General features: G+C 40.0%; 2 protein-coding genes across 5 annotated transcripts; both read right to left on the reverse strand.

The window, feature by feature from the left end:
* Nucleotides 1-21,150: 21,150 nt before the first annotated feature.
* On the reverse strand, nt 21,151-29,706 carry cbln4 (cerebellin 4 precursor). The gene is made up of 3 exons (XM_027008309.3): nt 28,913-29,706; nt 24,910-25,026; nt 21,151-24,657 (listed from the first exon to the last, which is right to left on the reverse strand). The coding sequence occupies exons 1-3, from the start codon at nt 29,195-29,197 to the stop codon at nt 24,460-24,462; spliced, it is 600 nt and encodes a 199-aa protein (XP_026864110.1). The 5' UTR covers nt 29,198-29,706; the 3' UTR covers nt 21,151-24,459.
* A 4,995-nt stretch (nt 29,707-34,701) lies between these two features.
* On the reverse strand, nt 34,702-60,455 carry LOC113576296 (uncharacterized). Of its 4 annotated transcripts, none has more exons than XM_027008285.3 (20): nt 60,329-60,455; nt 59,786-60,006; nt 59,624-59,668; nt 57,650-57,775; nt 57,083-57,157; nt 56,474-56,647; nt 55,904-56,055; nt 55,508-55,699; nt 54,721-55,297; nt 54,228-54,390; nt 49,029-49,140; nt 46,664-46,754; nt 45,789-45,875; nt 42,049-42,201; nt 40,202-40,331; nt 40,066-40,098; nt 39,466-39,563; nt 38,917-39,000; nt 37,217-37,267; nt 34,702-35,416 (listed from the first exon to the last, which is right to left on the reverse strand). In XM_027008285.3, exons 3-20 carry the CDS (start codon nt 59,654-59,656, stop codon nt 35,396-35,398), a joined length of 2,352 nt encoding a protein of 783 aa, XP_026864086.1. In that variant the 5' UTR covers nt 59,657-59,668; nt 59,786-60,006; nt 60,329-60,455; the 3' UTR covers nt 34,702-35,395. The 4 variants fall into 4 exon arrangements, with proteins under 4 accessions (XP_026864086.1, XP_035377074.1, XP_081560607.1 ...); XM_035521181.2 differs by having other exon boundaries at nt 37,146-37,267; XM_081704481.1 differs by lacking the exon at nt 37,217-37,267.
* Between the last annotated feature and the right edge of the window lie 3,722 nt (nt 60,456-64,177).

Raw genomic sequence — 64,177 nt, forward strand, 5'->3', positions numbered from 1 at the left:
AGAACCCTGCATTCACCTCCCCTGAGATAACAGACAGAGAGGACTTCGCTGGAATGGGAAAACATGTTTATGTGTGGTGAGCAAGAGAGTGGATATGGGCAACTGTGGCACCACCTAGTTTAGAATGCAATGCAGTCACTAGAGGTAGTTGGGTAGCATGACAAGCGATTTCTGAATGGGAAACGAAACACTCATTTGCCTGTGCTGGACAAGGTGTCTAGCATGACTTGGGTAAGTGAACTGGGCCTCTCACAGTCTCTCCTTCCTTCTTCCCTCAGCCCTGTTTCTCTCTCTCTCCCTCATTCTTTCTCACTTTTTTGTTGTTGTTGTTGTTTTCTCCTTCTCACTTCTGTCTCTCTCCAGCAGACCCTCTGCAGCTGTGTGAGACTCCACAGAGACTCAGTGCTAGAGCTGGAGGGCAGGATTATTAACATCACCTGGCGTCTTCAGGTGGAAATGAAACACTAGCATTTAGCCTGTAGATCATCGAGGTGTGTATTCTTTCTGTTTTTCCACCATTTCGTTTTTTTAATCACTGCATTCTCCTCTTATAAGGCTGCTGAGCGAGGCTTTTTAAATAGTTAAATAGTTTAACTAATTAGTGTTAGAACACACAATACATTATTGCAAAAGAATTATGAACAATACTCTGAAAAATGTCCTATACATAGTCATTCATTTACATTAGTCCCCAGCAGAAAAACTGCACAGACTGTGCTTTTCTATTGATATTGACTAAAAAAAGCATCTTCAGGTCTGTTAACACCTGTTCCAAATAACAGATGCACGACTCCATGCCAAGCAGTAATTTGTCTCAGTTTGGCCCAAAAAGCACAAAAACACACAGCAGTCTCTGACATCTGCTAACCAAAGCTGAAATCTCAAACAATGTGCAACGCCAACACAACCCCAGCCCTCTTGTGCAGTGCCTGATGAAATAAAAATGTTTAAAGATTCTTGGAGGAAATTAAATTGACCAAATGTTGAAGAGGCTACACATCATTTTCAAAAATGGTGTTTGTAAAAGGTTTACATATTTATAGGAATTAGGATTATTTCATGAAACTTTAGTTTGTTAATGAGATCTTCTAACTGTTCCTGGCAATAAAAAACAATAGGCTTAAATTAATATTGAGCTGTTCAAGCTACAATGTATCTGGAAAATAGGCACTGAAATGTATTAATATGTAATATAGGTTTTTAATTAGACATACCAAAGTTTCTTAAGTGATAGTGCTGATATATAGCATTTATTAATTCCTTTCACATTGATCTAATATTTGTGTTGACTGTCATTCAAAGTAGAATGGATAACAAGCACAACCTAGTCAATCCCTGACAATGCATACTAACCGAGTGCTAGGCTAACCCCTTAGGACCAATTATGTATGGTGGAGTGTATCAAAATAACAACAGTTCCAGATGGACATACAGTTTTTGCTAATTGACCATAGTGACTCCAAATAACAGATTACAAAACATAGCAGTCAAGGGGATCTTTCTAAGATCTGAAATTGATCCTGGCAAAGTGAATTCTTAATAATTAGCTGAAGGAATGATCTCATAGCCAAATGAACAAAAAGACATATATATTAATTCACACCATTATCCCGACTGTCTTTACCATTCTAGAGAGTCAAAATGCTGTGAATAACCTTGATGGTGATGCTTATGTTCATTGAAAATATTTCAAATAGCCTTTAATTACAAACGACTCCCCACCCCGCCAAAAGGATTCCCAACAGGAACAAAGAGTGACATTTTAATGTCACTTACATTAAAATGAGTGACTCACACAAAAGTCATTCAATTCTATAAATGCCACTTGGGCCTTTTAGGAGATGTAGCATTTCTAAGATGCACTTTTCATCAGACCACCTCGTATTATTTGTAGAAAGTGGGCAATTTCTTACTGGTAATATGACTTGTGCTGATAGGTGAAAAAAAAATCACCTCTTTTCCTGGTTTAATTAAAATAGTATGTACCATTGAAAAGGTTCAAAGGCAACTCAACTCAAAGTTCACCTTAATTTGATCAATACAATCTATGTTTCTAGTTTATGGAGTAAAATGTGGTCAAATCTATGAGGTTAGTTTTATCTTGCTTGATCAAATGGGGTACTTTACCTTACAAGATTTCAAACAATATCTATCTCTACCCATGCACAATCAACCTTAATAATAATCACAATACATTTTCATGCTCTTTTCAAGAAACTCAAAGACCCTTGACACAAATCACCTGTAGTTACTATTTATCCTTCAGCTCAACATATCTACTTTATGCCATCACAAGTCTTTTTGAGCATCTGCCCTAGTAAAGGTTTGGTTGTTAATGCATTTTCCTGATTCTCCTCTATTTGCCTTTAAGCAATTTTGAACAATTTAAGTAACTTTTCCATAATTCATAGCCTGCAGGTTTCTGCTCAGAACACATTTTAAACAGAAGCTAGCAACTGCTTTTAAGTGAAATAATACTCTGTGCTAATTATTATTAGAGCCTGAATCACATGGTTCCTTACACCAGCAGTGATACAGAGTGGTACAGTCTCTGAAAGTGTAAGTACATGAGGGCATTGGCATGATTAGCTGATTGTATGTGAAGTACCATAACAGAACACTTAGAAGCATCTACCTGCTTGAGCAACTTCAGCTGATTGCAGTAATCACATAAAATCAGAAATAAGGAACCACTCCAAGCACTGATTTGCAGGAAATGACTGTGCTTTGTGCAATTAGGAAAGTAATAATTAACAATTTTCCTTTCTGTTTTCTGAATTTGTTTGTCAGAAATGTATGTGTACTGTAAATAGTAATGTAAACTATTAGGCATGACATAAAATAGTTCCTGTAGTGTCAGACGGTTGCTTATTTTTAAGACGTGGGTCTGTGGGCGGTCAATATTTAGCAAAATGTCTGTGAAAGTATGTAAGGAATGATAAGGTGTTATGTAATAATACATTATACATGTATATTTATTTTTATTATGATATGTGGATATATGTGCATGCTTTGCTAAGTAACAATCTTCTGTTCCCAATCTATAATAATTATGTATTCCAAAGTGATATTAATTAAAGCACTTGATGAAGCAATTCAACCACAAAATGATATAGAAAAGTAAAGGAGACTTACCTTGGAGGTCTGATTGGGAGTCATAGCACAGCCACAGCAAAATGCCTCACCATGAGAAACAGAAAAGATAAAAGCAAGGGGAGAGACGACATTTCAGTGTTGACGCTCAAACACACATGCTGATTAGAAGCTAAAGGGGCATAAGCTAGAGGAGCCTAGCATCCCTCTAGGATCACTGAGTTACTGATATGACGTTGAGGCCTTTTTGTTTCAGCGGTACCAAAGGGTAGACAAAATATGGTGAAAACCAGCTCTTAGTGTACAGACAACACACTCTAGTTTCAGCTGTAGAGATGTAAAAAAAAATAAATAAATAAATAAAAGCTTTCTGGTTAGTTTTAATGTGTCTATATTTAAAATCCCTGCCCATATTAAGTTTCTTCTACCACCCCGTTAAAGGATGACCTTAGAAATGGTTTGCTGTGAAGGACCCAAGAGACAACCTGGTATTTTATTTATTTATTTATTTATTTGCTGGCATAGCCAGTATCCCATTGGCATTAAACACAGTAATCGTAGCGAGAGAGGTTCAGCTTCAGAGGAGATGGGGAGCTTTAACTACTTTTAATGGCTGCCCCTTTATCACAAGAGGTTGCTCCTCCATTGTCTCCATTAATTATGTCTAGGTTTTTTTAATGCCCCACAAGGTACCAAAATGCAGTGGTGAATAGTGGAAATTCAAGAAACGGAAGTGGTGAAGGCAGAGCCCCACACAAAACCTCTTAGCATGGAACAGCAGTTGTCACTTCATTTTCAGCAGCTTAGAAAGAGAAGCCTGAGTAGAAATGTTGCCATGCACATTTTGAGTTTGTGAGCCTCCAGCTCTTTGGAGTTTCCAAATATATGTTTTTTTTTAGCTCCTTTTTAAATTATAAAAGATGGATATCAATAAAGTGTGCCAGTGAGGTGTAAAGCTGTTGTTTTAATAAAGTGCTCGGTGAGAGTCTGTGTGCACATTCTTTACTTAGATAACATTCCTGGAAAGACAGTGAGAGAAGAATGTGAAATGTTCTCTCCTATGATAGTGCAGGTCCTCTCTATGTGGGTATGTTCTGTCAAGTTGTGATATATGGGTGGGTTCTGTGAATATAGATTATAGTCACTGAAGATGATTATATAGCCTGATTATATAGCCATTGAAGATGATTTTTTCTACAAGTGTGGAAGCTCATATACTGAGGGTTCTTTAATTCCTGCAGAATTAAAAACCTTTATTCTAGTCAAGCAGCCAACTAGACAGTGAACATTTTTTGTGTCACTATATTTTTATAATGATCTATCTGTGAGTGTTCAGTGCATTCACACTGTGCAATAAAAGACCTCTCACACCATTTTCTGTCGGTGCTGACAGTGGTGTGATAAACCTTTATCAAGATCTTCCTCTCTCTATCTAAAAGTACATATGGTCTGCTTATAGTTACTCTCTACTGCCGAAAAACATCAAAGACGACTGCAGGAGTTTTAGAATCCCAAACCATGCGAGGGCAAGTAGCAGAGGTAGCAGTACCAATGGATCCATCACCCAAACCTCCAACAGTAGGTGAGTGTACTGGAATGGAAGTACATTTGTGTCAAATGCCTTTGAACTGTTTGCAGTTGCCCCTGTTTCACTATAGTCCTGCCCCAGCCAAAAAGAACTGCCCTGCTTTTCCACTGGGGTGATGAAGCTCTCCATACAGATCAAAATAGTTATGTCCTTTCCTTCTGAAAATGGTGTTCTTGGGATAAATTACTTCATAATTTCATAGAAATAAATGTCATATGCTCATTAAGCCCCTCCCTTCCTGATTGTATGGTTTGCAGGACCATTACCGATATTGCCAATAGAAAGATACTGATGCAATCCTGTAACCCTAAACACAAGTTCCTTGAGTACTTCCCAGGATTTAGAAGTCTAATCAATCATAAAAACTCTCAGAGGTACTACACAGTAGGTATGGCCAATGGTAACAGGCAGAGACTGCAAAAAGACAGCTTTTACTACACCTATGGGACTTTTTGAATTCATTAATGCTTTTTGGGATTTGCGTTTCTCCTGCTTAGTTTTTGCTGTACTACAACACGTTCAATGGGAAATAGAGTCGTTTCTCCTCTACATGGATGTCATCATTGTATATTCTCCACACACTGTGATTTGGAAAATCTCTCCAGGATTCTCTTAGAAACTACTATTGGTTGTTTTTGTCCCATGTGACAATATAGTTACCAAATTTGCATAATAAAATCACACAAATAACCTAACATAAATAACACTTGTAAATGGCTAAGTATGTTAACAATCAAGTCTGAGAGTGGGTGTGTTAAAAGAGAGGCACAACATTAAACTAGGTGTACAAAGTTAAGTTTTCTAAACAATCTATAAATAAGGCTGTTACTATACTTAATATATGTACAAACATTTCATTCTATTTGGTCTCAGGAATATTCAGGGTCCAGCTGTAACATGGAACGATCATGAGGTGGACATATATGCTGAGAAGAGCAAGATTTATTAAGGACAAATCCATAAGCAGAGTCGTTAGTACGGTCCAGGGTCATTGAGCCAATAGGAAGCAAAGGAGAATGCATAGCTAGGAATAACACACGGAGGCTAGGAATCACAAAGAGCGGCTAATATTTAACACATGGACACTAGAACATGCAAATGCTAGAACTAACAGTGACCAGCATCATAGAAGGGTTCCACTGGCACTACTTTTTCCATACTTTATGTAATGATATACTGGAAAAAAAAAAGAAAGAAATAGATATTTTTGCACAGAGCAAAATGTTTATTAACCAGTGTAGTCAAAATAGATTTAGGCTGCACACAGAAACACCAAATCAATCATTTTAATTAATTCCAATAAAACTTGCTGTTGTACTTCAAATGATGTACTATGTCCTCATATGCTAATAAGGTTTAATTTAATTAGTTTAACAGCATAATGTTTGAAGTTTGAATGATTTGCTCATTGTTCAACATTTCTGCTGAAGTCAAAGTGGCAAGGTGAAGTAAGGTCCTAATTTTTCTGAAGTGGATGAAATCCGAAAGCAGCTCTGGTGGGGAGCAGTTTTCCAACAATGGCAAATTGTGGGACCTCTAATTTACTATGCTATGTATCACTTAACTACATGACTTTTTGGTATCAGATACATATTGTGCATAAGTGTAACAAGCATCACAGTGGAGTTGGAAAAATGCAAAGAAAGTAGATGATTGTACATTTTTGACCTCACAAATGTACTCGATTTTAAAAATTTCTAAAAGTACAGTTAATTCAAAAAGTTATTTAATGAAGTAAATGAAGTAATGAAGTAAATGCAGCGCATTTACAAATGCAGCGCACTTACAAACACACACAAAAATCAAGTCATCAATTAGTCATCTGGTTAATTAATCTGTATTAAATTTCAAAATCATGGCATATGGAGAAAAAAAAAATAAACCTCTCATGCAGATTCACTCAGCAGGGTTCATTTCAGTAAAGTATTCATAATCTGTGAGAGCAAAATCCATAAAATCAGGATTTAATTGCTTAAGAGCTCTACATCAAATTTCACTTGACAGAGTCATCATAGTGGGTAAAAATGTATGCTTAAATTAAGATTATATATTTATTTATGGCATTAGACAAGAAGGCTTGACTTTCCACCACAGATTCTCGCAGAATTGTTGGAACTGGTCAGCTCTTCACTGTGTGCTGCATGGGAAAAGTACCGAGCTTGCGTAATTATATGCACACCAACATATGGAGTGTTTCTCAGTGGTACAGAGAATATGGCCAATTGTCATCTCTTTAGGGAAAAACAACCACTTCTGACACACATTGAATTCCACCTCCACTCTTTTTTCTTGTGTCAGCTTTTATTAGAGAGAGGAAGGTCTTGTTAAAGGTCTCTCACAGCACTGTCAACACCCACAAAAAATGGTGTGAGAGGCCTTTTTATCCCGTAGTGAGAATGTACTGAACCCTCCACAGACACATAAGTATAAATATACAGTGACGCACAAATATGCTCACTGGCTAGTTGACTATGTGACTGGAATAAATGTCTTTCATGGTGCTGACATCTTTGGGAAAATAGAACTGTGTACATTAGATACCCTTGAACATTTCATTTCTGCCTATGCCACTTTACAACTAAAACACTTTAGACTTCAGGGGCTGGTTTTACAGATACAGGTAATATGTAGTAAAAATCATATTCAGTGGCTTGTCAGTATAGTCTGATCAAAGTGTAAGCTTAATCTATATTCACAGAATCCACCCACATACTACACCATGACAGAACATGCCAACATTGAGAGAAACGACTATTTTAGTAGATCGCATTTTACTTTTTCTCTAAGCTTTGTGGATCTTTCTATCAACGATATCTAAGTAAAGAGTGTACTTATAGACTCTCATCAACCACTTTGTTACAAAGGCCTACCTTGAACTTTACTGGCCAGTTTTGCTACACCCTTTTTATATTTATAATATTACAGAGCTTTACTGTAGTATCTGTTTCCATACACAACAGCTTCCTTTACTCACTGATCAGTTTCTGACCACATGATGATTATTGACTAGATATTATTTCAGTCATGACCCATTCTCAATACAGCAGTGACTGGAAAATGATAGTGGGTGTTGTGCTGGCGTGAGTGCTTCAGGCATGGCTGTGTTGTAGGAAACTGTCTGTTGATGAAGAGTTTGAGGAACACAACTTGTGCATGGCAACAGATAGTCTATTACTAGTATATCACTGTCTGTCACCACAGTCTATTGCTGTACACCTACAAGATGTTTCTAACAGGTAAATGTTTAAGGTGGACTGGAAAGAAATAGCAATGAACTAACACTGAATCCTTAAAAGATGCAGCATGAAGTGCTGGAAACTTATTGGATTTGTTCATGTTTTTATAATAATAATTTTTTTTTTTTTTTCTCTGCTTATACAGCTTTGGCAAAATTTATAGTGATTTGCACTCAAGAAGTAAAAGTGTCCTCATCAGTCTAATGAGCAGATGTTGCATGTTTTGTCCACAACAGTTAAGATGTAAAAATCATAGCATTAAAATCTGGCTTAATATGAATTCCTTGCATAAACACGCATAAATGTTCCATTTGGACAATTAAGCTCCACTCACGTAGAATTTAAGATGATCAGCATTTTTCCAAAAAGCTTCATATTTAATACAAAATTTAAAATTGGGTGAATAGACAACCTGCACAAATATGGGCTGTAACAGGTCAAAAGAGTGTACATTTTTGAGAATTGTCAAATGGATCATTATGTTTCATTCCACTGGGTCGACACCTCAAAAACCTTTAGTGTATGTGGTTCATCACAAAATAAGATCTAAATCTCCAACTTTACATTGCCAGTTTGATGTATGCAGTAGGGGGTGAATAACTATTTCAAAGCTGAACAGTGTTGTGACGTTCCTCAGACAAAATTAGCACCATTTCACTGCGTGTTGTACTGTGTATGACTATGTATGTGACAAATAAACCAAACTTGAAACTTGAAACATTAATTTGATGGCAGCATAATATAATGGAGCTGACTTTTCCAAAACAATGAACACTCATGAACTCCTTGGCTGGTCTTCACAGTCATCTCTCTTATTTAGCTTAAAGCAGATTTACACATTCGCACATAAATAATTTGGGTCCTTGTCATGGCAAACCTGTGCAGACATAGAACTGTAAGACTCACCAATGTTAGTGTGTCTAATGCAGCAAAAACTCATTCCGCCCTAGTCCAATCCTAGGCAAACTGTGGAAAACAGTGGTCTGTGTTGCATAAATTTGTTAAAGCTCCCTCTCAGTTCACCTTGCTTTGAATTCTTACATAGCCTCATACATATTTAATGTAATTGTTGTTCTTCTGAATTGTAGTTAATTATCTTGTTCACTAAATGTGATGTAAAGTCAACATGCCAGTAATATGCATGTGCCACTGTGGTTTACACTGTGGTGAAATACTGTTATGTATGTGTATGTATGCAGTTGACTACTGCACCTGCAGTTGGTAGCTATCGATTGGCATTACACATCTGTTCAGTTTTTCCAGATAAATGTGATGAATCATACCTTATGTGCCTTTTTAAAATGCTACCACCATGTCATTTTGTCTCAATTTCTGATTATAATAATTTTTTACAAAGCCAATGGAAATGCATAATAACTAAAAATTCCAGTCCATCTTAGGAGCAAGATCTAAACCTACCTGTTACAGCCTACCTTCTACCTGTCATTACAACACTGGGTTTAGTGCTGTGGACAAAAGATTACTCCATTACTTCATTTTTTCTATACTTTAAAATCAGCATTGTTCTCAAATTAAATCCTGCAGCAATAAATGGACATCTGCTGTTAGAGGAAAGTTATTTCACAGCATCAAAGTCGGATACACTAATGTGATTTTGCTGAGGGAGAGAGCCATTTGCTGAAATAATAAAGAAATACCTGTTTCTTTGCAGTCTTATTGTAAGAAGCTCCCAAACTTGGCTCACTGGCTAGTTTCCATGGTATTTGCAGAACTGTTCAGCCTTGCATTAAAGGACATACTTAACCAAAAATCAACAATCCACCAGCACTAACAACTTGATCACTCATCTAAATCTTTATTAATTTGTTATGTTGTTTACAGGACAAATTTCTCTATCAGCTTCAGAAAGAACCTTAAGACTTTTAAGATATGACCCAGAGCTGTTTCCATCACAGCAAGTCTGCTCTTTCTGAACTGATCATACAACACAATTTTCCAATGACAGTGGAAAATAGAATAGAGTTATTCTATGATTTTATCTTCACCACACTGTGGCCAAGTACTTTATGGGTCAATCTTACCTGTCTCTGTTTTGCTCCGATAAGAAGGTCTATTATTAATTGGACAGCAGTTTTTACAAATCCCATGGATTTTCTGAAAATTTCTATTAATTGTGATAGATTTATATATATATATATATATATATATATATATATATATATATATATATATATATATATATATATATATATAGAGAGAGAGAGAGAGAGAGAGAGAAACAGAATGTTTCAGACAGAGGTCTTCATCAGCTACACCATGTGCTATACTGCTATTTCTATATATTTATAGAGCTGTCATCCTGGTTCTCTGGATACTGTGTACTTCACTGCAGTTTTGATTAACAGGAGACACATGATGAGGAGCAGACACAAGAGCTGGGATTGGGCAAGGAACAGAGACAGCATGCACAACCGACCAAGGAGGAGAACAGGGGGACAAGATAGGATGTTGGACCTGGAGAACAGATTGGATTGGGGACTGAACAGAAGACATGTGGACAGGAGCAAAGATGGACAGGCACAGAGACAGACACACTTAGGAACACAGCTACAGAAGCAGGCAGACACAGGCATGGAAACAGGTACAAGAAGGGAAAGGACTGGAATAACAACAGAAACAAGCACAGTGCCAGGAATAGGAGACAGAAAAGGCCTGAGTGACCCCATGCGTGTCGGAGTTTGGAAGCTGGCCGGCACGTTCCAAGCCAGGTTCTGGAGGCTAGCCAGCGGTTGGGGGCCCCTCAGGCCCACAGTCCTTTCCACATGAGGTATGGGAAAGACCTAGTGGGCCGTGAAAGAGCCAAACCCAGGGGCACACAGCCTCCGCAAAAAAAAAAAAAATCCACCCCCTGGGGGGGCCTGGACAGCAGAGATCAAAGCAGGGGAGGATGGACCTGCCTGAGGACCGTGCTCCGATATCCGTTTCCTTCGACGTTGGCAGTGCCCTTGGGGGAGCAGGGCAGGGAGGCTTTCAAGGGTGGTTTTGCTCACAAACCGCTCTACCTGGTGAACGGGCCACAGTAGCCTGATAATTCTGCCCCCTACACAACTCTATAAGGGCAGCCACGTCAGCCTGCACACATGCTATGCGGCTGTCTCCCAACCAATAGGTGTCCTTTCCCCAAGAACCGGTCCACCTTGTCGATAAATGTATGGGCCACCAGGGTCTTGTTGATATGTTGATACATACTTACGGGTAGGCATAGTTATACATGCAGAGGCTTCTTCAATAAGCTTGATGAGGTCCTCCTGCTGCATCCTTGGGGGGTCGGTTATTATGTAACGTGCAGGCTGGAGCTAGTCGAAAAAAGGAGACGGATGCAAATGCAGAAGGACGTTAATAAAATTAAAACCGTGTACAAACAAGATCAAAGAATATAAATCAAATGTGAGGCAACACGGAACACTGGGGAGGTAAACTAGAAAACAAACACAAGCACAAACAAGAGCAGAAAGAAAAATAACCACAAGAACCATAATAAATATGAAATATACAAAACAACCAACAACATGGGAAGCAAAAGACAGAGCTTATATACGTTAACTATCCGGGAATAACAGGCGAATCCAATAAGGGGCAGAAAACTAAACAAGGAGGCAGAGAAAACTGAAACCAAATCATTGAAGCTCATGTAACAAAGACCTGGAAGAAAACACAACAGAAGGCATCACCGTGGGAACGCCAGGGAGGGAGTGATCTCGATAACTGCACAGACTGTCAGAAACATCAATGATATAGTAGTAGTGAAGCATCTGGATACATTCAGTATGATTATAATGAAACTGTTAATAAACTGTTTAAATAAAATTTGTTAATAATCTGATGAATTCAGTTGTTTTTCACCTTCTTTGGTATGTCCATGTTGTGTCCAATTCCATATCTGTAGATGTTAACCTGAAAAGTCACTGAACATTTAACAGGTATAATACCTACCATCTTAGCATATTCAACATGCTGTTGTAGACATGCTGTTGACAACATTCTGTAACTGGAGTTTATCTGGATTTGGTTTAGAATTAGGATCAGAATTCGGGCCAGGTTGAAGGTTAAGATTAGATTTTCAGTTAAGGTTAAGGTTGGGGTTAGGATTAGGTTTTGGTTGAGGTTAAGATTATTTGGGTTGGTTTGAGGTCTGATCGTTGGTGTGTGACCCTCACACTGTGCCACTTGTGAGTAAACTTGACTAGGATTGTATCTAAACTCTTCTCTGGTTTCTCATCAGCTAATATTGTTCATAACATTATGCTATTCATAACATCATAACAACATTATAAGTATTAGGTATTGACTAGACTGTACGGATTTAATCCTCTGCGGATGAAAGATAGTAATGCATCCTGCATCAAGCCATGTGAAGCATATGACTCTGAGGATAGTGATAAGTGTTTAGTATGGTCCTTCCTCTCAGCAGCTGTACTTGTGTATTAGACTGAAGCTGCCTGTAGCCTGGGCATAACTTTGGACAACCAGTTGTCATTCTCAACTCATGTTTCTAATCTAACCCGGTCTTGCAGATTCCTCCTTTGTAACATAAGAAGAATTCAACTCTTTCTCTCGCAGGAAGCTACCCAGGTGCTTGTGCAGTGTCTTATGATCTCAAAGATAGACTACTGCAACTCGCTACTTGCTTGTCTTCCTCTAAGAGCCATCAAACGTCTAGAACTTGTCCAGAATGCAGCAGCATGACTGGTCTTCAATATTCCGAAGTTCACACCTTACTCCACTGCTGCGATCCCTTCTTTGGCTCCCTGTAGCTGCACAGATCAGATTTAAAACCTTGATGCTTGTCTACCAAGCCAAAAATGGACCAGCACCTTCATACATGAAGTCAATGGTCAAAGCCCAATCTGTACCTCCAGTACTTCAATCTTCAAGTACAGCTCGGCTTGAAATACCTTGCTTCAGGTCTCATGGACAACAAGCATGGAGACTATTTTCTGTCCTGGCTCCAAGATAGTGAAATGAACTCCCACTTTCTGTCCGGACAGCAGAGTCCCTTGCAGTCTTCAAACGCAGATTGAAGACCCATCTATTTGCAGAATATTTAAAGGACAACTGACACTGCTCCCATATTGACTGACTAAATTAGTACTTATTGTTTATGTTGTTTAACAAACTCTAGAACTTATTGTTTATAGCACTTATTATTGTTTAAGATAGACCTTATGTATTTTGTACTTCTAGGTATCAGCATTCATCCCTGTATTCTACAGTATTCTAGTTCATTGGTATGTTTGATTCTAACCTACTGTACTGTACTAGGATATATTCTTTGAGTAAATGACAAAGCACTTTTGTAAGTCACTCTGGATAAGAGCGTCTGCTAAATGCCGTAAATGTAAATGTAAATGTAAATGTAAACAATGGCAATAGCCAAAAGATGACATCGTCCAATGGGCAGTTGTTTAAGTCTATTTCAAAAATAGTCATGGATATGATAGTATAATGTATTTTTAATAAGTCATGGATATATTTTATGTTTGTCCAAAATATATGTTCCTCATAATGATAATCACATTTAGTATTATTTAATGCATTGGGCACAGTTGTTTCCAAAAAAAAAAAAAAAAGATTTGTAAAAATGCAAAATTGCCTACAAACGCTCATAGAAAACTGATTTTTCAGTGGAATATCTACCTATGTTGTGGGTGTGCTATGCTGTTTGTCTGTTTTAAAAAAGGAGGTTTATTGGGATTTTAGCATAGCTATGAATGAAGGGAAACAGCTTTTAATAAGGCCTGAGTTGAACACTATTAAACTATTATTTATTCATTATCCTTTAAACCTAATTTGTAAACATAATGTACCTAGGACAGGGCACTCCAGAACCATGGACAGCAGCTAAAATTATAATGCAGTGACTGTAGAGAAGACTTGGGGGGGGGGGGTGATCTTACACTGAACTGTACTATAGCAGATTCTATTCTTACAGGTGATGGGATTTCCTTACATAGTGAAGATTCAGCTACAGGTCACTTGACATACTAAAAAACAAATGGTATTAGGGTGGAGATTTACTGGAGCTTTATCTTTGTCAAGAGTAATAACCTTTCAGGGTCTTGGTGCATTTGCGTCTCTCCAAAGACAAAAGGTGGAAATAAAAAATAGTAACAAATAGAGGATTTGTTTTTGGTTTCTTCGTTGTTTTCTCCCTCTCTTTCTCATTTTCTCTGTCCCAAATGCTCAAGATCAGAATTTAACCTCCTACACCCTTTTGAATCTGGGTGTCTGTTTTCTCCACAATAAAGCACTTGGAATTCCCTTTTATTGACTCCTGTCTTCTGTAGCTCCTGTCGTCTAATGGCTTATGATTAAAAAAAAAATGCCATATAAATTCTTAGAAAGAAAAAAGAGTTTATAACTGTTGCTGGCCAACCATTTTTATTCCATATGACTGCTATACAGCATACATATTTTAATATATAAACTGAACATTCTGAGTCAAATTAAAAAAAATGTCTAGTGAGTTCTCAATCCTGCATACCCTGATCTGCTGTGCCTTAAAGCATTCAGATCAGACATTAATTCACAGAGTCCTTCACTCTGTACATGAACTACCTAAGTGTGTACCTGTTAGCTATTGAACTGTATAAAATATTCTTTCTATAATGATGACACCCTCTACATAAATTTGGATAATTTGTGCATGTTGCAGTGTCAAACAACATCTTTCTTTGCTGTCATTTATAACTTCTGAATATGAACGTCTGAATATGATATGTTTAGTAATAACAGGTTTAAGATTCAACTACATGCCCCATGTATTAGGGGTGGTATTGCTGTTCCTGTAGCCCCTTATCTGATCTAAATATGGGGGGTGGGGGTGGTGAGAAGTCACAAGTGCACACACACACACACACACACACACACACACACACACACACACACACACACACACAAACAAAAACACACACAATCACACACACACACACACACACACACACACACACACACACACACACACACACTAGTTGCACCCTGCTGAGTGCAGCACCACTCCCTGATATAAAGATTGTGGCAGACACAGATGAGGTACCTTCTGGCCAGCATTTTTTTGTGTTGGTGTGGGTGTGGGTGTGGGTGAGGAGAGGCCATATGATGGATGGCCCTGCACGCACACAAAGACCACGCTTCCTCATTCTCAGCAGCCTTTTACGTAGTCACGGAGGTGCTGAGAGAGAGAGAGAGAGAGAGAGAGAGAGAGAGAGACAGACTGGGAAATTTTGCAGACCTGGAGGAGAGACAGAGGGAGGAGGGGATGTAGTAGACCATTCCAGCAGCGTTGGCAGAGTGAACACATGCCAGGCGTGGCATGCATCTAGCTAGAGCAGCCTGTTTTGCCTCTGAGCAGTCTGCACCAACGTGAATTCCAACTTTTGTTTCTCTCTATACCAAAAAAAAAGTCAAGACATACTTTGCTATCCAATTGGATAACACTTTCTCTACAGGTCACCAAAGAACACTCTTTTCTAATGTCCCCAGACTGTTAGCTAAATCTGTCCTACTCTTGTAGCCGGTTTCCTCAGGTGGCTGGTTAAAGAGATAGAGGTGAAAGCTGTGGCTGGGACAGACTGACAAACATAAGCTTGAGGAGGGACAGTTCTTCCCTGGAAGGCATGTGATACTACTGCACTTAATGATGCTTGCCAGGCTGCAGTCGTGACCAAGAAGCCAAAGAACTCTGAATGTGAATCTGCTGAGTGTGTGTACCACTGATAGGCAAGTTCTCCACCCCAGTATCATGTCTGTATTCAGGTTTATACTATTAGCAGATATGTTTTATGTATCGGTGTCAGTGCTGTTGGGGACCCTATAGCACCGTTATGCTTAGCATTCTCAGCTTGTACAAATCATCTTCTCACTTGTGCCTCATTTAAACTTTAGCAGAGTCTGGTTGGCCAACATTCTTGCAAGAAAATCTTCATAATTTAACTGAAATTTTCCAAAAACCCGAGGTTGTGCTCTTTAACTTACAAGTGTGTTTATTTTCTTAGTACTGTAGGGTGGAAGTCTCTGATGAAGGGAATATAAAACAAACTTCTCCAACAGTGTCTACTATTATTAGTTTTGTAGGGGAAAAAACTAATTTGCAAATAAGAGAGAGATCACGGTTCCCTGAACATTAGTCAACATGCTGCATACTTATAAGACAGTGGTGCTGGTGAAGAAACATTCAGATGTTTTGCCTGAATACAACAGCCATTCACTTAACGCTGCTTGAGGAAACAGCTTCTTTGCCTCAAGAGAAAAAACAGACAAAGAAGAGATAAACAATGAACACACTATCCTTTGCAAACCTATAAATGTGTTTAATGACATACAGACATGACTTTCTTAATGACAAAATGTTGTGGTTTTGATAAGACTTACAGTTTCTGAAAGTAATGCTGTTTTTTGTTTTTACTTTTGTTTTGTTATTATTAACACAGTAATCCCACTCGCCATGAAATATATCTTGCTTTATGTATTTGTGCCATTCAGCAATATTAGTGATTGTTGGTGAACATCATATTGCTTTGTCAACTGGTCAAGGAAGTCATAGCTTTGTCTGCTGTATATCTCTCACCGTAAGGACATATCAAGTTCTTCATCCTGCTTCACAAAGCCAGTCACCAGGCTGTACCCATTTCCATTACAATCAGTTTAAACATCCCTTCTCACCTTGACAATTTAAAGCTACAAGTCATTGTCTAAGCATCGTGTAATTCGCAACGACCCCATTACAGAAAAATGCAGGAGTGTCAGCAATCTCTGCCTGCCTTTATATGAAAGACCGCCACCAATATTCATGAACGCTCATCTGGGCGGATGGGCTGTAATATGCTGCATTGAGAGCTCTGCACTTCATATGTTTACTGGATTGGTGGTTTGATGAGAAATGCTAAATTATTAGATGTCAATTCATTCTCCCCGGTAGGGCCTTTTTGAGACAATAGCTTAGTGAATAAGACTATTAAGGGAGCCTGATAGCCTACCACAATGGTAGACTTTAGTTGAAAGCATTTTATTTTGTTTCATTTAATTTGGTTCATATTGTGTAGACTCCTGAATATTCATGAGAATATACGCAATGACGTCATAAAACCTTAATACATAACAAAGGGTCAGCAATACATTAATTATATTAATCTAGATAATGGAACTTGAACTTCCACCTGTTCTCTAACTGCGTGGTGTTTGACAGTGCAGCAGGACTGAAAAATGTCCTGAATGACATGTCCTGTCAGAGCTGTGGTCTTGCTGTATGAAGGCAGATGTACACATAGTAGGAGCAGGAGCAGTGGGCTTCAGGTGGGAGAACTATAACAGTGGTGAGAAACCTTTAATACTGTGATGTGAAGTACTGCACAATTTATCAGCCATATTGAAGCTTCCATTCACACATGCATTTGCACAAGTCATGAGCCAAGAGCTTAAAAATGGTATTTTCCCTACTATACACCTAAGCGTTTTTACATTTCTTATTCTATAAATACATTCTTTTTAGGAAGAAGTTCAGCATTGATTTTAACATGCTATGGACAAAGATATCAGCTGGGGACATGCAGATGGTGATGAAATTTATGAAAGCAATTCATTTTGTATCCATTTAATTTGTGTACTGGGGACTCTGCACTTTTAATGCAATGTATGAGTTTTTGATGTTTAGAATTGAAAACGCGATTTGGTGGTGACATTAACAGCAGAGACTAGGGAATGACAAAAGTGTTAGGAAGAGGAAGGTTTTCAATGCAGCAGAGCACGCTAACATTGAATGACCATCACCACCCCTTTGAAGAGGTTTTTAATCAAGCCACGTGAAATGTAATACTCACCATTAAGTCACTGAAGAAAACAAAAGGGTGTGAATGACAAGATGAATCTCCATGGTCAGAACAAATATTTTTAATAACAGAAAAGAAACTATTTTGACATTAGATTTTTGCTGCTGTTGTTGTTGTTGAAATTTTCATTAAAATGCTGTAGTTGTACCTGACAAATGCAGTCTAGGCGGTCTCTAGGCAACTTGATCAAAGTGACTAACGCGTCTATTAGTAGTAGTATAGCCATATCTCAGCAATGAGACCTTTCCAATACTCCAGTGGTGTGCATCATCACTGCAGCTTGTGAGTTCGAAGGAACCCAGAATACCCATAAGGTCTGTGTGATTATTAATCTTGTATCTCATGTAGAACCTTCATGCAAGCACTAACAGTAGTTCGGCCTACCCTTTGGGGATCAGAGTGAGGAGCAATGCAGTGTCTTTATCTAAATTAAAATAACTGAGGGTGACGAAAGCATGGTTCTGAAGCACCTTGAAATTTAGACTCACCAGCCTGTTTATTAGAAGCACACAACTGCACCTGGCATCTCCCTGGTTATTTCACACCTGTCTTAGGTTTCATAGGTGTACATTTGTTGCCATAGACAATTTGACAACCACTTTATTATTTCTGATGAATATATGTTTATGATAAAATGGATGGTAAATGTAGACTTGTGTGCTTTTGAGCATATCCTAAACCATAATAGTATAATTTCACTTTTGATGAATAAGGATTTATAAGCTTTAGGAAGAAAAAGTTCTAATGTAATTTCAAATGCACTCAGGGCACTTTCAGATGATTCTGACCACTTTTGACAGGTTTTTTTTTCTGTAAGTATACATATGTGCTATAATGGAGGTAGATTTTTGCATGATGAATTCTCAATTTCCTGTAAAGCAAGTCTACTTTATATGGTGAAAGGGCTTCTTCCACTACTATGTGATTACATAGTAGAGTTCAATCCACACCTGAGCTTCTTCACCACTGTTAGTTTCTCTGCAGTAAAAGAGGCACACTGTCAGTTTTTCAGCCCATCTGTAAAATTCCAACTACTCTGCCAAACAATGTTTTATTGGATGTAGTAATTCCATATATATACACTCATTTAAAAAAGACATTTGTTTGGATGTTACAATATGGTATGCTCCACTAGTATTTTCTTGAGCCATCTGAATTGAATCAGCCGGGTGCACTATAACCTTGAACAAGGTAGAAACCGGCAGTGCCGGTCAAACTGGTTATGCTGGCAGAATATGCACCCTAATGGTGACTGATTTAGTTTCTTAAATCAATTCAAATAAATGGGGTCATGAACCTCTGACATGTATACTATGGCTCTAACACAGATTAACCTCAATGTTCATATAACATGCAATCTGGATTTTTGATGAGCAGTGTTATCAGGATAATGTGGATTTATTCTATTATTCTTACCAGTGATTTTCTTATGGGTTTGTATTTCGACAATATACTTTTGCCACCTGAATAATGTTATTCTCAAATAATTGGGTGTGTTCACAATAGCAAACACAAAATGAATAATGGATGCATATTTTTCACTAATTACACCAGCTGTGAATAATTACTTTCCTGTCCATAATTACTGAGAACCTCTGCTTGTCTCATAAGCAAACTAAATGGGGTCTGTGCCTGAAGCTGTGCTCTATAGAATAGCCAAGCCACATTTTGAATGAGAATTTAGAGAATGACTTGTTCAGTGATTTATTTAATATTCATGTGATACACTGACATTTACTGCTGTTTTGATTCAGTTTTTTGCAAAACATTTCTTCTGTAGGAGCTGAGGACTAGGTGGATACACGTGGCTTGTTGGGTGGATCGATAGATGAACATACAGATAAATAAATAAATAAACAAATAAATAAAACGTTTTTTTTAATGATATACGCCCTCAAACTCACTTGAAACTTTTTTTTGTTATAGTATAGCTTTTCTTCATCCTTTTCATTCCTCACCTCAGTGGTGGTCACTGCAATAACTTTAGTGTTTAATATTAAATGAGGAGACGCTAGTAAACAGACTTTAGAAGGAATCCCACAGCTAAATCCATCCTACCTGTTAAGGGTAAGGGTTTTGCTGGCTGTTGGGTCCTCTAATGTGTTCTTCCTTGAGAATAACAAATTTATCATTCTCAGACCATGTGGGAGAATAGCCAAATTGACCAATTATTCAGAAATAGAAGTGCAGATTCTGCATAATGTCAGCTTCCAAAATGTGCAGAACTGGCTGTTGTCTGATGAGGCATCCATTTAGTGAGGTTTCCTGGCATCCTTTTGTTACTCTGGGGTGATTTAATACTTGAGAGTAATTGGACTGGTGCTGTTTTCAGTAGTGAGGTTCACAAGCAGAGTGAGAAACTTTCTCAAGGAATGAGGTAATTACGCTGGAAATGGAAACGCGGTTCCGTGTGTGAATACATCAGGGCTGGTGAGCCATCAAGAGTTGCTTATATCTGATATGGTGTATTGTTTGTGCAGACCGACGGTCAAGGCTGCCTCCAAATCTCTTATAAAGAAAACATTCTGCTTTTAAAGCCATAAAATTGCTCTCAAGTGCCATCAGCTGTTGACCTAAAAATATTTTGTCCTAAATAATGTTTTTAAGAATATATCATCTATATTTGTCTCTTCATTTATACAAATGCATTTTTCATATGTTTAGCAAGGACTGGGGAATGAATTTAAAACTATATCTTCTAAAATTCTATTTTGATACTACTTTTTAGTATTTTATTTTTCATATTTTATTTTATATGTCCAGTTAAATATTGTGTGCTCCTTTCTTTCAAAAGTTACAGATTTCTGTGTTATGGTCAAATTCACATTTTCTTTTTAAATGGAGCCTGTATGTTTTACTTTTCTAAGAGAAGCATTGTAGCTTTGGTTATTAAAGTACAGTTAAAACTCTCTATGTGAAAAATCCTTGAGATTAAAAAAGATACCTAGGATAGATCCAAGATGTGCAATAATTAGAAAATTCCCAGTGTTCCCAAATGGCATAAGTTTAAAAGATCTGCTAAAACATTCTGGAATGTGTCAGTTTGGAGGATTGTTTACTGCAACTACAACAACTATATCTCTGCTGGTTGCCCTTGCTTTGTGCTTTTATTATCTATGTAAAAGGTGGTGTAAAAGGTGATGTAAAAGCTTTCATCGCGTACAAATAATCTGGTGATGTCCCAGGTACATGTAAAAAAAAAAAAACAACCCACCTGTAAAAAAAATCAAATGTAATAATTTCCTTCTGGAATCTAAAATGTTATCACAGCTACACTGTATGACTCAACATACAGTGTCAGAGCAGCTAGACATCAGTATCTAAGAAAAATAATTCCTGTCTAACCTTGAGCAGGGACTGCCCAGCTTTCACTCAACAGGGAACACAATTAATCACAGATGCTTTGATTTAATTGTACAGAAACACATTATGACTCTCTAAAAGCTTTTTGAGAAAGTCAGTACCAATGCAACCATGTATTCAGAGGCATTTCAATGACCACTAAAACCAGTTACACAAACCGAATGCCCTCCCCTTTCCAATAATGCAATGCTTGATTTGCCTTTGTGTTGTGCAATGCAGTATGGGTATGTTTATATATGTTTATGTGCAACCTGTTTGCAGTGCATTCTTAGTTTGCCTTTTGCCTTTTTTGCATTTCGCACAATCAGAGATCTGGAGTTTGCTGGCTCAGTCCGGTCTGGCGAATGCAGAGGGTGGGGGTCCAAAAGATGAAAGGGGGTGTTAGAGGACAAAGGTGCCAGATTGCATTCAATGCTGACGTGTTTCCAGGCTGCCACGATGATCGCAAATATCTGTCCCTCTGCAATCGCTGTACTTTGTACATGAGAAGGTCCTCTTCCTCTAAACACTTCAGCCATCAGCGTCATGGCCACTTTTGGTCGCTGAAGAACCGTGTTTCCCAATATCAACATGCTACCATATAGATGTATGCAAATGTCAAGCTTTACAACTCCTTACAGGCGCAACTCCTTGATGATTGCATACATTCTGCTGTGTTCTGAGCATAAAATGGCAACAAAAAAACATGAATAGCTCAGATACATGTGACACATGGTGACAAATATATTATTTCAGTAGGAGAAAGGCTATGTTAAGCAAATAAAGATGTGTTCTCATTAATGTCAAGCTTCAGTTTGAAGTCCATCTTTAACATTCAGTCCAAAGTGTCAGTTGGCTAATAGATAGCCATGCATTACAATATAATTCCATTCTATGAAATATTTATGCCAACCACAAATCAATACATGGTAACTGAAGTGAGGCACTGTGTTCGGCATAGCATTCAGTCTGATCAACTGAACCGCTTCATTTCAGCTCCGTAAAATGACTGACGTGGAAATGCTGTTTCTCCTTTTAAGAAGATTGACATGGTTTGTCTAAGCACAATATCATCTAGGCCTAAAGCCTGAAACATGAGACTTTCTTTAACTATAGTGGAACAGTATGCAATAGTGACATCTGATAGAGTATTTACACAAATAAATGCAAGAAGTGACCTGTTCGATATAAATAGTAGCAAAATATCCATCATGATCCATATACCTATAGAATCCAGCACTGCAATTAGGATAGAGAATGATGAGGATTAATTTACTGTCATCTTGAGAGCATTTTTTTTTAAATGTGCAACTCATTTAAGTATGCAAGGGGACTGCATTTCTTTATTCACTCTGAATTTTAGCATCTCAAGTTCATCACTTCAAACCAAAAGGGTCCTGTAAACAGACATAAGTGAAAGCCAGACACTCTGTTTATATATTGCACCAAATGCAAACCCAAGTCACAGTTTTATATATGTTTTGGGGCAAAGTAACAGAGTAAAGGCATTCCAAATGCCAGAAAACCATGGGGAGCACAGTGCTTACAGACTATGAATCAGACAATGGGTGCAGATAAATGTGATTGCCCAGCTGTTGCCAATATATCATATCCAACTAATAAAGCAATCTGGCCTAATGTTAGAGTGAGTCACAAGCACCTGCAAACAAGCACATTGCCTGTGAAAAACTGCAGATTTTTTTTAATTCTGTTTTTCCATTTTTTATTTTTCTAATCAGTGAAACACCATCAGCTATTCGTCGTTGGTAAGCAATCCTTAAAAATATCTATTGTCCCCATTTTGTCTAGGCTTTAACAGCATTGTAGTATAGATTACAATGAGGCTCCTGCACAATGTCTGTGTTCAGTAATCTGATACCTGCTGCTTCTTTTTGGAAAGTGTACCAGAACACTGACACCTCATCGTTGCTCAGCTGCTGTCATTTTCCAGGTTATCACACTTCACACCTCAGCCTCAGCACCACAGCCTCTCTTGTTAAAGCAATACTTTACTTTATTCTAGCTTCAAGCTCATATGATGTCTTTGTGTTATGTTAATGGTTACAGCAGTCTGCATTTGTTATAGATCAGGTCACCCTGTCTTGATACAGTGGTGCTCAAAGCATCGTTGCCGACAACAGTGTCATTTTCCTGTTTCTCTGTTAAGCAGTAAATCCTAACATTGCTAGGAAAAAAATCTGTATCTGACATTCAAAACCTCCCAGAAATAGGAGCACTGATTCCAGGTCAGTGTAATAGTGCCGTTCAGAATTCGAGGCTAGATTTAGACTAGGAAGTGTAACACGTATCTGACCAAAACAAGTGTTTACTGGTTCGAAGGAGTCAAGTCCCTTCAGATCACTGTTTATTGGTATTGTTTTGTTATTGTTATATATTGTATTGCTATATATTGTCATTATTTGAAGTTTGCAAAGTTTGTAGTTGCTTTCTGACTTTGTCTATAAAGAAGGTCTGCAAACAACACTGAAATGTAGTAGAGATACTATAAAATATGTAAAAACATAAGATTCTATTGGCAGTGAAATGTTGTAATGGACATAGGTGACTGAGATACACACACAAACAAATTGCCTGTTGTGGTAATCATTCACAGAACACACAGACATCATAGGCCACTAATGAATACTGGGCTCAAATAAAAACAAGGGTTTGTAAACCTACTCCTGGAAATGTACCAGTACCAGCCTTAACCTTACTCGGTCCTAACATTCAGGTGCTCCTGAAGATTTATATATATATATGTATATATATATATATATATATATATATATATATATATATATATAACGTATACTAACAATATAATTTTAATTATAATTTTTACTTTTGCTGTGCAAACCCTATGCTGAGACACTTTCTCCCTGTAATTCCCCAAAGGAAATCATACTTGGCTGTCAAATAAAACATATGATACATGACCAACCACTAACGACACATATTCACAGGAATCAAAGTCCAACTGATCAAATCAGCCCCAGCCACAAACCAGGCATGGTTAAATAGAGAAATAAATAAACAAACAAATCCACATCTCTGACAGTAAAGACACCAAAAAGGTTTCTGCTGAATTTGGGAAATATATAAAGGCAACGATGAACTGCAGCAGATCTCAAGACGTGGTTTTGCATCAGGAAAAAAAGTGGACACACACTTTCTGGACGCCAAGTGGCCAAAGCACAATTTCTCCCTCCGTCAGGTGACAGTTAATGAGCGTCTGGAAGGGCACCTCCGTTAAGGTGCTTCCAGTTAATGCTGACTGATAGGTTACACAATGACAAAGGTTGTTGGCCAGGGGCGAAGGTGGAGGCCTCGCCATGGCAGCTATGTCCCCTCTTCAGAGAGGGAACACGAGGAAGCCAGAGAAGGTGGAGTACTGCCACCCACCCACCAGGTTCCCCTTTTCCAGCTTCAGGTAGATCTTGTCCTCTTTGTCTAGGTAGAGGAGGACGCTGTTGGTGGCAGCCTCGCGGGTCACGTCCTTGTCGCCTGCGAAGGCCGAGATAACAGGCTTCCCATTCAGCATCAGGTTCACCTGAGAGACAGAAGAGGGCCCATCCATATGTAGAAACATACAGCAAACATCAGAGTCAAACAACAACTGCCTGTACTTTATCAAGCACAAGGGAAAGTTAGCAACATCTATGCTTTGTGATAAAATCACCTGGTGATTTTTTTCTGCTTTTTTTATCCAGAAAGCGTTGCTATGCTTTTACGATGGTTCAGAAACTGCAGTCATTTAAAAATGAGCTGCTGTTTTGTCTGTGAAGCTTCGTGTGCCTCTTACCTGTATGGTTTGGCTCTGATACACTTTAATAACGTGAAAGTTAAAACTGTAGATGCCTTTCCGAGGTGACAGAAATACAGATTCCAATGTGAAATAGTTTCCTATGTTGACAAGAACCTGTAGGGTGCAAAGAATATTTTACAGGTATGAAAGCACAAAATTAATTAAAATGTTTAGTTGATGCCACTTTGGATAAATATCTTAGCCACACTGTATAATTCTGTATAATGCAAGTATTTAGTCTTTTGTGTTCTTCCTAGACTGAGACTATAACCCTTGAAAATATTAGCATGAGATGAGAACAGACTGTTTAATTCAAATATACACTTGTGCATGGCATTCGGTGCTGCCATGCTTTTCTGCCACCAAAGAATAATCAGGATTTTTTACACTCATCTGGAATATGAGTCATCTCAATCCTATTTGGACTATGACTGCAGACCAGACCATTCTTTTTGTAGCACAAACTACATAACAACCATGCAACTGTAGGCTGCATACTGTTCCACCACACAGAATGTGGGATCAGTCCAGGTACCCAACATTACAAGATAATAGATAATACTAATATACCCATGTGAAGAGTTTGAAGTATTGAGGTAGATTATTAGACGTCAGTATAAAATGAATGGACTAGGCCTTATGTGAGTCATTAATGGTCTGGCACAGGATATTTGACATCTCATCCTGTATATAATTATATTTAGGTTATGTATGAAATGGGGCTGTCGAACACTCATGGACAAAGACATTCATGGATTCACTTAAAAAAAAACAAAAAAAACAACAACAATTGGAAATAGAAAATGGACACATTTTCTAATGCTCTTAATGACTTCTCCTCATACATTGATTGGGCCAGGTTTCTTCATTCTTCAGACACTCTTTGGTCTTGGAACAGGGGTGTATGAGAGTTTTAGTGATTCCACTGTCTCTCTGGCTGCTGAGGGACTTAGGCTCCCTGAATTTATTGTGCTGTTGTTGGACTGCAGACATGCTCAAGCTGTGGTTAGGGGCTGTTTGACAGGGGGCTCAGAGCTCTCCCATTAACTGCCAAGAAATGAAGTTGTTTTGGGGGCCATTGGCTGATTATTTATACTTTATATCATAAATTACACTGGGCTATAAAATGTCAACTTTTTTTCCCCAAACTGAAATAGGTGGAACTTGTAGTGTATTTTATGCTGAATTCAAATGTTTTTAGAATTTTTCTTACTTATGGTTTTGAGTGTAAATTTTGCATTAATTATATATTACTTATTCATAAATAAGAGAATAGTTACAATTAACATATGTACAATTGTACTTCTAAAATGTACAATATATGATTCCTGGTCTCAGGAACATTCCTCTTCAGTGTCCAGCAGTAGTTTGCCAACACAGGAGGATCCACTTGCCTTGGTACCGCTTTTCCCTACTATACATAATGTCTTATAAGTATACTGGAACAAGTGATAAATTTAGTGATAAATTCTGAAAACATGTTTGGATTCAGCATGTAAAAATACATGGTAAACAGGGGTTTTTTTTGCAGGTGGTAAAATCAATGTTGACCAGTGTTATGAGACACTGGAATTTGAGAAATAAGCTGCTATCCAAATTACCTCCTGTTTGAAGACTGCAAATGCAAACTGAAAATAAACGCTACATCATTGTCCATGTCTAGGGATGGTATATGGATAGCAAGTTAAGCACTTTGAGTGCATATCTGATATTTAACATACTGTGAAATTATCATATTTTAGTTATACCTCATATTACATATTACCTCATATATTTGTATTAACACGTATGCTGTCTAACAACCAAATAGGTTATTGCACATTAATTTTCTGCAAATATAAGCACTACAAATTCCTGCTGTCTCATAAAGGAAAGAATATGCACAGTAACTTAAAACCTCAAAACAGCGCAATAAACAGGCTGCGCTGCAGATGGAATGTTTTTAACCCCAGATCTGACCCAAAACCCACGAAGTTCTTCTCTCCCTGGGATGCAGATAAGGTGCATTTGTCTGTTGTGGGCATATCTAGGAGCTCCAGCTATCTCAAAAGTGGACACACTGTTGTCCTTTCCAAACCTGGCCAGTCTGGTCTAGCAAGTGTAGGAACAGATTAAGCACCACTGCCACTGCATTTGATCCCACTGGGAGCATGGCTGGCATTCACTGAGCCCCTGCACAATGTATAACAGGCTAGCATTGCTGGACCTGGCATCAGTGTTAGGTAAAGGCCACAGGAGGCCTCGATCCACGGTACGGACAGAGTGTGAGAGCCAGTCAGCCAGCTGAATGGACGCCTGGTTGGTTGGATGATTAGTGGTTTGTGTGTGGAGGATTTTACAGAAACCAAGGGCTGAGAGCAGCAGGTCAGGCTGCCTTCTTTTCGAGGGTTTTTCTCCCCCTTTACCCCTACAGCCAGAGTAATGAGAGGGGAATAATAGGTCCTCAAGGGTAGTATACACAGCGCATCTCAGCAGAAAAAAAAGCTGAGTTTTAGCTTGTGTCATTCATCAAAATGTACATCTTTTAGCACTGTCTTTGCAAGAGAAGGCCTATGGGGGGGGGGGGGGGGTCTGGTATATGGTAACATATTGCATCATTAGCTGTTTATATATGGTCCACCTGCACTGCTGCTAAGATGCACGTTTGACTTTGAGGGCACCAAAGCTTTATTTTGTTTATCTTCTTTAAGGAATGACATATTTAAGGTGAACTAATTAAATGCATAATTAAATGGAAAATGATGCAGTTGAAATGAAAAAAAAGTCATCTGTAATTGAAAATATTTAATGTTACTGATCATCCTGGCATTCAAAGCCACTTAGCCCTAGTTATTGATCTTAGATTATATGCTTTAGTGTTTATTGAATAATTGAGCCTTGTGAACACTAATTACCATAGGTGTCATTCTTGCAGTGTAGCTCTTGATATACAAAAACTATAACTGATTATGCTAATATGGTCTATATGCAGTAGGCTCTATATTGTTTAGACAATCCAAATAACAAATTTGAATTTCTATCAGATGTGAAGGGAGAATGTGATTCTGGTTACTGATGTGTAGGATCAGATTCACTAGTGGACGACCAAACCACGAAGAATCAAGCGATTAATGGTCATGCAATTAATGTGAAATATGCAAAGCCGTGTCAGTGGTGGTAAATCAGCACATCTATACCAGTTTACTGTGTGATGTAGAGTTGGGATTAAGAACTCAAGCATTACATAAACAGAAAAGTAATAAAGAAGGCAGGCAAGCAATAATTAATATAATGTAGCAACTCAGCCGTACTTTATCACTATGAGCAATACCCCGCGCGATCTTACAGACTTCATGAAGACTCCGTAGCCTTCTATAGTCTTTTCAGAATTCGATTAAAGCGGGTTCTTACATTCTGACCCAGACGCATTGCATCTGATAAACCGGTTTAATGCGTAATGCATCTTATATTAGCAAAAAATGTTTAGCCACTTATAAAACACGAAAGCTTCCAATAGACTAAATATCCAAACCAACGTTTACAAGAGCAAACGGAAATGTTAGGTTAATAAACATACATTACAGGCTTATCGGACCACTTCGCGTAAAAGATAACTGTCCATCTTACATGCATCCTCAAATATAAACCCTACGTCTTACAGTAATCTTTGTTATTTTTAGATCTGCATCTGGTTGTTATTAAGTGGATAAATATTTCTAAAAAGGTAGTGAGTCTAATAATGCATCATAGTCTAGTAGTCTAATAATCCACCATGCACAATGTGTGGGGGGGGTTTTTTTCATTACTGCTGGACTTTTACATGGATTCCTATGCCAGTTTCACCAGTAGAAATAACGGAAGTTCTTTCAACCTATTTTTTCTAATGCCTGTGTAAGAGTTAACATAATCTAAAGTAGTCAGTGCTATTTATTTGGTTGGTAAAGAGTATAACATCTTAGTATACAGGCAAATGATTATTTGCAAAAACTTTTCAATTAAAGAGATTTTTAAAAAGCCTTACTTGGTCGAAGTATATGATTCGGGTTTTATTACTCATTTCCGACGGCTCGTGGTTGTTGCTCCTGACGGCGGAGAAAGCCACCTTGGAGTTCGCTGCGCGCACCGAGATGCCGAGCGGTGAAGAGGAGCCTTTCCAATCCGTAGCCGGATTAGAGTCACAAACCACGAGACATTTGCCCTCCAGGACAATGGGCTCAGTGTCATTCTGAGCGACGACATGTTTAGTGATTACGACGAAGCCGATTAAAAGAGCCACATAGTCGGGTGTCGCCTTATTAGACGGCATTATCAAAGATAATGTACCAAGTTCCAATATCTTCCACTGGGTCTCCTCTGATGCTACTAATGCGGCTTTCGGTACGTTTCAGAAAGACATCCCTGCAATATCAACCGCCGATTTCTTCCAAACTAAACTTACAAATTAACGTTACATGTAGATAATTGCACCATCATTGTAGTCAGTCATTTTTTTTCAAACTTTCTATCCGTCTCTTTTGCTAACCAGTTGGTGGGTTTTAGTCTTTCAAACTCCAGCAAGCGAAATGCAGTGCGATAGGAAGCTCTGCGAGCAGCGGTTTAGAAGGCAAGCGTGCCCCTATCACTGTGTTTCATCACTTGGCGACTCCACACAAGCTTCTATTCCCTTTAGTGGTCTGCTGCAAGGCAGGTACAAGTCGAGAGAGTGCACTTAAAATTACCCGCAATACATGCGCAATTACATGCGCAATTAATCAAATTAATTTGCACTAACTAAAAAAATGAAAAGCAAAGAATCCGCGGGTTATTATTCCCTCTGTGCGTCTCTGCTTTTCCATCTCCCTCTCTCGGCTACACGTATCAAGTTGCAGAGCACAGTTAATGACTCTCGACTGATCACAAAACTCCACCACAGTAGCCCCCTGAAGAGAGAGCTACAAGTCGGATTAATAGCGGATCGGGAGGCACGACTCGGCGCCCGGGTCTGTTTCGTGATATAGCCATGCCGTTTGGACGCACTGGTTGTGATATACGATATGAAATCTTTTAACAGTGGTCCAGTGGCAGAGTAGAGTAAAGCCGCCTGCTGAAGTAGCCAGAAGAAAAAGAAAAGAAGAATGATTTGTGCAGCGGGGCAGTCAAATCGTGCCTAGTGACATTCTCTCATAAATAAAGCTTGGGAATTTCAAGGTTCTTCAGTTTCTCTCTAAAGCCCTGTCGAAAGGCTGGTCACAGGTTCGACAGAGTTTTTACTGTCGTGTTTACTTCGACGGCAAGAAATTCTGAACATGTTATCTTATTATCACAACCTGAATTAGTGCCTTTCTTAGACACATACAGTAAAGAAATAATTTATTTTGACATCCAGGAATTTTAATTTAGGAACGTTTAAGAATATGAATGTGCCACTGTTACTTTACACCAAAAAGCCACTGTAAAAATACAATAAAATAAAATTTGAATGTTAAAGATTGATTCAAGAGTCTGATCACTGGACCTAGAAATCATCAGCCCATCTTATGAAGTCTTCATGACCTCCTTTTGTAAATGTGGAAACTGGAGAAATTAGCTTTACATTCTTTTACATTCATTTGGCCTACCAGATGTCCTTATAAGGCAGCTCTTAGGAAGAGTTTACCGCACAGCTTGTCTTTGTTTGCTTATGGACACATTTTAGGAGTCTGCTGTCTTTAGGAGTATTTCATTCAGAATTTGAAACAGACTGTCTCACTGCAGCTACAGGGACCCTTATGTGATGAACACAGAATTAAACATGATATAACAACAAAATAATTATTTATATTTGTTGTTATGAGGTCCGCCAATATATTTGTGGGCATGTATGGGACTGTGTGTGTGGGATGAACAGACTGGGAGTGAGGGCTGTTCTGAGCAGAGAGGGAGGCTGGGTGTCCAGGATCTAACGACTCTCCGCTTGGCCTGACAACTGCTACTGCTCCCTCACACAAGACACCAAAGCCTTCAGAACTCCTGACCACATCACAGAGAATGCAATGAATCCATCAAGCCTGCGTTTGGAGTCTTCTCAGCTAATTAGACTGCTTCGCTCATTAGCACAAATAAGCAGTGCAATCACCTCAGGCTCGCACATCTCCAGTCAACAAATGCCTAGATTGTGCAATGTTCTCTCTCTCTCTCTCTCTCTCTCTCTCTCTCTCTCTCGCTCTCTCTCTCTCTCTCTCTCTCTCTCTCTCTCTCTCTTTCTCTCTCACTGTTTGTTACATGGGCTGACTTAGAGAAGGAATAACATGCAGTGCAAATGCAATGCTAATTCCCTCCCATGTTGCGTGTGAATTCAGGCTATTAACATGTAACACTTTAAATCTATAGAGTGCATAAAATGAGAGTGGCTGAAAGTTCGACATGTGGTGTAAAACAGTGCATGTGATGTCTATATTCATACTGTGAAATAAGACCTTGACAAAAATAAACAGGTCATTAATAGCCTAATCGCATATAATGGTGGTTTGTTTGTAGCATCATAATATCACTGATCTTGTTGTTTATATCAGTGACAAAACAGAAATTATTTCTTTGCCTGGTATTTAGCAAATAAAAAGCAAGTATTTCACAGCCCTTCTCCCTCATCAAATACTTTTGTGTCCATCATTAAAGAGGAAAGGTGCTTTCAACCCAGCATGACTAAGGTTAAACAGCATCTTTAATTTAAACAAAACTCTATCCAAAACAAATTTATTCATAATCTTTCAACATGCCAGCATAACTAACTTTCCGTTACGCTGCCTTCCTCTGTTACTGGACATGCTGTAGTGGGCAGGTACCATAATGAGAGCGGTGTATTTGATTTTGTTTTTCCAGGCCTGCTTTCAGGACAGAGCCCTGAGGAGGATTTGGGCCACAGGTCTATTCCTGGATGACTATGAGATAGATGAGTGGGACTTTGGAGTGCTGCAAATGAATCGAGCTCCAGTCACCCGCACGCTTTCAGAACAGCTAGCCGAGCATTGGCTGGGAACATGGGGAGAAGAGCCGGGTCATATGAGCCTATTGACTCTGTTTGTGGTGGGGAAACCTCTTGGGTGCAATTGTGGGCGCGTTTATAATTTAGCAGGATGTGAAGCAGCTCAACATGCCTGGGGCTATGGAGACCACGAAGCCACTTCAGAGCTTGTGCGCAGTGAGTCAATGACTTGTCCATTTAGTGCCAACCACTGTACGTGTTCATTGATGTATGCTGTGCCTCCGTGTGTGTGTGTGTGTGTGTGTGTGCATGCGTGCGTGTGTATGCACGGAAAGAACATCTTACTGCATAAAATGGGTATGGGGGTTCTCAGAGGGCTCAACTCTTAAGATGTCTTTGAAATTAAGAGCAAATGACATTAAAATTCCTCCAACAGCTACTCACGTGTAATTTATTTCAATCATTGTATTAAGTAGAGAAGGTTTTAATATATTTATGCATATGCATACACACACATACATACATGAGAGAGAGAAAGAGAGGAGAAGTGCTTTTAATCTTTGTTTAATCTGTGCTTTAAATGTGAATTATCTCACCTGCTCCCAGGTAAGCAAGAGGTTTAAGTGTGGAATTTAATGGTCAGCTATCTTTTTTTAAAGCACCTAGTAAACCTCATTTTAAAGTGTGCTATATACTTAAACCATATTTATCATTTTTGTTATGAAACGTTAAAGGCTGCAATATTAGAATGCCACTTCACGTTCCAAAATCAGCCAAACTCATGCAATAAACCTTGCCAGCAGTCACAGTTCAAAAGCTCTGGAACGTTCATGTTTTCAGAAGCCAAAGTTAGAACCTTGATGAATAGCACAACACATTTTATGTACTGAGACCTCCCCTGACAGCTGTGGCAGTCACTAATAATTGTTGTGGTCACATTATTAGTGACTCTAGCACTATAGCACGTGAGGTGGAGCTGGCATTTGACCCACAGCTGATAGGGTGATGAACAGAGCGGCAGTCTCAGTCTGGCCCGGCAGGCCAAGCTGACAGGAGATTGGTAGCCTGCTGCCATTACCCCGCAGTAGCCCCGTGCTCTAGCAGGGAGGCCCAGCGAAATGGTTTAATCTGGATGGTGAACAAGGGTCACAGCACTGGTTTTCTTCTTCTTTTCCTCTTAATGGTCTAAATACTTCAGTGGCAGGTTGGCCAAGAGGACTGGGTGCTTTACAAATGAGAATCTCCTCAAAAATGATAGCAACACAAATCGTGGTCTCAATGTTTTGTTGAATTCAGAATTCTCAGAACAAAGGGTCGTTAATATTATTAAAGCTTAATTTCAGTCAATGCTTATTTTTTTTCACAGTTAGGAACCTATATGTATAGCACTACAGGGATTGTATAACCAATTACTCAGTTACTCCTAAAACCTAAACTTCAAACATGAGTTACTCAACCTCTTAGGCAATATAGTTCTTATTTAATGCTTTACCCCAAAAGATCAAGTGTAAAATGGCTCCCAGCCAGACACTGACAGTCCCACTTACAGAAGATGGAGTTTCAGACTGTACACTACATCAGATTCCTGTATCGCTGTGATGGAAAAACGCACAATGAGCCACTGTGATACATTTTTACAGGATTTAATTATAGCCAAAAGATTATTTAAAACATCTCAATAGGAATGACTATATGTATAATACCACCCCCTGTACTCCCTGTAGAAATGCCACAGTACAACAGCATGGAAGCAAATTTAGATTTTCCATAGAACTGGTCAAAACTCTATGCTGCATACCACATAAACTAAAATATACTTTCAAAATTTGTCAGAACTATTTCAATAGGACAGACCATCATGGTGTACACAGAATGTGTTCTGGATGACAGTCACCAGATCGCTCATCAGTTGATAGGGATAGGATCAGTTGGACAAGCATGTGTTACTAGTAAAAAAAAAACTCCCAGAAACATGCCTGCTAGAATCTAGAGAATATTTTAAAGAATGTATTCAATGTTAAATGTATTGCTGTGTGCTATCTCTTGGAAAACTAAATTTAAATATGTTTATGTAATTATTAATTAATTATGTTTATATCATTTTAAAGGTTAGTGTTGCTTCCAAACACAAGTACCCATTCTGAATCTTCTAACATTTGAAGCTACTCACCTCCATAAATGCAAAAGGTCTTTCCCTACTCCCCTGCCTCAACTGGCCTTTGTAGAATTAACTATGAGGAAACTCCCACAGGTCACCTGTTCACTCTTTGGCTCTGATCCTTCTGGAGTGCACAATAAATAAGTAAATAAATAAATAACACCACAACATCCTTTCATGTCTTGCTCCTGAAACAGCAGAGCTAGTTATGTAAAAAATAAAAGGCACTGTTACAAGACCATGCCTGAGCTCTTCAGAGAATAAGTAGCAGATTTTAGGAGCTGATTATTGAACCCCAGTGCAACAGAAAATGTTTCATGCTCCTGTGTATGGCAGGTGGAATGATTTAAGCAGCAGTAAAACCATCCCTCTCCTGTAATCCTCTGAAACTAATAGCAGGGTATGATTGGTGGAAACTGGTGGCTTTTGAACCTCGGGACAATGGAGAAAGTTCTGGATATACAGAATGGGGATTAACATTTCAGTGTAACCCAGGCACGAGGCACAGATGTAAAGGTTGTTCTGTGTTCCCCATAAACCCCTTTCAACACAAGCTGTAATATGTAAATGTTATACAGGCAAAAGCATATTTGATCAAAGGGATATTTATTAAAACCTTTTTATATACAAAAGTAATCAGTTTCCCAAACTTAAACTAATCATTGTATAAAACATTTATCCTCAGCTGCTTTTATGCGAGGATTTGGTAAAAAAAAAAAAAAAAAAAAAAAAAAAAAAAAAAAAAAAATCAAGCTGTATGATATCAAGTTAAATCTTTTTGCACATTGGCACACAGCAATAAAAATAAAAAAAAAAAAAAAAAACATTAAGTGAAGCATTTCAGTTTTATTTTCTTCACATTAGTATGTGCGACATATAAAATGCTTTCATGTTTTCTTTTCTTACTCTACTACTGAGAGCTGTTGAAAAAAATAATTGCAACCCACAATTACAACACAATTATTATTTTGTCTGACCTGTTGCCATGTGTGTTTGTTACAATGTGCATTAATCAAAACAGACATTCAGGGAACCACACATGCCATCTGAGGCTACTGTAGCTTTTAAAGCAAGTGCACATCTGTCCTTTCCTGCTTCTCTATGTCTGCTTAAAGTGTAAGACCCACAGAAGCTCACGCTCCTTCAAGTTACAGACAAAAATCAATCGCAAGCGTTCCAAAACACAGTTTAGAGCCTCAATTCCACAACGGGCCCAGTCTGAAAGGAGAAGAGGAACAAAAGGGAAAAGCTGTGAAAAGCCCTCACGTTGGTCTACAGGGCCGTCTGGAGAACCATGGGCGGGGGCGGGACTCGGCTGTCTCTCACCACCGGAGCTTTCCGTTCATCGCTGGCCAGCCGTGGAGCCACTGGCATTTTGGCAGACGCTGTCTGTCTTATCCAGCCCACTAGCTCCCAATGAAAGGGTGCTGAAAAAACAGCAGCCAATCTATGTGAACCTCAGCCGAGCGTTTTCTCCTGAGTTAGCAGGGCATCCTGTGTGCTTTGTTATGGACTAGAGCCCGAGATCTGCTTTCAGTAAATCTGTCCAAGACTTTTAATCAAAGTAAACATCGGTGCGGTGATAGATCCAGTAAATCCTTCACTAAACCCTTGGATTATGCTGCTCACAAAACACCTGGCTCTTCAGTTTAGAGTGACATTCAAATGGTCTTTGGACCGACATGCCTTCTATGATACGCTTGAGAAGACATGACTAGCATCAGGATTTTACATATTAGTCACTGCGAGTCCTATGCATGCACAGCACACAAACACACACACATTTTATATATATATAAAAATGTACATACACTGAATGGCCACTTTATTGAGAAACCTGCCCTTTCATGATTGGAAATTAGATGATGATTGGAAATTAGATGAACCCAGCATAAACTCAGATGAACAAGTTTTCTGTGGATCAGTTTCAGTGTGAATCCACATAAGAATGGGAAAATTGAGGAATCTCAGCAACATTTAAAAGGTATGTCTAACCATGTCCGCCCAGGGCCAGTATTTCAAAAACTGCCAACCTTGTGAGGTTTTCTCATGCAACAGTGTCAGGAGTATAGTGAGAATGGTGTGATCAAGGAAAAACATCCAGTAAAAAGGGATCCTGTAGATAAAAACTACTCATCAATGAAAGGTGTCAAAAGAGGATGTCAATAAATGTTCTCATGAACAGGCGGTGCACAGCTGAATACAATGCTGGTGGTCCAACATCTGTCCAAATGACAACTTGTCTATAACTGTGGACGACCAATTCAAGTGCCATTGCTGTCTAAGGGAAACAGGGCAAGTGGGGAAAAGAACATAAATACTGGATCATTAAGCAGTGTAAAAGCATTTCCTGGTCAGACGAATCCAGAATTCTGTTGAACCATGGGAGGGTCAGAATTCGGCGCAAGCAGCATAAGTCTATGCGCCTTTCCTGTCAGTTCAGGCTGGTGGAGGTGGAGTAATGATGTGGGGAAGGTTTTATGGGTCCTCTGATCCCTGTGGATCAGAGGCATTTGTCCCTTCATGGCATCTGTTTACCCTATGGCAGAAGGACACTTTCAGCTGGACAGTTGGGTTGTATAGTCATGGACTGGCTCCATGAAACTGACAGTGAGTTTCATTTCCCTGGTCTTCACATTCCCCAGAGCATCTCTGGGATGAGGTAGAATGGGCTGTTCAGACCATGTCAGTAACATTTGGCAACTGCGAGAAGCTATCCTGTCCACTTGGGTTCAAAATTCCTGCAGAGTTATTTCAACTCCTGCAAACTTATTTCTAGTGGTAGCTATGTCACAATGACTGCTGTAGTTCTGAAGACCAAAGGATGTCCAATGTTTACAGCATTTAGCTGGCACTTTTATCCAAAGCAATACAATTATGACTGAAAGCAACTTGAGCAATTGAGGGTTGAGGGCATTACTCAGGGGACCAACAGTGGTACCTTGGTGGTGATGGTGGGGTGTGAACTGGCAACCTTTTACAAGTCAAGTACCTTAACCACTGAGCTACCACTGCACCAAAGTTCTACTAAGTACTAGATGGGCGTCTCTAATAAAGTGGCCAGTGTCATATATATATATATATATATATATATATATATATATATATATATATATATATATATATATATATATATATATATAAAGATTCACGTACACACAGGTGGTAGAGTCTCAGCAGGTAAACTCTGCATGCATCTTTTTGAACTCATTGATAAATTGACAAACCCAACCAAACAGTTCTTGGGAATCTTGATTCAAAGGCTCCCCAAATTTCACCTAAGAAGAAAAGGAAACAGCCAGTTCAGTTGAGAATGCATGCGGCTTGTGTAGATCTTTATTTACAGCACATCACAGACATGCATTTGCGCCCTCATCTGTTCTGCAAATATTGTACTAATCTGGTTCCTTATTACTTGTTTTTTGCACGGTTTGAAATTTTTCATAAGAGACATTTTCCATATATCTCCATGGAGGCAACACTTCTCTAGAAAGCTGCATTCTAGTTGCCAATGAGTTCACACAAAAGTCATACCTCTTATTTGTGCAAAACTCACATCTCATATTGGTATCAATTCCACGTTCATAATATTAGTAGAAATATTGCAAAAGCTGGTGATTGGAACACTCCTTGTCACTGATCATTGTCCTGGCATTCCAAGCATGCACTGCCTCTGCCTCTGCCTCTGCAGGCCAAACCCTGCCTCTGGCCTTACCTCTCACCACAGGCTCAGTCCTGTACAATCACAACACGGTGGAACCACTGAAGCCCCTGAGGAGCATGGGAAAGGCCAGCCTAGTGCTGATAATGCAGAAGTCATAAGAGGTGTGATGTCCGCACTGTTCTCATCTTCTTTCTCTCTCTCCCAGCCTCTCTCTCGTTCCTCTCCCTCCCAACTCTCTAATCGCGCGCTCTCGCGCTCCTCAATTCTCAGCTCGAGTCCTTTTCTCTCGCTTTCTGCAACTCTCTTTCTTTCTGGCTGACCCGAGTTGCTTCCTTTTATTGATGCTGGGGGCAGAAACTTTAGGCTGTAATTGTAAAACTAAAGCAATTCCCCTCCCTGGCTCACCAGCCCACCACTCACCACTGTCACACTCTCACAAGCCCAAAATCCGTGCAGAAGACCAATAACACTTTTGGAGATGATGAATTAGCCCTGGCGGAAATTGGGACAGCTGGAGGAAATGTACATTGGAGACTGGGAAAAATGGACTGTTCTCCCTATGTCTGCCCTTTGTCTTTTTAGGAGCAGAGAGGAAAGCACAATGCTGTACTTCACTGGAACTCACAGGCCTGGTCTTAGCACTGCAACAGCAGGAAATAACAAGGCTAATAAGGGCTACTAAGCTGGGACAGCCATTACACCATTTTAGTTACCCCTATTAGGGTCATTAAACTGGATGCTTCTTTACGTATAAAACAAACCATTACATTGTCAAAAACAACATAAGTACATGATTATCACAAAAAAGTGATAAAGGCAACAAGTATTTTTTTTCAGGTACTTTCAAACTGTATTAAGTATATTGTAATGAAGACAATGTTCAGGAACAGACAGAGGCTGCTGAGTTGCATGATAAAGCTGTGAACTGGGGGGCTTTGTGTATACACTGCTGGCCTACTAGCTGTCAAGTGCATCAGTATATCATCAGCTTTACTGAGAGCGCATCTCAGGACGTACATCACAGACACAATAGGCACCAAGGCTGGCAGCGTGGAGTGGCAAAGAATATAAGGAAAAAAGATCTAGTAACCTTGAAGAATCAACTGGCTGAATGATTTTCCTCCCTTTCTCCTGAGCCACTTTTGGGGAGATAGGGGGAGTATCACCAAAGAAGGCCCATATCAGCAAAACAGGTGGATCTCAGGCCATCCATCTCCACGAGGAAAACAACAGACGATATTGGAATAATAACTCAGAGATTACCAATATGTCTGTGTAGAGCTTCCTCATCTCCTCACACCTCTTCGTCAGCTGGCTGAGCTCAGCATGGTACTTCTCGATGGCCATCTAGAGCAGCAGATGAAAGAGTGGGAGTTAGAGCTAATCTCTTGCATTCTCCCATCCGTGCTTTCTGAGAGCCACACTGGTACACCGAGTGCCACTGCCCTTGGAGGTCGTCATTACTGCCACTCATTTCTTGCTGTCTGGCATCAAAAGAGGCTGTTTACAGTGAGTGAGGGAATTCTGGCCACATGAGCTAGTGGACTTTCCACTCCCTCCAGAGAGCAGATTGAGAGACTGGCTGTGTAAGGAGCATTACTGGGCAGTTTTAAGCAGAAGGGACGTTACCACACACGTTTTCCTTACCTCTCCATTCCCCATTATGCTGTTTCAACTGCACATTTTGCATTATAATATAATATAATATAGAACCATATTTTTTACCATATATAGTCCAAAGGCTCACTAACAAAATGCACCAGCACATCCCATCACATTCTTCGATACAGAATATAAAATTACTAGAATTACCTTCAAGTCTTTGGAGAACTTGGCGTGTAGGCCACCTGGGCTTTTCCACTTGCCTTCTTTCCTGTACTGGATGACCTTCTGTAGCTCATTCTTCACAACTAGAAGGTGACATAAGGTAACAATCATACATCTTCTCTGCTCACTCAGGCGGATCTTTTTTTAAGTGGCCTGCTACCAGCTCAATGGAGATCTCACAATGGTGTCAACTCTTTGAGCTTATAAAAACACACCATCTGAGCCCATCACTGCAGTAAATGTTACTATTGCTCATGGTTAAACGTGACAGTGGTGCATCGATCATCTGCAAATGCAATATGTCTGCCTTCATTCCCTTCTTCAGTGACATTCAAACCAAAAGCGATGCATCTATAGCCAGTACAAGTGACTATAGCTATGCATGTCTGCACTTTGGTAAATGTTCAGTGCCAGTTCCACAAAGGTGCTTCAAAGTGGACTTTTTTTTTTAAAGGGGCAGAATAACATTTTTACTTGACTGATGGTCCATAACCAGAAACACTATTTTCTCTGGTCTTATTTATACATGAGTGGTTGGAGCTGCTGCATCGTCATAAAAAGGACCTTAAATAATGTAACACTTACCATCCACTTCAGCTGTTAGACCTTTAATTGAAGCTAATGGAAAAAAACATAGAAACACAATAAAAAGGTATTTAAACTTGTCCAAAAAAGTCATGATCCGAATCTCCACTTTTTGATGAAGTTTTGATTTGCCTACCTCCGGGGACCGTCTCGAATTCCGCCAGCTCCTGATAAAACGTTGCCAAATGGGGCTTGTGCAACATGACCTGCTCTACAAGGGCATGCAGCAAGGTGAACTGCTTCTTGCTCCCTCTCAGCTGCGAGAGCTATGCAGAGAAGAGAACAAGAAACAGGCCGTGAGCGAAGAAGTGATGAGCAAAACGTTCATGAATCTGTACCTCCGCAGTCCCACCTACATATGCGCACCTCATGCAGCACTTTTATCAGGAGGGAGAGCAAAATATTCCAAATCCATGCATGTAAATAAATATTCTTCTTTGTTCTGAATGTGTGTGACAAGAACGCAAGAATATCCACGGCCAAAGACAGAGAGAGAGAGCACAAGAGACTTGAAAATTCAAGACCCACATGCTAGTTAGCTACACTATAATTAAAATGGAACTTTCCTGTGTCCTTGTGGTCCTATTGAAGCATGATTTTTTGTAGAGACAGGGAAACACAGTTAGTGACTCCACAAGGATCTCCTTGACTTCCTTTGACTGTTGGTTGTTATTATAAAGCATCAAAACAGAGGGCCACAGCACAGTGGGCTCTAGGGCCCTAGGCTTTGGTGCCTCTGTTGGAAAGCAGCATCTGAAGGGAGGAAGGCTGCCAGTAGAGTGCATTTGCATAAGCTGCACTTGTTTTGAGTCATCATACTTGAATGGCCATAACAGTTTTAATGTATGTATGTATATATAAAATATAAAAAAGACTGCTAATGACATATCCAATTGAATTTGTTGTATACGTCACATCAGGATAGATGTGCTTTTTTTTTCATTGTGAATGTAATGTAAACAACCCAGCAATTAAAGTCATAGTTGGAAAAAATGTTTAGAGTACTCTGGAAAGCTTATTTGCTTAATTAGGATGTAGAAAATACATCTCTGCTTTATTCTTACCACTCATAATAATATGGGTAGATATGCAGCTGCTTCATGATGACTGGCTCTTAACTGCAGGAAAGTGAACACTCTTTCCAGATTATGTTGTTTATCAATTTAAATTCATTCCCAAAGCAGTAAACGGAATAGTCGGCCACAGAAAGAGTGCCTCACTTGAAACTGAAACAGTGATTTGAAGGAGAGAGAGAGACTGTCCCTCTTTTCCAAGACCCCCAGCTGATGTCCCATCCTACTTTCAAAGGTCCCCCTCCCCACAGAGGTGTCAGCTGAGGACAGAGCACGTCCTGTCACCTCATTAGCTCGGGAGGAAGCCTTTTCGCTTCTGGGGCAAATGCCCTTAAATCTTGGTGGCGAGAGAGCAGATTTCCCACAGCACCAGCCGATAAAAATCAATACAAATTACCGCTGAGGCGCTAATGACCCAGCCAGGCCTGAAATAATTCCAAAACAAATGCACACGGCAGGGGGAGCGTGAAGCTAACGGGTGTGGGGTTAGACGCCAAGCACTGGCTCATACCTCCTCTTCATACTAAGTGAAGAGAAAAAAATCGAAGAGCGACATATCCGATCAGTGAGAGGTGAAAGCTAGAGAGAACGAAACTTACAGAGTGCCGTGAAGCTATGTTTGGGGAGAGGGGATGGCAGTGTGTGCTATCGGGGACATCGCAGAGGACATGTGACTGTCTATGTACCTCAGCCAAACAGAGAAGATGGATGGAGGAAGGATGGAAATTGAGTTTGCAAGAAAGAGAGAGAGAGAGAGAGGGAGAGAGAGAGAGAGAGACAGACAGAGGTATAGAAAGGGGCACTAGGTAAAACAAGAATGCATTTTCCCTGTATGCCAATGAGCAGGCTTATTAGCCTTTGGTCCCCTCAGCTCCGGCGGAGGTCATTCGTAGGCGGCGCCATGTCCTACCTTAGTTAGGGATGAGAGGCGGAATCCCTTGGCCTTGTCTTTGCCTGCGTGCTGGTTGAGGTAATTGCCTACGGCCAGCAGGTACTCCAGCACGCAGACAAACGACTCGGAGTCCCACAGGTTCCGGCACATGCGGATCTTCTGGCTAATCAGCTGGAAGACAAACACAGAGGCCAGGACATGACAACTCGCTCAGGTCCCACCGACGCACGCGGCCTGAGCCCTCACACGCTCCACCGTTAATGATGCCTCTTCCCCGGCCCAACATCACAGCATGCGCCGAGTTTATGAACAATTACACGTCTCCCATAACGGAGTGGATGCCAGTCAAATAAATGAATGCTGTGCCAAGGTTGAACTGTAGTCACAGGGAATGAATTAAATCTACCGGAAAATAAAGTGGGAAGTAGAATGGCATTTGAGAAAAAGCCTTTTATCTAATATTTTTGATACTTGGAGCAGTTCGGGACTAGCCTCAAACAATACTGGCCTAATATCCATTACCTCTAATTAATTACACCAAATTAGATACACCGCATTAATTTAGCCAGGCTACTTAACATTCATATTAATTCCACAAGTAACAAGCTGATTCTCCTCCTGAGAATACCCTCCTGAGTTTTACCGGCGCAAACATTTTCGGCTTCTCTAAATTTGCGGCAGCACTAGGAGCTGCCACATTAATTGGTAATGCTGTTTGTGTTGGTGGTTATCAGCAGGTCTCACACTTGTGCCTCGCCCTCTCCCCACACTGCACGAAGCAGCTCACTAGTGTGACTGAACGTGCACACACACACACACACACACTCACAGCCCACCCTGTGATTCGGTGTCCTAAAGATGAACGAACTCTGTTCGCAAGCTTGCCGTAGGTCTTTCAGTGGTGTGCGAGATACCTCTCACCTTGCTTTCTGTTTTCTTTAAATGAAGCTTGTGGTCCATTGCTTTGCCCACATCTCCCTCTGAATCATCTTAATAGAATCTTACACACCTAATATAAAACAGTTACACTTTATCAAGACAAGGCCACCTGCCCCACTAGAGGCATAAATGGAACAGGCTCTGTCAGATCTCTATCAGATGTCAGATTAACTCACTGGCTGCACTGTGTAACTGCACTCACTTTTTACAGTACTGTCATATTAAGTTTAGCCCAGTACAGTAAGCCAGTGATACTGGTAACTGCAGTTCCTAGGGATTATACCTGACTTTTAAATTGTAGTTCCGTTTAATTCATTTGCTTTGAGGTAACTTTGCTTTGAGCCACTGATCTCCAAATGTTCATCTTTTATGTATTTTCACTGTTACGGTGCGCCAGGATCGCCACTCAAAGGACACACCCACTGCCACACACACACACACACACACACACACACACGTCGCACCCGCTCCCAATCACCTGATTATCGACTGCTTGCACCTGTTCCTTGTTTGCCTCCTTTGTTTTCACCCAGGACACAATTGTCCAGTGGTGCGCATTTCTCCTGCTTCTCTGCTGTGTCTCAGGACTACTGCCATTTCTGCTCACCACACTGCTTGTCATTCTGTTTCAATGGAGTCTAAAGACACACCATTCCCACTCTCGTGTCTCGCTACCTGCTGATGCCACAATTACATTTGCTGTTACTACAACTTGCTGTTATTACATTTGGTTTACATTTTTGATTTACAGGCTATTCTAGGCTATAAATTATATAGAGATGCATATTTTACACATTTTCTCTTCTCTGTATAGATACTGTGTTAATTAATTATGCACTGCTTTGATAAATAAGCACAATAAAGCATAAAACATGTTTATTCTTTGCGTGGAGAATCACTTAAACTCATTGCACAATTCCTCTTATGCCTCTTCCACATTTCATAGTTGTGCTTCCTCCTTCCCATAATTCCCAGATGCCCTTTAGCCTCATGCATCAGGCTGTTAGAACAGTGCTCTGCAGTGATGCTCCGCTCGGCACTGACACTGCTCCCCAGGAGGAAGCAGGTCACCTCCGGAGAGCTCCCAGCATTCCCCCCCTCCCTGAACCAGCCTATTTTGTACCCTGGTGCCCCGCTGTCAGATGGCGGGCAAATCCGCCCTAATGTTGCTGGCTTAAAGAGTCTAGCGTGTGAGCCAATCCTTTGGATTTGCAGTCAGCGGCAGAAACAGAGGCTTCGGCTCCATCTCGCTGACGGAGTAGCACTTAGACTGGGTACAGGACTGCAGTCCGCCTGCGACCACCAACGCCGTCTGCATCACATACAGTGCAAAATTATACTGATAACTGTGTAGCTTTTTTTTCATCTGTATACAGTGAGAGGATCTGGATATTCTAGATGATCTGACATCTCTGTGTTGCATGACTATTTTGTTACACAGCTCAAAGCTCTGTGTTACAGTGTTACAGTGTTCAACACTGTAGGTGTGAAATCATCATTGCTGTGGCCTCAAAGTCAATTTTTCCATCTTGACGTCAGTGTGTGACAGAGAGCAGGCAGGGACAGAGGTGTTAGAACAGGAGGTCAGAAGGCCACACACCTACACCAATGATGAAACTATGGCTAGAACACAAGCCCTCAATGGCACACAACTGCTGAGACAAACACATTTTCCTCACTGTATATTCCCAAGTTCACACACACACAAACGCACACGCGCGCGCGCACACACACACACACACACACACACACACAAACACACACAAACACACACAAACACACACACACACACACACACACACACACAGAGCCACAACATTTGAGTACTTACTGGCTTCATCAGTTCATAACCTGTATGCTTACAAGACACACTGAAATCGAATGCCATGTGTTGCCTTTCCATGCAAAATGCCAGTAAATGTGCAGTGAATGTATCTGTTAATAAGAAAGTGAAGAAAAAGCAGATGATCAAAGAGATACAAATGAAGTCTAACTTTTGGAACAGATGGGAAATAGAGAAGGAATTACAGGTGCAAACTTTGCTCTTTTGTCTCTATTCAGGCAAGAGAAGATTATCAGAGTGGTTATGTTCCCATTCTTCGCCTGGTTCCACCTTACCTTACCCCTGTAATACAAGCCCCATGGGCCCCTGAAGTGATTGGCCATTAGAAAACCCCTCAGTCGACTCTAAGTGCAGATTCCTTAGGAGTAAAGCCCTTATGTATTTATGCATGACTCTTTTTTCCCCACAAGTCCATTTCAATTATTGTTCCAGGAGTCTACTGTCTGGCAGAATTATCTTTTGCATTAGTGAATGAGCTTTTTCTTCTCTTTTGGGGAGTGTTTCCTTTTTTAGTGTTTGCCAGGAAGCTCCTTTCAAGGCAATAGTGGTTTCCTCTCATGGGGCATGAGTTGATTTCACCTGAGATTGTTTTTCCATGAACAAACTTTTCAATTTCTGGTTATGAGTCTGCTGTCAATCATAATCATGAACGCAATGCACTGCTAACTGCAAAACAATTGCTCCAGCATACACACACATACATACAGAAGCACGCAAATTTAAATACACACAAATGCCTGCACACATACACTTACGTACACACACTTAGAAAAAGAAACACACTCATCTGCTGGCATTCACATGCCCTCTGCTCTGCTACCTTTCCATTACTTAGCAGAAGTAATGACTGAAGTCTCGGAGTTTCACAAAAAAAAACAAAAAAAAACAACAACAACAACAACAAAAAAAAAAATAGCCTAAATAAGAGTGGATGCTGTACTGACAGATAAATAGAGCAAGAGAGAAAGACACTGACCGGGTTCAGGTCCTCTATGCTGATTGGTAGTTCTCTGAGGGTAAGCAGGAGGTCCAGCTGAGTGCTCAGGTATGGGATATTGCACAGCTGTGGAGGAAGTCACACGGCCATGATGCTACATCTTCCACTCACACTCCCATTCTTACACTCACATTACACATACATAGTATCTCTCTCCATCACACGCATACGATAATAACAAACCTATGCTTTATCATATTTTAGATGGACAGTATTCCACTATAGAATTCCTGTCCAGATAAACCACACTGAGGAGAATTCTGCTGCAATGCCAATTGCCAGGTTCAAACCGCTAGACTCCCAAACAAAGCACCTGCTTTTAATACTGGACCTAAACTTACCAATAATAATAAACCATTCTTTTACTGTGGGTCCCACAAAACACATGTCTATATCTGACTGCAAGGCTGACTCCTGCACCCCAGACACTACCCTAGGGCACAGGAAAACAATAGGAACGCACAGTCCCAAGCACTTGAGTGGGAGAAGTGTTTCCTCCACCTTTCCTTCAACCACACAGAGGCTGGGAAGGCCAAGGCCCTGAATCTTGCCCAGAGCTCTCTTAGCTATTGTTCCTTCTGTCCACCTAGTCTGTGGATGTTTGCTTGTGCACGCTTGTGGGTGGGTGCAAGACAGACAGACACCGAGTTAAGGTACATATGATGTGTGATAAACAGTTTATGCGTGTTATCCATAGCCTTTGTTAAATATGCTTGCCTACATTTGTTTTTAGGCTATTAACATGCTTTGATCATCACATTATGTGGTTTATACTGTGAAGTTATCAATTTAGTTTAATCGGCATTTCTGGAGATGCATTTTCCAGGGAAAGTTTTTATTTTTGACAAGCTTACCTCCATCATATATTGATCAACCACATGCAGATCATTCACTTCCCCTTTATAGGACTTATACATTTCTATATCATCAGGAGTAGGGACATACCTGATAAAAAGACAAAATCAAAATTCACATACACACATTCCTATAGGGGTTACTTATAACCGAACATTGTAATGGGACTTCTGTGCTGTATTTGGCTTTATGCAGATTTACTACCTCTGTGGTATGTAGAACCACATGCGTTTGAAGGTTTCTTTGATTTATTTGGTTTGATTGATGATTGCAGCACAAAAAAAAAGATTTTATTAACCACTTCATTGTGCCTAGCACAACGAAAGCTTCCAGTATTACTCTTCCTATGCCCCACACAATAAAAGCTAACATCTCTCACAGGTGGAAAAACACTGACAGATGCAGTGTTCGCTCTGAGGAGAGCTTGGAAATTACAGGGCCAAGCACGTTTCCTTCAAAAAGCGCTGCCAAATTCTGCTGCCTGAGCGTGTCATTTGTGGACCACTGGTGATTACACATTTCCGAGGAAAATCAGTTGATACAGAACAAGTCAACTAGTATGGCCGTGACAATCATGAGGCAGCCAGAGTCCCTTTACAGCGTTGAAAGTTACGAGCAATGTTACCACAGCGTCTCCAACTGCACTCTCGGTCATTGGGTTCACCGCAAAACGTAGACAGATACTTTCTGAATGCAAAACTGGACAGTCCACACCTCGGCAGGGGTGTCTAGAGGGCATCGCCAGTTGGTGTTAAACATTCCCCACTGGGAGACTCCATTCAGTGAAACTATCCCCCCCTCTTCCAGGTCCTTCCACTTCTGACATGTCTTCTCTCTCTCTTTGCAATCCTTCTATCTCTCTCATGCAACAGTGATTTCCAGTGGCCCGAGGAATGGTGAGATGATTAAAAGCCAAGCTGCACTCATGGCCCAAGTCAGCTCAAATAAAGCTTTTGGGACGCTGCCGTTTTGGCCTGCTTTGCTCCCTTTGTGAACCCGGCCTGCCTCCAAATGTGCCTGTCGCATGGCCATTTAGTGCTTCTCAAACACAAATGATTTTATGAGTAATTATTTAAAGATACATGTGATGCACCTTCGGTATGACTGCAGTCAGTCGCCATTAATATTGCATCCTGTGTTGTGCGGAGATTGTGTTCCCGAGGCCCACGTAAAGCGACATTAAAATACACATCACGTTTGAGCCAAAGGATATAAAACCCGCAGCCTGTGCATCTTAGTGCGCTAGCCTTGCAGCAGGTAATCCTCCTAGAGCTCTCTGAGGATGCTTTCGGAAGACAACCAGTCAGAAAGCAAAGAAAGCGTTTATTCCAGTCTTTTGGCGTAACATTCCTCAGGGTATCTCAATTGTGTCCATCTCTTCAAATACCAGCCAATAAAAGTTTTATTGTTCAGACACTCTGGTAAAAGGGTCCGGCATATGCTTTTTTTATCATTAGCACTAAAGAAAGGCTTCTGGTAGTTTTACCTTCTCCCTGACACTAACTGGCAGTGAGTTGCCCTGGTCTCTTTGGGCTCTATTAATAGCATTCAGACTGTAGTACTATGTGTTCTTCCAAACACTGTTCCTGTTCTTACATACCTCACGTCCAATAACACCTGTGAATGCCTGTGGGTTCACTACCAAATACAGCTATATACGAAACTACAGATAATAGTTAAAACCAACAGTAATGTCTAAAGGAAATGACTACCTGTTTGATATGTAATCGGTAGTGAAACAGATACAGATATCGGATATTGTGAGGGTCACTCAGTTTTTCATTAAATAAAACAGCCATGTCAATATTTATTTGTCAGCCTACAATGTACACCATAAACCAGCCATTGCAAATCACTCTACTAAACACAAATCACCATTTCCCCTTTGGGCAACTAGCATCCCTACAGAGAGAACACCACACACACAACTGAACGACTTCACGACAAGCCAGGCCATTGGTGTCTGTCTTAGCCAGACTGTACATACTGAATTTCGACCTTTGTCGAGGTTTGCCTTTTACCAATGTAGCACAATGAAACATCTCTACGTTACATCAACTTTACATTTATATAGAATTTTAGATATTCATCAATTAAGGGAAAACACATTTCCACTTACAAATTGATTTACTAACATATTCTATTTACCTAATTCCATTATTATGGATGTTGTGCCACAATACAGCAGCCAGCAGGCCACTTTCAAAGGTCAATAAGTGTTGCCAGAATGGGCCTTGCCACAGGTAGAAATGAAAGAAATGGAACATACAGATGTGGTTCATTATTAGCATTCTTCTCTATCAATCAATCTATCTATCTATCTATCTATCTATCTATCTATGAAATGTAATACATTTTTTATACCTTCTAAGCGAAGCAATGTGCTCATCAGAGAGACCTCCTTCTCTCTCATTAACAATAAACAGTTTGTCCTTGAGGTCCTTTGGCTGCACTGGAAAACTTTTGAGGAAAATATCTGTGAAGAGGAGAAAAAAAATTAGTTTCGCACACACACACTCTCTCATGCACACATGCACACATACACACACACACACACACACACACACACACACACACACACACACACACACACACACACACACACACATACATACATACACACACACAACCATACACGCATTAAACAGCACTTGAAAGCATCCCTCCTGACAGAAAATCTTCCTACCCATGATGAAAAATCTGTGAATGCGCTCAGAAGACAAAAAAAACCCTGCGCTTAATTACCTCTCCACACAAGCCTTTTGGGGCTTACCTGAGTGCTGATTTGCATTGTACCAAATCTGAATTGATGAGAATTTTGTTGTACCTAATAACCTCGCTGTGTTGTTTATGAGAGGGAAAGACAGGCCATGAATATTCTAAAGATGTGGTGCCTTTCGACTGAATGAAGTAAAGCATCAACGGATTCATGCTTCGCCCAAGCAGCCACAGGTTCAAGGGTACTGTCGGGAAAGACAGTGTAGACTGCTGGGTTATTCTTCCCTGAGTCAAATGGAGAGGTTGCCAAACATGGAACAAATTAGCCTTAACTCTAGCATCAGAAGCAAGACCAATCATAGCTCCTCCCTTGACGGAAGGCTGTTGTGTTTGTGCACTGGGCCAAGGAGGACCAAGCTGGGCCAATCAGAGTGCAGTCAGGAAATGCAATCCTCGGTCTCATAATAAAATTATTACAAAAGAGACACATCACACTGGCTTCCACAGAGGACCTTGGTCAGAGACTGAGGTTTAAAAACATAATGCCCTCAAAGGAAGTGTTGCTAGTTAACAAAATTCTGAGGTGCTCTCTGTTATAAAGGCAAAAATGCCTGGTTTTGTTCAGTTACCTCGCTGAACACCATACACTAAGATGTCTGCATTCCCTCGTGCTAAGTGACTTTAATCTAAGGCTACCGCACTCTCATTCATCAAAGGAACATGCCACACAATTTAAGAATTTCTGATGGAACCAAATCCAAGGATGTTTTAATTCTAGCAGGCCCCCATATAAACCAAAGGAACAAGTCATTCAGGAGAAATGGTTCTCAATGGGAACTCCAACCTCAACCAGCTCCAATTTCAATCAGCAGATCTTTAAAATACTTTTTTCACCTTTCAGCTTCCCGTTTTATTATGGCAATTAAGAAGCAAGGGAAACACTTTAGAACTCTCAAACCAGGTCTTAAAGGCTGCCGGGGAGGAGAGTCGCTTTGCTATTGTGGCAGAAGAAAAACGCATTTTTTATTTTGTTTTTTATATGGTAATTTTAAAGGAGCAGTGCTGAATGTCTCTCATCTTTGAGCCTTTAACTTAAGCGCTAACTTCATTCCCTCCCCAGGGGGGTCCATCTCGGCATTCATCTGACGCTTCGTACGGAGGGAAACCATAAACAGCTTCCTTATTTGCTGTGTGCATGACTGTTGCACTTCTGTAGTGCTCAGAGCTGCACACGTTTTCTTCTTATGATATATATATATATATATATATATATATATATATATATATATATATATATATTATTTTTTTTTATTTTATTTTTTTTTTTTTTTTTGTGGTAACACTCAGTGGGCTCATATATATATATATATATATATATATATATATATATATATATATATATATATATATATATATATATATATATATATGAGCCCACTGAGTGTTACCACAAATCCTGGAATAAAATACATCTGAAGTGTCTTATTTGTAAGCCTTTTAAGGTTGAAGCTTATAAGCTTAACTGTATGCTTCCAGGCTCTTATTAGGGAGATTTGTAGGACCTACAATTGCTAAATTCATGCAAGGGCTAAGACACACTGGAGATGTAGCAGGATATAAAATGGTTGACTGGCTTTAGCGAGATCTTATTTCACCTTAAACTGTTCTCTAGCCAGTACAACAGTGCTGTGCTGAAAATGCTTTGAAAAGAAGTTAACTTTCCTGAAACCACCACTGTCCTGAGAGTTGCAATAACAACCCAATGGAAAGAGAATGCCTAAAATCCACTAATTCCACCATCTGTATATTCTTCACTCTGCCATCTGTGTCAGTTCGAAACATTAAGCCACTGCATCTCTTGGCATAAAACTGCACATCAATTACCTGAGCCCAATTTACATTAGGCATTATTAGGTATCGAATATTTTTTAAAATTTATTATTGAGCAAAACCCTTCGTGGACAGACAGAATCTAAAGTTTTGCCTTGGATTCCAAAATGGGTCACAGGATTCATCTGAATACTAGCACTCAGTAGGCATATAGATAAACACACCTAATGTTAATTAGCATGTTGTGTTCTTTGAATTTACAGCCTCTATCTTGCTGTTTCACTGAAAGCCACACAATGCATCCTGGGAAATGATGGCTACCTAATGAGTCATAGTTGAGTCTTACATTCTCTCAGACCTTTGAACACAATACAATTGTCCACAACATGTGAGTGCTAACCTTGCAACCTGACTGGTGTTCACCTGTCAGTCTGCTATCCACTGATGTCATTAACTTCACAAGTCAAAAGATATTGGTTCATTTAGTTTCTTCAAGGTCCCTCAATCCACACCGCGTCCAAAAGCTCTGTGATAATGTGAATTAATATCTCTCTTTCTCTCTCTCTCTCTCTCTCTCTCTCTCTCACACACACACACACACACACACACACCCACACACACAGACGCACGCACTCCCTTTCTCTTCACATGGCTGGTTGAGACCAGCTGAGTTATTGCTGCTAAACATGCGCGCGCCGTCCGAGGAGAATTAACAGCACGACGGAGCTTGGGAGCCCTTCTTCTTCTCGCGGGCGGCACGACTGGAGAGATGGATTGCCTCGGGCTTGCCCCGGGGCCTGCTGGGCTGCTCCTGTGGCTTGTCAGAGGCTGGTGAGAGTGCACCCGGGACGGATTGCGTGGCTTACAAACAGGCCGGCGAGGGCACCATGCATATTTACAAACAGGCCGGCGAGGGCACCATGCATAATTCATGTGGGCCCCTATTGCGCAGCCCAGTGCCGAGATGGGGTTTTTTTTCGTTGTTCTTCTTCTTTATTCGCTGCGACATGGCTGTGGAGGTGGTCCGGATCACGCTGCACTGAGCTCGCCGTGTGGGGGAAGGGTGAGGTTAATACCACTGCTTCCAGGGCTGCCAAGGCCATGAAGTGCACGAGGTCTTACTGGCTGCAAAGTGACAAAAGGACGTGGCTTATTACTGCCAACTCTTGTTTCTTGGCAAAGGCTATTCTGAAATGTTGTGCGACGTAACCTTACGGCTGTGAAAGTGCAGTGTAGCTCTCAGCCTTACTTATTCATGTCTTTTTAAGTTTATTCAAAGCATTTATGATAGCTTCCATTATGTTCAACCCAGACTATTTATGACTGCTAATCTATTGATGTAAATTATAGCTAAAACATAAACATGGAGGTAAAACATACTATTAAACAAATAATCCTCAACCCTCAAACAAATATTTGAATTTAGAGAGTACATCTTAGCTTGAGGATCCAGACAATAAGCAGACCCTGCCTTTTGCAGTAGCAGGAACTCAGTGGTTTGCTGTATACTGCTGTAGCCTCATTCCTGGGGTCTCTGTCACATTAGTAGAAACACAGTAGGTTTGTATATACTAAGATATACTCCATTTGTCATCAGAGTGGTCAAAGGGAGTGACGCATTTTGTTGACATGCTCCAAATGGTATCAGCCAGAACAATTTAAATGTATTTTAACAACTTATTTACTTGCAAATGCAGAGGTAACACTTCTGAATATGGTAGGATTTGTTACAATCTGTTCCTTGCAACGGTCTCAAAATAAACAGCACGTTTTAAAAAGAAATCATATGCTGCCATCTAGTGACAGTCATGAGAAGTGCGTTCTCAAACTCAGTTAATATTCTTACTTAGACCTGGATGTGGCTAGAAAAAAAACACCAAAAACCCCAGTAAAATGACCAATCTTTATAACAACTATAAACAACTTAAACTACTTTCAACCACAATATTTATTCTGCTCAAATAAGCCACTCTACACAGTATATACATCTATTACTGCATATGATTTACATTTCAACCCATACAGGCTACTAAAGGACTCAAAATAACAAAGAAGCAGCAGAAAGCAAATGAGAGTATATCACTCTGACCCAAAATGAGTGTATAATCACTCTGATCCAAAATGAGTGTATAATCACTCTGATCCAAAATTACTGTATAATCACTCTGACCCAAGATGAGTGTATAATTACTCTGACCCAAGATGAGTGTATAATTACTCTGACCCAAAGTGTTCATATAATCGCTCCAGTCCAAAATGTCAATCTAGTGTGTGCACTAATTACATAATCTTTACATCTGAGATTGCAAAAATGTAATTGGAAAAATTATCAAAACGATCGTGAAGCTGGCCTTCTTCTGTCAAGCCATATTTATGCTATTTCAAAGTTGTGGTACAAGGTTATCTGAAAGGACTTTTATGAGGTTTTATTTTGTTCCCAGGTAATCCGGCATAGGTTTATAATGGCCTGCTTGGCGGTTGCCGCGGCCTTAATCCTCCCAGAGGGACCAATAAACACATCTAGCATGGCTGCTTCTGCATGATGTGAGGATACTCACCACAATCACTAATGTTCAACTTTACTTATCAAAGCATCAAGCAAAGCCACCCTCTGCTTTGTAGGGATTACACTTGATCAAGTATGCATATTAACATATGCAGTCCTAAGAGTTCAACAGTTACTGCAGCTGTATGAAAAGGTCCTTAAATCTGTAAAGGTATATATTTATTGCACTTATAGCTGTGGGTATGATATAGATATATTGGGTATAGTTTTATATATATATATATATATAGTTTTATATATAGATATTACAGCAATGCACATTCCAATTAACTGCTTATTAAATTAATTCAAAATGTAAAGAACTGTAAAGAATTCATGATTCAATATCCAAATCTGTGTGTATGTGTGTGTTTATATATATATGAACATAAATGACTAATCCTATCATTAAAATGTTGTGCATTCGTATATTTCTATTGATAGGTCTCTTTTAGAAGTAAAATACTCACTGAAGTTGTGTGCAATTTTTGGATTCAGCAGGATTTCCACGTGACTGCTCGACTCCAAGTTGGAAAAAGGCCCCGAGTCACTGACTCCAAATTGCTCATACAGACGCATCGTGTCGATTTCAATCTCTCTAGGGCTTCCCCGCGCCCACACTGACTTCGCGATCTGTAAGAGATGCGAAATCAGTCAATACCTTCATTCTCCTCGCAGGAACCTGCAATAAACAAAACTCTGTAATATCGCTAGAGGCATGAATGATCTAATCACAGTGCACAAACTCTGCCTTTAATATATGAGTTCAGAGAGCATACAAACAAGCATCTAAGCCAAAGTCTGAGTGAGAGACATAATAAATACTGAATTTCCTTTCAATAAAAATGAACCATTGTGGACTCAGATAAGGACTACGAATCATTTTAACTCTGATTTTATGAGACACAATGATTTGGCAGCCATATTTTTGTTAAAAACAACAGAAAACCCAACATATGGTACCTTGTCTTGAGCAATGAGGTCCCAGTGAAAGGCTTTGGTCCTCCCTGTGGGCGGTCTTGCCTCCTTCTTCTTTGGCAATAGGGGTGGAGCAAGAGGGGGAGGAGGCGGGATTAGGGAAAGACTGAGCACTGGTGATGGGCGGGACTCAGCTTGGGGCACAAGCACTGGGCCACTCCTTGCTAGGGACAATGGAGTGTTCTCTGGCACAGACTCCGCCCTAAACTCAGATGCATACTCTGTCTCCAGAACAGGCCCAGATGCCAGTTGTAGGCTTGAAGCTGGCAACGGAACAAGCAGAGGAACTGAGTAGAGCACACTTTCTAAAATGGGGGGGCGCAGCGGTAAGGCAGGCCTGTGGTTGTACTGCTTCCTGCCCGCCTCTGCCTCACAGTCATGTTCCTTAGTGATGTCACCAATGTTGGCTCGTTTTGCAAACAACTTGAGGTCTTCATACATGTGCTCACGCTGGGACTTGCGTTTCCATTCTACGCACAGATCGCCGATGGCTTCAACCCAGGCATCCCGTTCAGCCCTGACCTCCTCCGCACACGTGTGCCCAGTCATAGGAAGCAGAAAACTGAAAAAGATCAGAGAGACAGGTCATTTCTTTTCATAAACCATGGAATTCCCAGCAGCAGCCTGTTAATGTCTCCTAAACTGAACTAAACACAACAATTTACCATTTCGAATAAGTTATGCAAAGACTTTCTCATGGGGAATATATTGCCTTCCAGGCTACAATAAGCATTAAGAAGGTACTCCAAAGACAATGGAGCTTGAACCCCACTGGAATTTGTTCTTGTTGGTGATCAGTGAGAAGGCATCACAGGCGCTGTGGCTCTCTACTTTGGCACCACCGTCGGACAGGTGAATGATGATGGGCTGGCTAGAGGAGGCAGGTCCATCCTCATCACCCGGAACAACCTCACATCCCACCGGCAGCAGGGTGAGCTGGCCAGCCTGGAGATGAGCCTTGAACCTGACCAACAAAACAAGGGACAGTTTCTGAGTGCTCGATAACCCAAGTAAATTAAATGCCACCAGCAGGTGTTGGTGAACCTGTTATCAAGAGAAACCATGCCCCTGAACAGCAAATTCATATGGATCACCGGACAATCATTATATTTCTGTCTCCGTGTCAGAGAGCATGTATGCCAAGTGAACCAAGGGAACATGCATGTACATCTGCCATCTGCATGACGCCAGCCCTCCCCTCTGGAGGAGCAGCTGGCCCTCGTGAAGCTTCAGCGGGGATGCAGGCAGCTTTGTGGGCTCTTCATACAGATCCGTCGGATGGATATTCCTGTAGATGATCTGATGTATCAGTTCCAGGATCTAGAAGGAGGAAATGTAATTCGGTGTGAACGGCAGACATGAGGAACATGTTTGAGGAAGTTTAGAAATTAAACTTCAGACACCACACACTCTCTGGGTATTCCCAGGATGCTTTAGTTGAGTATAAATTCAAAACAGGAATAATAAACTCTCATCCATCCTAATGAAATCTGGTGAAGTTTAGTGGCTTTATAGCTACAAATTATGTTTCCATTAGTAAGGAATAAGAAATTTTGGAGCCCCAATCCTGAGTTCTGTGTTTTACTTAATCTAAATTCATAGCTAATTATCAAGCCCTTCATGAGATGGATCACATATTTAAGCAGGTCAATCCAGGATTGGGATGATAAATGACTGGTTAGCATGAGTGAAGTTTTGGTGGTTTTAATGACTTTGAAGTATCTGAAACATGTCTTACTTTGTGCTTGTCCTGTGGGGACATAGCTTCCAGTTCGTAGTCATGGTGACACTTAAATGACACAGTGAGCTTGGTGCCTGCAGCATCGTGGCAGTTTTTCACCATTGCAAACAGGAACTGCCTCTTCACAATGCCCTTCTCAATACTGCACACGGTCTTTGTGCTGAAATCAATCTGAGGGGAGACACAGTTAGGACTTCCCTAATGTGACAATTATTCTAAGTACTGTGTTATTTTTGCTTTGCATGACTAAACTATAAAGGTTGCTGGAATTAAATTTAACTGTCCAACCGGCCCGGGGTTTTCTTTTAACCTTTAATATTCAGAATGAACATCCTTTCCAAGAGCATGTTTGTTTACAAAGATCACTGCTTTCAAGATCATGTTTGTTTACAAAGAAACACGTTTGTTTTTAATGCATCTGTTTGTGAATGCAGATTAATTTAATGAATTAAGTTAATCTGCTTGAAAATGCAGTATCAATACATGTGCTGTTTTAGCTATTTTAATTTCATTCCTGTTCTATATTTTTATGTATTTGTGTATTCTTCTGTGTGTGTGTGTGTGTGTGTGTGTGTGTGTGTGTGTGTGGGTGTGTGTGTGCAGTACCTGAAACACCCGTTTTTGCCATCTGTACAAGCTGAATTTGTGTACACTAAAATTGTATTGTGAGGCCTGCTTTTCCTGGAAGAGAATGACATCAGAACAATGATTTCTGCACTTTTCAACTTCCTTACTGTGATGTTACAATAGATGCCAGCAGTCTAGCTAAGGCCTTTGGAATGCTGAATAGTAAGTTTCTCTATTTCCTCCAAAGAACTGTGCCAATCCTACCCTCCATTCCACTCCTATCATCTAATTATACCCTTACTGAGTACAGCATTACTATAGTAATATTAGTTTGCCATCATTTACTTCTTTTTGAGGTTCATCAAAACATTTTGTATTATGCTGATGGTTCGCAACAATTAAAGCTTTGTGACAGCTCAACACTGACAATGAGGAACTCTACAGTCTGCACATGGTTGCATTGCTACACAGTTCTGTGTTTTCCCTGCTCCAACTGTCAGGTTAAATCAGGTGAGCTGTGGCAGGGAAAGTTCTCAGCCATGTGTGGCTGTGGTCCCTTCACTCGTGCTCCATGAGGCCTCTAGGTTGTGGCGTGTCTCGTGGCACCTCCAGGTCAAAGCTCTTCTCCAGCAGCCTCAGTCGATCACTCCTGGCCTGATTCAGAGCGTCGTCGATGCTCAGTTCTCCGCTCTTAACCCTCTGCATGATGCTGAGCTGCATCTCGTTGCTGAGCTAAAAAATAACACACAGGGGGCAATAAACTCCCTGCAAGCTACTCGATCGAACTTATCGTGTAATCATCAGAACCATTAGAACTTGTCATGTAATCATTAGAACCTATGGAATTTATCATGTAATCATCAGAACCATTAGAACTTGTCATGTAATCATCAGAACCAATAGAACTTATCATGTAGTCATCAGAACCATTAGACCTTCTCATGTGATCATTAGAACCTATGGAATTTATCATGTAATCATCAGAACCATTAGAACTTGTCATGTAATCATCAGAACCAATAGAACTTATCATGTAGTCATCAGAACCATTAGACCTTCTCATGTGATCATTAGAACCTATGGAACTTATCATGTAATCATCAGAACCATTAGAACTTATCATGTAATCATCAGAACCAATAGAACTTATCATGTGATCATTAGAACCTATGGAACTTATCATGTAATCATCAGAACCATTAGAACTTATCATGTAATCATCAGAACCATTAGAACTTATTATGTAACTCTTCTGTCCCTGTGTCTTTACATGGTGCTCTCAGACAATAGTGATATAGTAACAGTGATATGCTGTTGCTAGCGACATTTTAACACTAGCCAACAAGGCCGGGGACACTTCAAAAATGATTTCAGGGTATTATGTGTGGAAATGATCCTTGACCGACTAGGAGAGGTTCTGTCTGTCACAAGCACAAATATTAGTGACATCGTGTTTACAAACATGCATAATGTGACTGACAGCCTTCACACAGAGCAGTGCAGGACTGTGGTGTAGCTAGAGTAGCCAGAACTGCTTAAGTAAAAGTATTGTTCCTTTAAAACAATAATTACCCAAGTAATATGCAGGTGTATGATTTTCTTTTGAAGGTGTTAGATGTGGTTATCACACAACCTTGTTGTTGTTTGATTTGCTCAGGGGAAGTAAGGTCCACATTTTCTGAATCGGATTGAACACAAATGTGGCTTTGGTGGGGTCAGTATATTCCCACCCGTAGCAAAACATGGGACACTAACTAGCTTATTGTGCTTACTGTGCCATGTGTTATAGCTACATAGTCAAATGTATATATAGTGCTTTTTACAAGAGCTGTTAGCACAAATTAGCTTTACAGTTCAAGTCCAAGCCCCCAGTAAGCAAACCAAATGCTACAGTGTCAAGGAAAAACTCCATAAGAGCATGAGAAAAAAAAAACCCTGAGAGGAACCAAGACCATAAAGGGAAACATATCCTCATCTGATCCACACTGGTCACCACAATAGCAACAATATAAACAATCAAAAGAGCAAAATGAGTAATAAGAGCTACTTAGCAATGGAAGTCTATTGTGCTCTCAGACAATAGTGATATAGTAACAGTGATATACTGGCACAGTAAGTGTTTATCACATACGCTATTACAAACAGGAACTGCAAGCAAATAAATATTGTCATATAACAATACCACTGACCTTGGTTATGCTCCTCTTTTACTTAAAAAGAACAGTACATCAAAGTTTGGGAGCATACCAAGGCCAAAAACCATTTAGACCAACACTGAAACCAAATCAGCTACATCTACATGATTTTTGACTTGCCTGCAAATTATGTTTGATATTTGATAATACATAACCATGTAGCCATATCAAATTATATTGGCACTGTTGTTATCTTCACAGTAACATAGGTTAAGTCTTTGTTATTTCAAACAACTGCTTGACTACAATTCCTTGTTTACTGCTTAGTCTTGTCTTACACTCAAAAGACTACTAAAGAAGCCTCATATGAAATGGCAATTTATTCCATAACTTTGTAATTCCGCATAAAGGGTTAAAACTCTTTCTTTAATGAAAATGGGTTTACCTGAGGGACGTCCAGAATGTGTCTGTTATCCATGCTTTTAGATCGCTATGGGTAACAAAAAAAACCAACAGAAAAAGGGGACACATCAAGCGTACAGTAAAACATAGCCTACTTCCTTAAATGTACAAAAGATAAAGAGAGCAAGGTGTGCAGTTCACTCACCGGGTTTGTCCACCCCTATCAGAGTCGAATCTCGTAATGAAAACATCACAAACATGAGAAAAACGATCTGTTGTCCTCTGTGCAGAGCCTTACACTGATTGAAATAAACATTCACAAAGGCTCGCCATCCTGTCCGTTGTTAGCAGACCTGGGTCGTACGTTTCTTCGTGCGTCCCTTGCAAGGGTCAGCCTAAGTGAAGGCACCGCAACGCGCACTGCCCCTGAAAGAGTTGCGTGGATGTCAGAAATCTAGTAAACAGACGCAGGCATGCGGCAACGGTAGGCAATGGCAACAGATTTCGGCCTTTTTTTTTTTACAATTAAAAATGCAACTTAAAAGGTGTGTTTGCAATTGCATTTCTCGTGTGAGTGTACATTACTTAAGATGTGATTCAAATTGAAATGCAAAAAGTGTTTGCATTTGGTTTGCTGTGTACAGTAACTAACACGAAAAGAAAAAGCAAAATCTTTCTGACGCGTCATTTTCATTGTCGTATTCAGATATATTTTTAAAATATCACATTTGCAATTACATTTCCTCACCGTCGCACTCCAGCTATGACAAAAGAACATGCGTTTCTACTATCGACGAGGAACTACTTTTAAAAAAAAATTAAATTAAATTAAAAAAAAACAATAGGGTGGAACATCGGGAGGGACTTTTTGTTGGTTGTTTGAGGAAGCGGCTTTGGCGTTAATGGTACTTTTGCAGCATAGCTAATATGGTGGCAGCAACCGTTGCTAGCGACATTTTAACACTAGCCAACAATGCCGAGGACACTTCGAAAATAATTTAATGGTGTTATGTGTAGAATTTATATTTGACAGACTAGGAGAGTTTCTGCCTGTCACAAACATAAACATTAGTGACAAACATCCATGAAGTGACTGACAGCCTTCGCGCAGAGCAGCGCAGGACTGCGGAGTAAATAGAAACTGTGCTAAATTAAAAGTACTGTTACTTTAAAATACTTACCCAAGTAATATACATGTGTATGACTTTCTTTTCATGGTGCTAGATGTGGTTATAACATAACCTCTAGATTTTGTCCAAGTCAAAGTGCCAAGGGGAAGTAAGGTCCACATTTTCTGAATCGCATGGACACCCAAAAGTGGTGGGGTTAGGGTTAGGGTTAGGTTTAGGGTTAGGGTTAGGGTTAGGGTTATGTATATTCCCACCCACAGCAGGACGTGGGACACTAATTAGCTAACTTACTATGCCACGTGTTATAGCTACATAGTCAAATTTATATATAGCGCTTTTTATATCAGCCGTTATCACAAAGCAGCTTTGCACATGTACGAGTCCAAGTCCCCACTAAGCAAACCAAAGGTGACAGTGTCAAGGAAAAACTCCCTAAGAGCCTGAGGAAAAAATCCTGAGAGGAACCAAGACCATAAGGGGAAACACATCCTCGTCTGGTCGACGCTGGACACCACAACAGGAACAATATAAACAATCAAGATCAAAATGAGTAATAAGATCAAGTTAGCAATGGAAGTCTATTCCAGGTTCCTAGAAGTCCTAGTCTGGGTTTGATGAGTGTAGGAGTGTCCAAAACCCATCTGGCACAGAAATGACGAAGAACAGCTTCGTCAGCATAGGTTGGCTGGGTTGGAGGTGGGAGTAGCCACAGTAAGAGAAGGAACCAAGGTATGGGAAGAACCACAGCAGCTAAGACAGGTTGAGGCTCAGCAACAAAATGTACAAGGATGGACAGATGGCAGATCTAGCTATGGCAGCACAGCTAAAAAGATCCAGAGACAGAAGTATACACAGCATCACAACATTCCAGTTTACCATAATTCTCAATGCCCCTGAATCCCTAAATCTACACCTTTACCTTAGATGAGAGGGTTTTTTTTATAAAATACCTGATTAAACAACTAGATTTTCAGCCTAGCTTTAAATACTGAGATTGTGTATCATGCTCCCTAGTCTTAACTACAATGGGTTGCTCTCAGGAGCTCAGTGGATTCCAGCGTGGTACCGTGATAAGATGCCACCTGTGCAACAAGTCTAGTTGTAAAGTTTCCTCACTACTAAATATTCCACACTCAACTGTCAGTGGTATTATAACAAAGTGAAAGCGATTGGGAATGACAGCAACTCAGCCATTAAGTGGTAGGCCACGTAAAATGACAGAGTGGGGTCAGCGTATGCTGAGGCACGTAGTGCGCAAAGGTCGCCAACAATCGCTACAGACCTCCAAAGTTTATGTGGCCTTCAGATTAGATCAAGAACAATGCGTCGAGAGCTTCATGGAATGAGTTTCCATGGCTGTACAACTGCATCCAATCCTTACATCACCAAGAGCAATGCAAAGCACCGGATGCAGTGGTGTAACGCACACCACCACTGTACTCTAGAGAAGTGGAGACATGTTTTCTGGAGTGATGAATCACGTTTTTCTGTCTGGCAATCCGACGGACGAGTCAGGGTTTGGCGTTTGCCAGGAGAACAGTACTTGTCTGACTGCATTGTGCAAAGTGTAAAGTTTGGTGGAGGGGGGATTATGGTGTGGATTTGCTTTTTAGAAGTTGGGCTCGGCCCCTTAGTTCCAGTGAAAGGAAATGCTATTGCTCCAGCATACCAAGAGATTTTGGGCAATTTCATGCTCCCAACTTTGTAGGAACAGTTTGGGGATGGCCCCTTCCTGTTCCAACATGACCAGTGCACAAAGCAAGGTCCATAAAGATATGGATGAGTGAGTTTGGCCTGCTCAGAGTCCTGAGCTCAACCCGATGAAATACCTTTGGGATGAGTTAGCGTGGAGACTGCAAGCCAGGCCTTCTCATCCAACATCATTGTCGGACCTCACACTGTGCTTCTGGAAGAATGGTCAAAAATTCCCTTAAACGCACTCCTAATCCTTGTGAAAGCCTTCTGAGAAGAATTATAGCTCTGTTATAGCTGCAGTCATTAAGCTGTAATCATTAAGCTTTATAACAGATGAAAACATTTGTCACTTGAAAAAATAGTTAAGGATGGAACATGCATTGCTCAGTGCCATGACTGATCTGATGCATTTGTTCATTTTGACCGTTGCTTGTTGTTGTTTTGTTGTTTAAGTTAACACTAGATGAATATTTGCCTTTTTGTGTGATCTGTAGTGTACTGATTGAATTCAACCACAAAAGTGGAACTCAAAAGAAAAACATGAGCAGTTGGATGAATTAAACAAAGTTCATAAACAGAATGCTTCAGAAGACAGGAGATGGTTTGGATTATGTCTTAAATTATACACACTCTCATGGTAAATGCAATTGTAAATGCACAATCGAATTTGCATTAACAAATTTGCATTTGAATTTGTCTGGAAAAATGTTGAACAACATAGAGAACACCTTATTAAAATACCTCTGTATCACATGGTTTATAATGTTTTTAAATTGAATTTGTCACTTTCGACTGCATATTTTCTGCAGTTATTTAATTTTTTAAAATACTCCGTCGAGTATTTGGCCCAGATGGATGGGGTTTGACTTCACTATAGCCACGTAAAAGAAAAGAAAACAAAGCTCTGCAAAATGTCTTTATCAGCTTTTATCCGCTAGAGGGCACTGCTGCACTTAGTAAACCCAAGCAACAAAACTAAATTTGAAGCACTGAAAAAAAGAGCACCGTATCATGGCCTTTATGTTGGTATGATATCAGTCAGAATTTCCTTTTGTTCTTTTGTTGTTGCAATGCTTTTTAAAGCCCAAACAAATATTCCAATAAAAATAAACAAAAGACCAATTAAATCAATAATAAAACTGCAACAAAAAATGTATATCATTGAACGATTATTTGCAAAGCCACTCACTTAAACCAAATTAAGGTTCATCATGAAGCAAGAAATGTTTTTCTCAAAACATGTGAATCACATTTTTTTCCTCTGATAAATTGTAAAGCAACCTTGAATCTGAAAAGGGCACTATATAAATGTAAATAGTAGTAGTAGTAGTAGTAGTAGTAGTAGTAGTAGTAGTAGTAGTAGTAGTAGTAGTAGTAACAGCAGCAGTAGTCAAAAGTTCAAACTGGTGGAGGTGATGTAATGGTTACAGTATCAATAAAATGAAATAACACATGTGAACCAATAGATTAAAATGTTAAAAATATACATGAACTCATGTGTGTCCAGGCTTTGACTGAAATGCACTGGAACACATTTGTAAGCTTAACAATAGCAAACAACTATTAACTAAGTAGTTAATAAAATGCCTGACTGTTCAAATAGGTTTTCAGCCTAGCCTTAAATATTGAGACTGTGTCTGAGTCTTGAACATTTACAGGAAGGTTATTCCATAGTGTGGCAGCTTTATAGGAAAAGGCTCTGCTGTCTGTGGTAGATTTTCTTATTCTTGGTACTAGTGAAGAGCCTGCACCTTTTGATCTAAGCAGACGTA

This window comes from Electrophorus electricus, chromosome 21 (assembly GCF_041902795.1).
Source record: "Electrophorus electricus isolate QZ-2024a chromosome 21, ASM4190279v1, whole genome shotgun sequence".
NCBI lineage: Eukaryota > Metazoa > Chordata > Actinopteri > Gymnotiformes > Gymnotidae > Electrophorus > Electrophorus electricus.

Excerpts from the sequence above, each read along its gene's own strand:
- cbln4 (XM_027008309.3), bottom strand. The coding sequence starts at position 29,197 with ATGCCGTCTAATAAGGCGACACCCGACTATGTGGCTCTTTTAATCGGC. Across the intron at positions 25,027-28,912 it reads GAATCATATACTTCGACCAA|GTTCTTGTCAACATAGGAAA; the intron begins GTAAGGCTTTTT and ends TGCACCCTACAG. Across the intron at positions 24,658-24,909 it reads ATCAGAGCCAAACCATACAG|GTGAACCTGATGCTGAATGG; the intron begins GTAAGAGGCACA and ends TCTGTCTCTCAG.
- LOC113576296 (XM_035521181.2), bottom strand. The coding sequence starts at position 59,656 with ATGGATAACAGACACATTCTGGACGTCCCTCAG. Across the intron at positions 42,202-45,788 it reads GCATAGAGGACCTGAACCCG|CTGATTAGCCAGAAGATCCG; the intron begins GTCAGTGTCTTT and ends TTTGTCTTCCAG. Across the intron at positions 40,332-42,048 it reads GCCTCTCATCCCTAACTAAG|CTCTCGCAGCTGAGAGGGAG; the intron begins GTAGGACATGGC and ends TTCTCTGCATAG.